Here is a 72,089-nt window from a genome sequence, read left to right as displayed (position 1 = left end):
GACACATCATTCATCTTTATATACAGTCTATGGATTCATCATTAAGGTAACCTATTTCACACAGTCACTGCATTGTTAATATAAAAATATTGATTAAAGCAACCAAACATTTTTGTCCTATGAAACATTTGATTTATCAACGGTACTTTTGCGAACATTAAACCACTGACAAGACCTGTGAAAATTAGTATGAGGGTTATTAGAGATTCTCTAATCAAACAATTCAAAGTGGAGCTCTGAATCATTCTTGTGACTGGGGACTGGCTATTCACTCTCTGCTGTTTTAAGTGGCATTAATTTGTTCTCGAGTTTTCACCAGAAGCTGTAGAAAAGACTGATTGGTGCTTCGCAACTCAGGCTCTGAGCAGCTCGCAGAGGTCTGGGCTCAATGTTCTGGTCATTAGTTCAAGACCATTGACTTGATAATCTCACCTGGGAAGGACAGGTAATGGTTTCTATCGGCGCAATTATGGCTACTCACACAAACAGCTATTCGTACTTGTCAAGTACATACCCGCTCAATTTCTCTGACCTGTGGAGCAAAGTGGTGGTGCTTGACATCTGGCACAGAACCGGGGTCAGGTCTCAAAACATTGTCAGAGATCTTTCTGAATTTTATAAAGTTTAAGAAAACCTTCCCCACATCTTATTCATTCCACAGGAAGTCACATTTAAACAGTTCTTCACACAGCCACCCTGAGATTCACATTTCTCCCCCTGCAACAAATGATCTTTTCCATTTTTAATAATGTGGTATCTATTCAGTCATGGTGTGGTATTTATTTGTGCATAAAGTATTAATATTTGTGCCTAAATCTAACAATATTAATGTTTCTCTGGTGAACTATTTACATGACTATCAAATGTCTGTACACTGCACTTAATAGGGCTGTTTTATTGTGATACATCCACGCTATAAAGCGGATAATAGTTTATTTAGGCTGTCAAATGATTGTGAATAATTCTAATCCTTTTGTGTCTGTTTATACTACACTTTGTAGTCGACTTTCTTAATCTTAGGAGCAAAATGACCTGGAAATGGACATTTAAATACGTGTTATATTTTATTGTAAAGGACGACCGAGGACTGAAAGTATTTTGCTGATGGTTATAGGTTTATAGTGTCTTGTAAAGCACAAACAAGTGCAGTAAGATTTTATGGAAGCTGATTGTGTAATTTCCACACAATCTTTGTAAAATATAAAGTGTTCAGATTAGAACTTAATTTTAGGACCATTTATTAACACAGTCATGTATTTCAGATATACACAAAGAATGGTCTCATATTTCTTTTTTCCCTCCAAAATACAACTAGAAAGACATCAGGATAGTTTTGTGACATTTCCGAGGTAAGTGTTGGTCTTTTTTTCTGAACCCACCCAAAGGTCACGTCCAATGATAAAGGAAATAAGCACAGTGTAAGGCATTACTCTTGGTTGAAAAACATCAAAACAAAGGGGAAGGAAACAGGGGAGGAAATCTGTCTTGTCACTCGAGGTGGAAAAATAAAAAACCTGAAACCCTTGAATCCATTCCCACTCGAGACAGTTCAAGTGCTGGGTATGAACATGCTCTTAAGGCAGTGTAATATCCACCTCACCAGTTAAGTAGATTAAAGTAGATTAAATGTATTATTGTATTAAAATGCTGTGAATTCACATTTTCTGCCGGCAATTAATCCAAAGATTAAAAACATTTCAGCTGCCTTAACTGTGTAAAATGGCTGATTACCATTTAGACTATAATTTCACCTGCAATGTTTAAAAACTAATGTCCCTGTCCTCCCAGACAAGGTGGCGTTTGCTTCTCTAGCACGACTGAACCTCTGGAGCTCTGAAATTGACTCCTGCTCACTTCAGTGCCCTACATTTCTCGCCTTTCAAATGAAATGTTTTGGATTTGATTGATTTCCAACTTGATCTATCTTTGCACCTGTACTCAACCACCTCCATCAACTTGGCAGAAATGCAACTAGAGAGCTATTGATTTTTGTACCCCCTGAAATCACTTAGAAGAGGATATACACTTTGCTCCCACTGTACCAAAAATAATTTTATCTCTCCAAAATGGTTTCCTATATTTTCAATTCCACAAACCCATTTAATTCAGGGGGAACATTACTGTGGGAGGAAATTGAACACGGACTGGTTGCACCCAAGTCAATGAAGCCCTAAGATATAGAGCCTACATTTACAGTGTATGGAGCCACTGTGCAACCCACTGTGATCAGGGACACTTTAAACATGTATCTGGTGTTATAGGTTTTCATAAAAGAGCCACAAATGAAGGATGACTGGTTCAGACAGTATGTGTGTGAACATTGCTTTAATAAATATTGTTTTATGTGTGGAAACTCAGGTAGTGTTGATAAGAGGATCTAAAAGAACAATGTGATGTGCCAGTTGAACTGTTATCTAATTACCTTGTAATTCTTTAAATTAATCTTCCTGTTTGTATTTGGAACACATATCTGGCATGATTATTTTTATTTCACCATATTGGAAGGAGATAGACATTCACGAGAGTCGTGGGTGTTGATCTCCGTCATGGCAACAACATTCATAGAATCACCTCCTCTTTAGAAGTCTACAAAGTATAGGTACAACATTCATTTTGAGTTTATATTAAGCTGAATTACAGAATGATTGAAAAGTTGTGGACTTGAGTCCGAAAGTTGTGTTGCTTGCTTAACAGATGTCTGAAAAAGATTTCATGCAATGTCTGAAAAAATAACACCAGTTAAGTAAATCATTCAGAGTATAAATGTGTATAAAACTATACTATGTGTATAAAAGCCACAGTAATGAAGCAAATTAGTTTAATTTTCTGAAAAACATTGCCTACAAAATCTTTATTGCAGATAAACCAGGTAGGATGAATGCAAATTTCACTCTGCACTAGACTGTACATAAAAATATTTGCACACAAACAATAAAAAGTGAAATTTTATTGTAGAACTGTTTGAGGAGGACTCACTAATGACAAGAAATAATTCTCAAGAAACTCTGGACTATTAACACAGAACGAGAGAACAGTCCATTCAAAACAGGCAGGTTTAGAATGGGCACTAGTCCTTTAAAATCAGAACTCAGAAATTGTGTACACAGCGGTTCTCTCAAGCGAAACAATATATAAAACATGATTTAGGAGGAGGCTACAATAGGAGCCCACTGGCCACAGTTTTTGTAGTTTATTAGATGTTGTTGCTCTATAATTGAAAAAAAGCTGTGCTCCATGACAGTGTTATCCACAGTTCCACTCTTTGTGTCAAAGTCACCTTTCGTGTCACTGCTTCATGGAAAGCTGCCCCAGTGATGAGCTGCCAGGTATTAACAATTTTTAATCTCACTTAATCTCCCCCGAGTTTCATCCAACCTTCCATTTTCAAGGAGTTAAAAGTTTATGATTTGTGATTCACATTTACGATTCTCATCTTTCCTCTCGTCCCGTCTTCCTTCCCTGTCCCTAAGGCGATATAAAGTGTGCATTTTCTTTTTATATGTATGGACTTACTTCAACAGAAGCAGATGACCTGGCCTAAAAAGAAATGTGTATTCTTCATTATTGAACTTTGCATGTCGTGCAACATTTGCGTTCTCCCTGAAAGGAATATCAAAATGGATTAGCTGTAAAGTAGATTGAGAATAATCTAATCTTCAAGAAGAAAAATCCCATATTCTTTCCATCACTGGGTGTCTTGTGTGATGCCCCATGATGGAATATTTCACTCGAAGACTCGCAGACAGAATTGCAGCAGTAGCAGCCAAACCCCACACGGAAACACCACAATTCAAGCTGATTTAATTTTACAGAGCTGCATTAAGTCTACACTACACTGATCATGTTATCCCCTGGACTCAACAGTTCAACGCCTTCTGTAACACAAACAAAAGATAAACACACACACACACACACATTCACAGACAGGAGGGATCCTCACACAGCTGGTGGTCTGTGAAGGCTGTAAATATAATCATTTATTAATTTTCATCCCCAGTGATATTACTTCAAGGGCGTGTAATTAAGTAAATGGATTCTAAAACAAATGACATTGTTCAAAAGAACAGTTGCTGACTTTAGCACAGAGGTTTTTCAGTTCTCTTTTTTTCTTCATTTATCTCTCCATCCTCTTTAACTTTTACCTACAGATAGCCTCACAGGTCTGGGTGGCTCTGCTGGAGAACGCCCCCTGCCATGTCAGTCTCAGGTGCAATCAGAAAAAGTGGACATGACACCGACAGGGATACCCAGCTTGAAGTTGTCCTTCAGATGTGTGAAAAATCTCATAGAAGAGGTGACATATATCCCACACAGGTTATGATGGAGATGGGTTTGCATCGTAACTCAATACTGCCTCCAGATATTCCACATTTTCTGTGCAGCAACATTTTCATGAGATACAGTGAAGAAGATAAAGCAACAACAGAAAGCACAAAATACTTTTTTAATGATTTTTTTGCCAGAATAAGCAAACCATTTCCAATGTCATATTGTCGGCGAACGAAAATAACCTTAATAGATTTTGATGTTGCTTGTTTTGTTTGTGCTGTATAATGTGGAGGGAAACTGGTGCAATGTTGTTCTGCTCTGAAGTACCAAGAGCTATTTGAATTCCTGCTGTGCATAATTATGATGGATGTGCATAGGTCTGGGTGGCAGTGGAGGCGGTGAATCCGTGCATGCTTGTGTGTGTGTGTGTGTGGGTGTGTGGGTGACTGAGCTGTTGTCGTTGTCCACAGAGCCTGGTAGCTGATGAGCTGTTACTCAGGGCAGACAGACAAATGCAGAGATTGTGTGGGTGATCTATGGAGCTGACAGGTGTGAGAGGTTTTTGTGCGGCTGGTTGTAGGAACATTTTGAACAGATAATATAATGTAGCAGCACTCAAAAAGGGCCAACAATTTAGATTTTCTCTCCTTGACAGAGAAGAATACATTTTTCTTCGTTCATACCTCTCAGCAGTGTTGACGTGTACTTAACAGATTTGAGTTTTTTCTTTTTTCGTACAAGGTCTTTTAAGGGGACTTCTCTGCATTTTTTGAGAGAACATCTTTTATCAATTTGTTCAGAAAAACATGTCACTTACTATCCTCTTGCACAAAGCACAAAACTTACTTGATTTCCTCTTCTTATTTTTCAGTAGTTTCTCAAATTGAGTTTAACTTATTAGCTTCACTGGCAGAGAAACTCTGCCAGCAGGAGAGGAATGCATTGCAGCCACCTGAGCAAACATCCAAACAGTTATTGACTTTGGTATGGACACACAGTGGTAATCCTCGAGATTTAGTGACATCCTTGGTATATATATATATATATATGTATATATATATATATATATATATGTATATATATATATATGTATATATAAGGTTGACTACTATTAAGTCAAAGTAGTTGTGACAATACAATAAAAATACACCAAGTAAAAGTTGTTTATTTAACATCCTACAGTTATAGTATTACTATTACTATTATTGATGCATAAACATAGTAGTCGAGTGTTGGAGCGTGATTCATTTGAGCTAATACTACTGGTGACTCCACACTAAATAGTTTTACTCAAAACAGCCAGGATGCAAAATAATAATAATAAAAATCAAAAAGAAAGGAAATTCTAATTCTCATCTTCAAAAGTATCCCAAGAACAAACAATCCTTATCTTGATATTTGTTTATTGTTGTCATATTGATCCTTTTGTGTATTTTAAGAGGCGTTGCTCTTGCTTTTCTGTAAGGCATTTGTGTCTCTATAGTTTCCACAGCTTTTATATTTGTCTGTATTTTCAATGCTTTTATTCTAATGTATGCACTTTTATTGCCTGCCCGGGACTACAGATGAAAATTTGCCTCTGTGACTAAATGGCATATTTTAAGAAATATAATTAATATGCACTGTCCATGTCAAACAAAGTAATAAAATAAAGTAAAGTAACAGAACATTGTTCACAATAGAAGACCAACACACAGCTGCACCATAATTGGCAGTTGCAATACAGAAATACAAAAATAGTGTAGAAATCCATAACTTATGAGCATAATGTTTGAAAATGTATCTGGTCATGTTTTGTCTTTTAAAAAGGCATTATATTGTATGACTATGATTATTTTCATTGGTGCATGCATGTAACAAATTATTCATTGTAAATCTTATTCTGTAACTAATTAACTGAAGTTCTGAAAGAAAGAAATATGGAATGCAAAGAGCAATGGTTCCCTCTGAATTCTTGAGAAGACGAAGTATAGTTATAGTTGAGGCCATCATTAAACAGAAACATTCAGGATTTAGAACAGCATACTGCTTTTGCATTAATGAAAATACTGTCAGTCATCATCACTAATGATGCCAACATGTGAAAATGAAGTGATGTAAGTTTCTGCAGACATCTGGTGGGGATCAGTTTACATACTGAGAGATAACACACATATCACAAGGTGCAATAACTACTTCTGACAGCAAAGTGAAAAATTAAGAGTCATAATTCACTTTGTACCTTTCAGCGCTCATTTGTCTTTCACACAAAGTGCCAGGAAACTCTTCCTGGCACTTACTTACTTACTTGAAGTGTATGTGTGTGTGTGTGTGTGTGTGTGTGAACTCAAGTGTGTGTGTGTGTGTGTGTGTGTGTTCCCATGTCATACATTGAGTATGTGCGAGGAATCTTATCCGGCTGCTCTTGATGTAATTGATCATTTTTGTGGTACAGATGCCTCAGTCAACAGTCTCCAGCTCCCCTGTAATATGGAGGATATTTGTGGCTGCTGTGAGGCCAACACTCTAATAAATCAGTTCATTGTGGTGCTCATGATGCCCCCAGGCTTTACACACAACCAACATGTTCCAGCAGCTAAAGCCTCCAAAAGACAGGGGAGAAAACAACTATTAAACGGTGTCTTTAAGGAGGCCTATACTTTCCACTCCACATCAGAGCATTTGTATTCCTGAGACGGTGCTGAGGAAATAGAAACAAATGGCTGTAATGGTGAGACTTAGCATCAATTAAAACAATCATTTCTAGCCACATGTGTGTCGGTTTATGATTCTTTTTTCTAAGTTTCAGTGATTTTAAATTAATTGTGTGACTCTTGTCAACATAATAGAGAAACAGGAGATTGGCTGTTGATTAATTTAGTCAGTAGATGTAATAAGAACAGCAGAATGAGGTGAAAAACAGCTTTGGATCCTGAAAGGAACAAATGATTTGGTTTGGTATTCTGGCTTCACACATACAGTTTTCATTGTAGGCTAATGGCACATTCATAAAAGAACAACAATTGTTGTGCACTAACAGCTTCATTAAACAATTGTAGTACAAGAGTATCAATGATAAAATACAAAATAAAATACATTTCAGGGGCTGAATACATCTGTTCTTCTGCAGCCTGGGTGATGTTAACATGTGACAGTGAAATGATAGCGCAAACAAAAGCAACATCCAATAGTTGTAAAATCCATGATTCATCTCTGAATGAGCGAGTTATGAATTGTGTCACACAAAGAACTTAAAAATAGATCTGCTTTCAGAGGGGACAGGAGCATCACACACTAGCTTAATGTGATACTGATCTCAGGGACATGAGTGTTGTGCACCGCTCAGCTCCAATCCCTCTAATGAGTTTCCCTCCTGTTTGTGTGTAACCTAAACAGATAACTCACAGTTGAAACCCTGCCAGTTACAAAGAGGCTTTTCCATGCTTAACGTCTCTGATCCTCATTCATCATTGCAAACTCTAATAGCAACAGATCTTCCTGTTACTTTACACCAGTTTTATTTATTCATCTCTGGTTATGATCACAAATTAAACGTGATCAGAAGTGATCCCTCCACAGCCTACCTTAAAGTTCTTGATTACATCTGCCATGACAGATTCCTCAGTCATGTGGAAAAATAGAGGAGGAAACGCCGGATTTCCGCAAGCCATGAACTGCCTTCTGCCAGGGAGATGTAAATCAGTGTAGCAAGCTAAAATTGATGGAGCATCCTCTGGTTTTATTCTTGGCACTGGAGATCACCCCAAATGCCCCATCCAGTGCATACAGTCAGTAAAAGATGGATTACAGGCAAAAATGAGAGATGCGTAACAAAGAAATTCAGCATCAGAACTATCAATCTCATTGATCTGGTACTGCCTTTTTTATGTTGCTCTTGGTTTGTTACATAAAGTGTAATTATGGACACAGCTGAATAAGAGGACATGTATCTGTTTTGATCCCCATTGACAGTGCTTATGTTGAGTTAATTGAGCTCATATCCCAGGATACATAATGAGAGGCTGTAACATTAGCAGCTTCCTGCATGCAGCTCATTGGGATGCAAGGGCAGTGCTGGCAGAGTAAACTGCGCCTTGGCAGAGATGCTGAGCAGTGGTGGTGCTGCTGCTGCAGGGACATGACAGCTACAGTCTTCCCAGCCATAAATCCCCCCACACTCTGCAGGGCACGCAGCCACACCTGTGTATTAAACTGAAAGACGGCTAAATTCGGCCTGCCCTGGCATGCCATGTCAGTGGGTGAACTTGGTCGGGTGTCAGACATTCGTGCCGTTTCATCAGCAGCCCATTATTTATTCTTGGTGGGTTTTTTTCAGATGCTTAGGAGAAAGGGGGGTGCTGGGAGTCACTCAGGCTCCATAGAGTGTGAAACCAATTATGCCATCTCGTTCACTTGTCCCAGTCAAAATCAAAGCAGTTTGCTCAGAGACACATCCTAGGCTTTTCTAACTGAGTCAGTTACGGATAACGGATAAGCATGTAACATCATGAATAAGGTGTGATATGATGTATGCTGAGCTTTTCTCTCTCTCTCTTTCTCTCTTTCATAACAACATAATCAATCACTGACTAATTTATGGAGTGTACTTAATTGTTCGTGTTGCCTGTTGATATCCAGCACTCGCTGCAGTGTGTAGGGACAGGAGGTAAACAGCTTTGTTCAGCAGCCTGCTCCTCTCATTCTACTTCCCAGCTCAGTGTGATATGACTTTGATTGTCTACTTGCAATTTTCGCAGCAACTGCCAGCTCTCTGTCTTCGCCACATCTCATGCAGACCTTTTCTTAGAACGCATTGGATTGCCTAGCAACCTTTTTCCTCTGTACAAATGCCAATCTGTGCACCGAGCAGTGCATGGGGACCAGCATAATTATTATGCAAGGAGGATTCACACCTTAAGAAACAGAAGAGTTATACCTGTAGACATCGACAACACTCATTAAAACTATTAGTAGAAACAATGATTGCTACAATTTCATATTTCCACTTCAGTTGAATCTGTTGACATATCATCCTAACCACCATCTTGTGGGAATCTTGTGAACGTCATAAATCTGCCTTTTTTAACTAAGGGACAAGCTGGAGAAGTAGCTTCAGATATCAGGGTTACGATCCACCTTCTGATGAAGTGTTGGGGCTATATTGAAAAAAAGTGCAGAGATTTTGGAGATAATGTTGTTGTATTACAAGAAATAATTTGTAATATTAGAATAATAATGTTGAAATGTGACTGGAATAAAGTCACAATATCAATTTAATTAGAAAAAGTCATCAAAAAAACATTTTCTTGGAATAAAAAGCAAGGAGAACCCTTGCTCTACATAGTTCCACTCCTTCTGGGTCCAAAATCTTGAACTAATTCATTGTGTCTTGAGAAACTATGAAATCCCCTTGGATATCATGCATATACATGTATAACCAACAAAAACTGCTGATGAGCCAAAGCTGCATCCGTACATTACATTTTCATTTGAAAACTCAACTCTGCTTTGGATATGCCCACACAACTGCAGAGTTTTAGAGCTGCTAATACAGAGAAGTTTGAACAGTTTGAAATCGCACAGTGTTTTAGTCTGGATGGACAAAAAACCCCAAATGCTCCTTTTATTTTTTCTAAAGGAAAGGGACATGCACCTGTATGAATGTAGTCTAAGTATTTTGATAATTGGTAAAAACCTATTATTTAAAAGATGCTCTGTTTTCCTAATTTTAACACAGGCGATAGGCTGATTAACTGTTTACAACTCTATTCTTGAAATATTATGACTTCATTCTGGAAATCTCAGACTGCTTCCCCACATCAGTGACCATACTGCTTTGTAGAACCTAGATTGTTGTGCTGTCCATGGCTGCACTAACAAGCTGAGCTCTTACTTGGTTCTGTGTCTGCTTTCACATAGATGAGCCTGTCTTCTAAATCTAAATCTAAATCCTCTAAACAAAACAGGTCCAGTCTTATCACAATGGAAGGGGGATACATTGGCTACATGGACAAGCTTATGATAGATTTTAATAAGCAGGTCCATTAGAGTGATATCAGAAAGACAGAGGACAGTGATGTTCTATATGTAAGTGCAACAGCCTAGAGCAGACTCGCCTCCTCATGTTTGTTGACGCTGCACAGTACTCTATATAAGTAAGTCTATAAACCTTAGAACCTCTCAGTTTGTTAATCGTTTCCCTGTCTGTCGCTACAGAATCAATAAATAGCTGAATATAACACTGTACATTATCCCTCCTCTTCATGTCGGAGCCTTGGCTGCAAAGCAGAAGGCAGAAATAATCACATCATCTCGTTTCAGATGTAAAACTTTGTCTCTATCTCTCTTTCTCACTCACACACACACACACACATGCACACACGCACACACACACACGCACACACGCACACACACACACACACACACACACACACATTTAGTCTTGTAGAACCTCGTCCAGTATTGCAGAAGACGACCGCTCCACCCAGCCAAAATTTCTGCTTAAGTGCTGGAGGAATCAATGAGTCCAAAAATGATAAAAGACTTCTCAGTATTATGACTTTATTTTCTGAGCTTTCAGATAAAACTCAGGGAATAAATGAAAAACTCTGCATAGCAGAGTGTGGAGATGTCTTTTATCATTTCAGACCTTGGTTCAGTGAAATAAATAACTCTTAAGCATTCACTCATGGGGCTGGTTATAACACAGATAGATTGCCTCGTTATTCCTTATTCTTGATTCTTAACTTACTTTTAAACCGGTAGGTCAGTCAATGCTTGTTACCTTTGTGCTTTTTCCATTTTCACAGATTTCCCAGGAAATAATTAATGGATCTTAATGAAAACAACCAGACATAATTAGGGAACAGATTTCAATCTGTGCAGCTTGACTGAATTTAGGTGGACACGTATGCCATGCTGAATGCCACACTAGTTTAAAACTTGTATCCATGAGTTGGTGTAAGGCTGGGGCTAGGTTCTTGTTGGAAAAATCTCTGAAACAGGCCGACCCAAATCCAAACCACAGCTAAATGTGAAACTAGGTTTACTGTATTTGTGGGGTGTGGATTGATGGGGAATTTTCACATTATAGAGCACAAAGTGCAACTATAATCCTGAAGTGAGTGTGTGTCTGGTAAGGTGAGTGGCAGTCAGCCTATAATACAAAGCACACAGACACAATACAGGCTTAACTATGCCTCTGCTCAGCATAATTGATTTGTATTTTCAACAGTGAGTGTGGCATTGATGGAGATGGATTCTGCAACTATTTAAATAGCAGCAATTGACAATGCATTATCCTGCCTTTCAGGTCTCAGCATCGAGAGCAGAGGCAGTGACTGAAACAGCTGCGGCACAGCCTGAAAACTTTCAACTTAATTTCATTGTTTACTGATTTTTCTTCCTTGCTATCTCTTTCACCTCATGTAGCAACATGCTCCCGACAGCATATTAAACCTGATTGTTGTGTGTGGGTTTATTTTCTGCTCTGCTCTGGACATCTGTGGAATGAAGTCCATGTTTTTTTACCTGATTTATGAAGTAATATTCATCCAGTAATGCTGACATCATCGTTGGGGATGTATTTGTTAGGATTGATGTTTGTCAGGATTAGATGACAACAAACAGTATCAGGGGGATAAGGGAGGTCAGATAAAGGAGGGGGTATTGTCATCTTTCTTTCTCTCTAACCCTAACCCTTCAAAGAGCAGGGAAGGGTCCTTTATATTTTTCTGCTGCTTATATCTTGTTCCATCCTTGCTTAGCAATTTAGTTCAAAGCATCATAAGTAGTTACAATGGAAAGACAACTTCCACTTGTGCCCTGGTTCATTAAGGTGCTTTTTGCCACCAAGGACAGCAACAGTCGAATCACTGTCTGCTAACAGCAAGAAGGTTCTTGGTTCGAGTCCTAGTTCGATTAAAGTCTTTCTGTGTGGAGATAGCATATACCCCCTGTGTCAATGTAATACGATGTGACCTGTCCAGGGTGTACCCCGCCTCTCACCCGATGTGACCTGGGGTTGGATACAGCTCCACCTGCGACCCTTAAAAGCTCTATGGATTATGAATGGATAGATTATGTTTACAGTACTAGTAATTATCATATACTCAGAGGTCCACACAAAACTCTCAAAAAGGGAAAGCCTTCCTTTTAACCAAAGTGAAAAATAAGTTTCAGCCCCCCCCTTTCACCAGACTGATAATTTTTGCACAGACCCTAAAGGACACTACAGAGAATTGAAAAAGAATGTCCAACTCTAAGATAAATTACATTTTTGAAATAATAGCTGCAGTAGCTAAATATGAAAAAAGGTTTAAATTTTTTACTTCAAAAGTAGCTTTGAATGAGACAAACACCGTTATGACATATAACAAGTGGCTGCACCTTTGACCCTGAAAAGTATCAGGGAAGTAGTTGATTGCCTCGTGATTTTGGGGACAGTTTAAAAATAAACTAGTTGCACCAGTGTCATAGTGGGCCTGTGAGATGGGAAAGGTAATCTTAAAGTGTAGACATACCAGTAGTATAACTCCCCGGGGAAATCAAAAGTGTTCACAGCTGCCCTTCCCGCCAGCGGTTGCAACACAACTCTCAAATGACAGGGCAACGTGCATGCGGACGTAGACCAACAGAAACTTGCGCTTGACCTTAAAATCAAAATACTTCAAACACACCATAAACTCCTGGGTGAAGCAGAGCCAGAGACAAAGACGAATACACTGCTGCTCAAGGTGCAGCCAAACATGAAGGCACCTTTTCCTCTGCGAGTTTGACATGAAGCAAACAGCTGTCAGACTTTTTAAAGGTAAATAATCCCGTTTGTTACGTGATACACTGTGAGGAGAATAGCAGACTAAACAATGAGCAAAACCATCTAGCGTTATTAGATTTCTCTTCATTGCATAAACAGGTGCAAAGAGTTATTTGAAACACAAATGAGTTTTGAAAAGAAGTGCAAAAAGTAACCCACCAAGGGTTCATTCCTTTGAAATCATTTGTTTTCTTGTATTCCTTTTTTTTGTGGAATCTGATCATCTAAATCACAAGTGTACAAAAAAACAACGTGCATAAGTTTAGACAAACAATTATAATCTTTATGTTTATAATAAACGAGAAACATTTCTTTAATAGTTGAATTTAATAAATGATTGAACCTCTTTTGGCAGCAACAACTTAAAACAAGAGATGATGCTCAAACAAATGACTTCACCTTTGTTTTCATGTTTTCATGTTTCCATATAGTTCTTCTTTTATGTCACACATGCACCCTACAGCTGTTTTCAGTCATGAATTGCCTTCACATACGAACAATGCAGCTGCAGATTGTCTGGGGAAACTGTCTGGAACTGTCAGAGGAGGGGTGGTGTCTGAATAAAACATGCAGGAGGATGTACAATTTCAGAAGTTTTCCTCACACTGACATAGGCGTCTGCCCTAATTTCCAAGTTGACATCTTTGTTAATGTCCTCCACATAAATGGCTCCTCTTTTTCAAGATATTTGTATTCTTTTGTTGTTAGCAGCGTCATTAACACACCCACTTAATCTTTGGGAATCTTCCAGTCATTTTCCCACATGGGCTCACTTGGACATTTTACGGATATTTTTCCAGGGAGTAGGCAGGAGAAACTTCAGAGAATGTTCAGATCAACTGACTTGGGCATCTGCGTACTCTTATACAGCTCCTCCAGACAATTTCAGGAACATGTCCAGAATTCAGTGCATGTCTAGAAGCAACTTTAGTTTCATCAGTCCACAAAATATTCTCTCAGTACCATTGTAGAGAAACTTGGAGAGCGGTGGCTTCCTCTGTGCTCTCCTGCTGTGGACACTGTGCTCCATGCAACCATGATTTGTCTATGAGACTTGTTTGTGTATGACTCATGAACAGTGACGTTATCCAGCTTAAGCTTTTTACTGCTTTACTCTTTTTTACCTCACTGATCATTCTGCTGTGTGCCTTTGGAGTCATCTTAGCTGGACGCCTACAGAGTTAGTTAACACTAAACTAAATCATGTTGTAAAGAGTTTTTTAAACTGTGGATTCATTAATATTTTAACTCTTTGGAATTAGTTCGTAAGCCTTTGCAGTTTTATGCCAATTAAGTGCAACTCTTGCCTGTAAATCTGAAATCTCTCTTTGTATACGGCACAGGTCACATTAGCAGATGCTTTCTGTGAATAGTCAACTCATGATATTTGAGTTATTATTATTTGTCAAAATCTGATTCCAATGAAGTTGGCTAACTCTTAAATACAATTAGCTTTTGTTGGAGTCCTTAGCTGAGGGATTCTTTCCAAACTACACTGAGAATGTTTGAATTATTTATTTGAATCCTACACGAGAACAATTACTCTTAATAGTTAAAGTCGATTGCATTTTTCATAACTGTAACTCTGAAGATCTGACATTTATACTTAGACGTATGTAACAGTGTTTGCGACCTTCTTTTTCTTGCCTCTGAAAAACGAAAAAGCAACCATGATTTTTTTTCCACTCCCCCCCGCCTTTTCCTTCATTGTGCTTTTATGAGTTTTGTAAATGTGGAGAGCTCTCTGAATGAATCCCACAGACAGAGGATCACTGGATGAAATCAATGGAACAGAATGAGGGATGACAGGATTTTAAGCCCACGTAATATAAAGTGTTACATTGTCTGGCTTACTTTGACAGCTCCAAGGAGCGAGAAAATAGCTTGTATCTACTTTCCAAGAAAGTGCCAACGGATTGTCAGAGGGACCACTATGTTGTCCAAATAGATAAAATGTCAAGTGAATAACAAACCAAAAAACATCTCTTGCCATTACTGTGACACTTTTCATTTTTCAAAATTAAGCTTGTGATGGGATATAATGTCAGTCATCCTCTGTCTGGAGCTTTTTGTTCCTGCGCTGTGCAGGCTTGGACAGTTCTTTACAAAATGATTTTCCAGAGTGACCTCTGACATTAATGTGACTACTCAACATTGTTGTAGGCTTTCGTTTTTCCAGGCTATTTCATTTCATACTGTATTAGAGACAATGGTATGGTTTCATATGACAGCATTTGTTGATTTGTAAAGTTTATCCACGTCCCAAAATAATTATGTGACGTGTAAAAACGTCAAACGGCAGTGCCTTGGTTCAAGCAATCTCCAGAATGACAATATTTTGTACTTCTCTTGTGTTTCTATGAGTCACACTGTTGATTTAGGGTGTGCTGTGGGTGATAATTACTATCCTAGTTTGTGAGTAAATTTGTTGAGACAGAACTGCTTCAGAAGTGGTTATTGATTTCACTCATCAGCCTGCTGGTGTAAATGCCTGTGAGCCCATACATCTATTCTTTTGCGTCTCCTACTCGTCCTTGTCCTGATTCTCTCACTCTTCTGAACACATGGGGAGAGTGCCATGAATGCATTCTATCAGTGTCGTTAAACTGATTCCTATGTGTGGCGACAGTGCAGTTAATCCTCCAGCAGCATGAATCTGTCATGTGTCAGAACGTGCAGGTGTCATAAGCTGATATATTTTCTACACTGCCTTTTTTTTTTTTAACCTTATACATAGGAACACCAGGTGGAGCATTTACAAAATGTCTGTTGCTGAAAATTCATTGAAGATCTGACATACAAGTATGCACACAATCAAAGCATCATTCATTTGTAATTATGATGTCACACACAATCAGCTTTAAAATATTCAGATTACACTTTATGCATGATTGACAGAGCTTTGACAATGACCTTGAAATGAAGCAGAGAATTGTACATCTCTCAACATGTTATGACCCCTAGGGAAATGAAATGTCTATAAAATTTTAAAAAGCAAATATATAATAAATATATCAATTTTAAAGATATGTAATCTGTTATGTCACATGTTCTTAAGCATTTGATTGCCAAAGAAATATTGTAAAAAGCCATTCAGCACCATGCAATTGACCGCTTGCTAAACTTTACAATGATAATAGGACAGATTTAATTCTAGAAATTCTTAGTAATGTTTGAGTCGATGGGTCCTTGATTTAAACAGAAGTAAGCTTCTCGTTGTTATGGTGAATATTGATTTTCCCTGTTGAAATGATAACTGTTGTTAGCATCATTTAAATGTTATGGCAATTAAGATTATGATTGTATACACAGTCACAAATTCAATGTATTAGGTATTTTATTACAAACTGACATCAAGACATCAGTTAGATTTATGCTTTATTGTTTGTATTTTTGAACTTGTGTGAGTATGTGTCACTTTAACCCTTAAAAGCGTTTTCATAAGAGGCCAGTGCTAAAAATAACGGTAAAAGGTTTGGTAAATGTAGCTGTAAAATGTCCCCAAATCCAACAGCACAACAGCTGCTGATAAACCCCAGGACAGAGCTACTAATGTTACCCCACTATCACCATCCAAGACTGGCCACCATGCAGTGGCTAAATTCATACACTGTTAAAAAGATGGACAACGTGACATCTTCCAAAACTGAAGCCAAAAGGCCTCAACTGCCACCTAGGGGCAGCCTGCAGTATAGGCCCTAATCCTTGCCTCCTCCATACTAGTAGATGGGACATGGACCAAACTAAAAAGTCAAAATACACATCAAATACATTTTTTAAAATATTTTATTTTATTTTAGGTAGCTCCTATAACACTGATGCTTGTTCAGATGCTCATATTTATTTCATATGGTTTTATTTTGATATTTGAAGCTATTGGGGTGAAACATGACGACTGATAGATTAGACTGACTCTTGATTCGTCAAGCAAGTTTATCAACGTGAGCTCACTACCACGAGCTCGATCACCTGATCGTTAGGCAACTGTGTAGACCCTGGCTACAAATGATGTCCTTGGTACAAGATGACAGAATTCATTTCTGAATGGAGGGAGGAAGTAGAGCCCATCTTAGCTAACTAATAAAAAGCCCCTTGGTCTCTGAAGTATGATCAGTACCTGTCTAGCTAATAAGCTATTTAGCAAGGCATGCTAACACTTTTGTTTATAACAGAGCAGATAAAAACACAGTTTAATGTATTTTGGGCACATTTTTGCTAATTTTTTAAAACAAAAATAGAACTTTTCTTACTCTAATATGGTGTATTACAGCTCCAGGCACGATGTTTCAACATGTGCGGACATTCAAACCTTGAAAGATCTGCTATGACTGACTATTGTTGTTCATGGGAGTGGTTTAGCTAGCGGTCAATTCTCTGCTGACAAATGTTCCAATTTTATCTTTTAGCTTTTCATGGCACACTGTATTCTGCATGTGTGAAGAACATGGAGTTACTGTCTATTAAAACCCAGAACCTTAATTGCTTCCCTGGTATAAAAGCCCATGAGTTGAATACACTTCTTAACATCAGATAACAGTCACAGACGGTCACAGGAGGAGGAAAGAAGCAAGTGAAAGTTACCATCAGGGTCTTGATCACTCAGGCAAAAACCAGACATCATTATTATACAGTCTTGCCTTCAGGGCTGTGCTCTTCAGTCACTCCAGCCACCTACGCAGCTGTCTAAATACAGCAGACAGTTGTTTGGGTTGATACCACTGATCATGATGAAAGATACTGTTACTGATCACTTAACACAGTTTATTTACCAAAAATTATCATATAACATCTCATAAAAAGCGCACATGGGTATATGAGTGCACAATCAGATAATTGAATGAATATCACACTTTCAAAAACAAAAACCATAAACTACAAGAGTGATTAAAATGGTTGATGAAAAGTAAATATCTGCACGTTCCAGCGCAGCAAGATCTGTTTCTCCGCTTGATTAAATGACTCATAATGTGATCCACATCACAAATCATTAAAGAAATCAAAAGTCACCATGTAATTTATACTTACTGCTGGCAAGATGTATAGGCTGTACATTGTATTTGACAATTAGTGTCCACTATTTTCTGACTCGTTTCTCTTGTCTTGGGTAATTTCATTTGAGTGGCTCATTTCTCAAGTTGAAAAACGCTACAGGGACTTGAGTCAGGGAGAGACCTCTTACTGACAGCGTGATTAGAAAAAGCAGCAGAAAACATCTTAGCTTGGCTGATCTTTCATTTGTTCTGCTACTTATTTGCTTATCGTGCTGTTTCCCCGCTCTGTTTATAGCATTTTGCATTTGATTACTTTACCTGACTTAGCCAAGAGGTACCCAGATTAGGACAGGTTGAGGAAATATGTTTAATGAGATTAACCAAAAATTCAATTATTATTCTTAATACTTATCAAGAGGCAGAGCAGAACGTGGAAAGTCATGCTGCTGTTCAGCCCCCTTACTAATTGAGGACATTGCGGGTCAAACAGGTCATATGCTCACTAATCGATACCGCTCTATCCACTTATTTCCACTGAGAAATATTTTCATTTTCATTACCCTAGTTTCAGGATGCTCTGCATTGCATTAATTGTCTCTTTTGCTTCTGTACCGGTCCCAGTTCCCTCCCACGCAGCCTTTGTCTCATTTGGGTGGCCTACTGATTCTGTGCAGCACAAGAAATAGAATTTTGGACACAGTGCATCACAGTGTGCACAGCTCACTGGTGGAGGGAGTAGGTCTGAGGGCAAGGCAGCACAGGCTTGGAGGGGAGGCACCTGGCTGGCCCCAGACCTCCCGGTGCCTGAGTTTGGGGCTCCATGCCCACGTTGAGCTGCAGCGTCAGGTGGGCATGGCAGTAATCCAGAAGCGACTGCTCACACCTGTACAATGTCAGAGCCCTCAGCTGCTGTGGGATCTAAACAGAGGCAGAAAGCAGAAACAAGAAGAAGAGAGAAAAAGAACAGAAGCACACATAAGCCTTCTGAGAGTGCCAAAAAAGTCTCAGTTTCAACATTTTATCTGCGCTCCGATTATTTGGAATTGGCTTAATTTACTTCATGCAGCCCTGGCACCGCTCTGTCATTAATGCAGCCTTGGCCAGTGATACAGTGCACGCCCTAAGACCTGAAATCTGTGGTGCTTTAACACCCACTTTCAGCTGGAGTAATTTATATGCAAGATGAAAGCCTTAAGCAAGAGTGCACACATATTTTCTGCCCTCTTTTAAATGGAGTCAAGGCTCCATTTAGAACAGAGTGCTTATTACATTACAAGCACTTTGCTGATTCAAAGACCCCTCTTAGTTTTACGTGCTACTGTGGTCTGAATTATGTCAATTAAATGGCATAAAGTTGCATCCATCCTGTGTGATATAGATTCATATCCTAATATCTATTAATGCTCTCACACGATGCACTCATGCAGGTGGAAATGCAGGCACAACACAATACAGTGTATGGGAACATTCATATACATCTGATCATAACACAGGACACGTGAAGCTCTTGAGACAATGAAAGTCAACTTCTCTTGGCTGTGATACTCACCTTTCTGCTGCTGTAACAAGAGTTAGGAGCAGAACATCTATTCTACATGTTGTCTTTTATTCTTTCTATTTGCTTATTTGAGTCAGAAATGGCTTTTCGATAGGTTTCTCTCTTTATCTGTGAAGGTCCAGTTTCACAGGACTTTAACCGTTGAGACACTTTTCTAAAGGCTGTATTTTCTTTTTTCCTGTAACTATCAGGGTCTTTTTGTCTTCTCCACTTTAATGGGAAAATTAGTTGAAAACACTCTATTGTCTAATTAAACAGATGAACTTTGAACACTACTTGAGAGTACTTTATAATAAATTAATGAGCAACAATGCTCTGAATGCAAAATGAGATAAGTGTGTGGTCTCTGGGAGTTCTCTGTACAAAGTATCAAGGGGAAAGGCTATATCGAGGACTTGTTTTGTCCCCACACAATTATCCCCATGGAACCAAACGTGTAAGTGGTAAACTCAATATAAATTTGGTTGGTCGGCTGGTTGACACAATAGCCCTCGGTCTCCATGTCTCTGTGTCTGGTGTGTGTGCAGCAGTAGTTGGCAGAGCAATCACAACCTTTGTCTAAACTGCAAGTTTATTCCGGTCGAAATATGAAGGGGCCACAAAAAAAACAGAGCTGCAGTTACTGAGAAATAAAATGATTTTTTTCTTTTGCCAATTGCTGCGATGCTCTGGGGACAGATCTGTAAATAGATAAATAAATACATCTTTAGAAAAGGTATAGTGCTATTATTATATATGGGTCTTCTCACTTAAAAGAGTATGAACAGTCCAGAAGGCATAAAAAGACTTCTCATGACCTCTTACACGGTTACAAGTCTTTGTTTAGTACTGAAAATAGCATTTTCTGATTTTTGAAGAGTTGTTTTTCAAAATCGTCAAAAGCAAATAAGTCTACAACTGCAATACAAAGTTAGACAGTGACTGTTTTGTTTATTGTGTCAAGTTAAATCTGTTGTGCTTCAAACATGAAAAGTACTTGTACTCGTTTTTTGTTGTAATGCACATTCTGCGTCAAGTACATCAATGTCAAGGTTTTGTCTCTGTTTGAAACTGGTCCTTTCAATGAGCAAATACACTTAATGTGTGTGATTAACCATAACATCCAGGTCAAAGTCACTTGTGCATGTGTTGCCACAGCTTGGCCTGAGTGCTGTAATATTGCAACATTTCCATCCAATAAGTGGATGCTTGGAAATCTCATTTTCAAAATAGCATCCATGCAAATCTTTTGGTTCATTTGATACAGATTTGCATGCAGTCATCATAAAAAAGCACATATGGAGATACAGACAAATATATGCTCATATTACTGGCCTGCAGCAAATTTAGTGTTGAACTCGATTAAAAAAAAAAACAGTACATCACGGCCTTTTTCTGTTTTTTTTATTGCCTCCTCCTCAAACACTTTAGTCAGTTGAAGCCGTTTCCTGCGTTTTGCTTGAACTGTCACCTACTGTAGCTTACATAAAATGCACTTTCAGCCAGTTCACTAAGTTACACTCACATTTTATCCACATGGAGCCTCTCACCATGAATTAAACTATCATTTCTATTTCATGGGCTATTTTTTTCACTTACAGTGGAGAGGGTGGTATATCTGCTACTTTTAAATGTTGAGCAGTAGAAGTGAAACAGATGATTTTCTCCAGATCAGCCCTCTGAAGTCACAGGCCACAAATACTGTACTGTTAATTATATGAATTCATGGGTGTGAGGTGTTCTACAGAGTTTAACAGAGAAGCATCACTTCAACACTTGTCACTGAGAGTGGTATTCAGTGAAATAGCAGCTGGAAGCTGGGTTCCACACAGTATGAATTGGCCTATCGACCTTTCCTGATCATCCTCTGCTCTGCTTGGCATGCTCTCATATACAAATATGCTGTTGTACTCTGAGACAACACTATCTGGAAAGTTTTCATGGCGGCAATTATTTTATTTATTTATTCTGTTCTGATGGTCATGAGGTGAATAGTAGAGCATTATGTTACATAACCGTTTTTTTCATTTTTTTTTTCAGACAAATGTATTTATTGATGGCTATCAGAACGTGAAAAGGATTCAAAAATAAAAAAAGATAAAAAAATGTTTCAGACACAAATTACCAACCCTACCTTTAAACTATGATACAGCATTCTGTGTAATTTATTCTACGTATTTATGAATAAATATATTTCACTGAAAACATATTTGTGAATATAGTTATGAATATATATATATATATATAGAGTTATATATATATAGAGTTATGAATGTATGAAGTGCTTAAGCTTTTCATGACTCGTTGTCCTCCACTGATCAACATGACCACTTCAATGCTGGAAAACAGTGTAGATGACTGAAGCAGCCCATGCGGCTGAATAATATCAATGGATGTGGCAGCTTTAAGCCTTTATAATTACAGATGAGCCTGATGTAGTGATTTTAAACAGCTGCCCTCTAACCAAAGTGTTGCTTTTTTAATTCCTACAACGTCTTAATATCTTTAAGTCAGACAACCGATTATTACCCGTCTCCTCCTCCAGTGTTTTTGTGCCAGATATTAAACATCTTTTCTCACTTATTGTCAGTCACTGTAGATACAAACATACACTAATGATTAAGATGTCTACAAACATGTCTCTTAATAATTGTGATGAAGCCTCCAGTTGAGAGTAATTATATTCAGATAAATGTATTTTTTTTGATAGTGTCAATCACAAATCAACATAACATTCAAGTAAAACAAATTCAGTCTTTTTATGTTTCTGATGAGCAACATAACAATTTAAAATTTCTGCATTTCTAAAGCAGTACACTTAAACAGAACCAGTTAAGTCCCTTGGCATAGATTAAAAGAAAATAATAAAAGCCTTTTTGGCCAACCCGAGCAGAGTGAGCATTCAGGTTTAATCAGGAATATTGAGGAGATGCTGGCTGTTGTGGTTGGAGCTCTTAGAGAGGTGAGTCATTGGCTAGCGTAGCTTGGACGGCCGCCAACAGAGCTGCTTAGGGCTGATCGCTGCATACAGTCGGATTTCGCCTGAGGCACGATCACCATCTTTCCTCAACTTTGATAGCTCAGGAAGTCCTTTCCAATAGAGTTGTGCACCACACACCGGCTGAATGTGAGATGAATTCAAATCTCTTGATTACAATGGCTATCTGAGAATAGCCTTGTTTCCTCTTGACAAGTGTAAGTGAATATTCAGTGAGTCACTGGCCACTGGCCAAGGTAATAAAGCAAGCATCTGGCATCGGCCCGATCTTGTCCTCACTTTATGTTAACTGTTTAAACTATAGCTCAAACTATTTACCCCGAGGTAGGGAGAAGAAAAAAAACTGGGCAAACTAAACCACTCCCCATCCACCTTATTTCATATTAATATTGTGAAATACATTTACACCTGAGGTTGGATCCCATTTCAATTTTATCATATGCTTCCCTTGTTGTTGCATCTCCCTCGGAGCTAAAGAAATGATCTCAGTTGGTCTGCAGTTTGTCACTTGTTATTTTATCTCATATCAGTTTTAATCTTTATGGGCTGGTAATAGCAAAAAATGAAGTGGCTGAAACTGTGATAAAGAATAGTATAAATTACAAAAACATAAAAACGCAGGGGGAAACAGCAAAATATACAATTTGGAGAAAATCAATTGCAGCAGGCTGGATGTAGAGACAGAAATTGGCCTGTAGTGATTGTGTGGGCGTCACACACTTCTAGTCTGCCCTCAGCAAAACATAAGCACTGAAATCCCCACCTCAGGCTACATCACAAATTATGCCCGACCACTTCTAGTGAGCGTTCCTGCTCAACACGGTTTAGCACACAGCAAGTCATTTTGTGATGTTACCATTTCACAGAGTATCGGAAACCTGCCTAGTTATTCACCACAATGTGTCAAAACATGAGCCATTTTGGGAACACTCTTCTCTGTTTCCACAAAAGAATATGAATAAGACTTTTGCTTCCCTGTGGTAAATATGCCCTTAAATATAAAAATATATACAATAATTATCCATGTTGTGCTGGCAGGCAACTAGAGACAAGGGGAAATGTTTTTATAGTCGCATTAATTCTTGTATGTTACACTGAAGTCAAAAACGACAACCTTGAAATGTCTAGTGACATTTTGGTACACAAGTTGCTGCTCATGTCTTCTTTTCTAAACAATCAATATCATTTTACAATAAGCTCTAAAGAGTAACTTGTGGTGTGAAATAACAAGTATTACAATTTTGACACTGCTTGTCCATTTCTCACGAGCACCTAACACCACTTTTTATCTCATACAGACGTTTTTATGATAAACAGGCATACATTTTGAATTATTCATATGCCTGTCATATGCCTCTTTGTTATTGTGCAAATATTGGATGGAGGTGTCATTGTCTTGTTTAAACACATAAATACAACATATTGTGTTTACAGCGTCCATGTTTCTCCACATTCTGATCTCAAAGCACATGAGAACACAAGATGTCAGAGCAACGAAATAGAACCCTGACGTGAAAACATAGATTTAAATAGATTTATTGCTTCATGTCCCAAAAATCGAAACCTTCAATTTTAAATAAAAAAAATCTCCTTTTTATTTGTTTTAAAAACAAAGCACTCGACTGGCCCACTCTCATGCACTTTGCAGCAGATGTAGAGGAGGACAATAATAGAAACGCATGTGACACAGCACACAGCAATTAATTCTAATTCCCGAGCTATTAGCTTCGGATTGCCAATAAAAACATTTGCATAGGTGCCCCCCCTTTGCACTGCTCTGAATGTAGGTCAAGCTGCAGCTAAATGATTCCCAATTAGGTGATAGGCAGCTGCACCATGCCAGCATGCCTCAGACTGGCACGGGAGGCCCGAGCTCTCATTGGCATATTAACAACATCCTCGGCCCGAGCTGTGCTGCTGCTCCCTGTCAGCAAGATAATTCACTCAGTGGTCAACGCTGCGGCAGGAGAGCGCAGACAAGCCTCTATTATCATCACTGTCTATTAGGCTACACACACACCATGGATGCTGAGTGGCATGCTAACGGACACACACATAAGACCCCCTTCCCTGCTAGTTGCTTAGCATGAACAGACTAGCATGGATTAACTAAATTATGTAGCACATACTGTGGCTGTAATAAACATTAAGATTTGCGTATTGTACATATTCTTAATTAATACTAATGCAATAAATGTGCATGAAAACTTAGGGAGGATTTTTGCACAATAAAATATATTTAATAAACCATATAACAAATATTACTGACAGCAGACCATTAGTCCCCTCACAGTGAGGTTTAAGAAGTAATCAGCAGAGAAAAAGAAAAAAGAAAAAATTAGAGAGGCAACTGAAAGTCATTGTAATATGTGCTATGCTGGAATTCCAGAAAGATCATCTTTCGCTGACTTTAATATTCACCATGTAATTACATTTCTATTTGAAAAGCATTTTGTATTTATCAAAATAACCGTAATCCTTCGCATGTGAGGATTTATCTTCTCCTAATGCAGCTCATCCCATTTTCTGCTCATCAATGTTGGCAACGCATGCTGAGATTTACTGTTATTCACTGGATGGACAATTTACTACAAAGCCTCTCCTGATATATGTCGATTTAAGTAACCTGAATATAGAAGCCAAGTAATACAGATGCATTGATTAATCCATATACAGAAAGCAGGAGACATACGGTGTGTGTGCTGCAGTGTTTGGTTCATTCTCCACCCACACACACACACACACACACACACACACACACACACAGTATTTGCTGATGCTGCTTGTCAAAACAACCATTAAATGGCTCATTCCTGAAAAAATTAAAAGATGTCACTTCTGAGGTCACAGTTGTTTACTTGGGAGGGTGATGGTATCACAGAGTGGTGTTATGCTCTTTCATTTTTATTTATGGCTTCATAGGTGATTTACGTAATAAACATTGCACTTCTTTTACAATGTGACTTGCATCACAGTAGGACTAAATATAGCTGTCCTTGATGCAATCCCACTAATCTTTCTGACAAGAAAAATAAATCTATAGTATAGGCCTTTTTTTCATTCAGACGAGGAACAAAAGAAATCCAATTTATAGCAGGCCAGATATTGTTCTAACATGCCCACAGTGTTCAACATGCAACATGAAATATAAACTGTGAGGGATTGTTGTTTGTATTGTACGACAGCTACAAGCTTATGTTGGTATTATTCTATTTAAATTTGTTTAATGAACAGACAAAATCTGATTTACAGAGGAAAATGTAATCTTTTTTTTTTTTTTTCAGTTTTTCTCTTCTAAAGTGAGAATCCAGAGTAACCAGGACTCAGCTGTGAACATTAGAATGATATTCTACTGATGTCCACAGTTAACACTCAGTAAACTTCACAACCTGCTGAACTGACAAAAATGAGCTACCTCTGGGATGTTTCATTTAAATCTGCTAATAAATATTCTTACATTAACAGTGGGTCAGGTATGTGAAAGGTGTCAGTCACTCACTTGATATAGCAAGTAGGCCATATCAATGTTGTGTTCAGACTCATACACTTATATACTCAAGTGCAGGTATGATATCAATACTTATTTATTTAACCTGCTAATTGCTCGATGCGGTCACAGCATGCCTTGACTGTCATGACTGTATATGGGGACAAGTAGCACTTACAGCGTCTGAGAATGTATTTATGGCTATATATCTACAGGCAATGAAATAAGTGAGGCTTTAATAATGATCACATAACAATAACATCAGACTCAAACAGATAAAAAATGTTGTTGTTTGAATGACAAATAAAAAGATTTCTTATTTAGCTGACACTGAAATGAAGCATGTGGCGTAACAATCCACCTTTGTAGGACTTAGAAAAATAAACCAGAGCAGTATTCAACAACAACAAGTGGTCATTCCAAATGTCCCCAGTGTGGGATGAATAAAGTCTATTTTATCTTATCAACTCTTATCACAGTAGATGTGACGTTTTGCTTGTTTTTGCTGCATTACCCTAAAATTTAAGCCCTTTTAGTCTGACCCAAAGTTTTGGTAATGCTAAAATATGATACATTTAGTTTGGTATTGAGCTACAAACTGAAGCTGGTTTCAGCTAAAGATCCTAATACCCATAGAAGCACCTAGAATTACCACACTGTGGTTGCATTCCTCCGCCAACCAGTGGCATGAGCCAAAATCACCACATTCCTTTATGGTGTTAATGGTGGGAGGTCTGTACTAGTGACAATGTGTGGAAGAAACTTAGGACACACCAGTTACCAGGGCTGTTACATGCAATTTATGCAACACAGGGAAACTTCCCTTGTGTTTACACTCAGTGGACAGGTCTGTTCCATTTGGACATTTCATGACCATCATGTTTTTGCAGCAAGGATTTCATCTGACACAGTGGCAGCAGGGACATGCAGAGGGCACATCCCTGACAGGGCCATTTGAGAAATGGAAAAACAGATTATCCAAGAGGAAAGACAACCATTTCCAGTCCTGTACCCATCTAGCAATACACTCGATGGGTACAGGACTGGTCATGACTGACATTGGTTCTACATTCTTCTTGGAAATTCTTTTTTCCATTTCTCATATGTCAAGGATGTTGAGCAGGGATCCTTTCAGAGACTGACAGGGCATGATAGTGGGATCGTCTGTATGACCCAGAGCTGAGAGCAGAACAATGTATTGTAGATATCCATACCTATAACTCCTAGACCTCCATAATGGCATTTCTTATTGTCAACAATATATTATTAATGGTCAGAATGATAATTACAGACATCCACAATCACATTTTAATTAGCAGCAATTTCATTTCAACATCTACAACTTCATTTCTCCTATACTCACAATTCAATTCAAGTTATCTTTGAATCCTTAAAAAGTAAAAGTGGTCATTTAGACATTTAATTGCTACACTGGATATGCAATGCATTTGTGAATATCAGCAATTGCATTGCTTCTTTATTATTAATATAAATTATTTTAACTGTAGATGAACTGTGGATGTCCATAATGACATTTTATTCTGCTCACAATGTATAATTGATGTTCAAAATCCCATCATGGATATCTGGGATGGTTTTTCATTATGAATATCTGACATTATAATTATGACTGGTAACCATTGGACTGTAGATATTTGAAATGGGAGTTTTTTATAAGATGTATTATATGTGTATTGTGGTTGAATGAAATTGAAAGCCCAATTGACATGAATGAAAAAAGTGATGTCATTTGTCCTGGGAAGAATGGCATTATGAAAATCTCAAATGTTCCTTTTGTCAAGGAAGGAGTGAATTGCAGATATCCACCGTGAGTATTAAATGTCTCATTCTTTTTAAGCATTTTCGCATGAAAATGAAATTTCATCTTTAATTACTATTCTGACTTCTGGATATCTAAGTCATAATTACAGATGGAGTGAGGTTTGATTAAATGTTAAGCCACCTGAACTAACGAGATTATGCACATCAGTGGTCAAACCAAACAGCTAATCAAAGGTCAGCATGAGGAGTGATTGGTAAGTTGGTAGCCTGAAAGAACAAGGCGATGAGTCATAGATCTCTGGTTTCATGCTGCATGTGTACTTCAACTCTTTGAGTGATTCTGCAGAAAGTTTAAAGTTAATAACTTTTGTGGTATTTCTATTTTTTCAGGTAATTGAAAATTTCAAGTCAGCGCTGTCTGAGAAAATGTTCATCGGCCTTCGTGCAGTCATGCGCTACTTTGCTCTCAAGGGCTTATCACTTGAGGAGGTCTATGAGGACATGACAACGCTAGCGGAGGGTGCACCTTCGACAGAGAGAGCCTGGAAGAGACCTCCATCATACAAGTACAGTCATTTTCTGGAGGTCAGAGACATTGACTTCTACACAGAAGGGATTCATAAGACCCACAGCTAAAAAAATTATTATTAAAAAACATGCTAGGTTTTCGGCAATGGACTCTTCATAGCTCAGGTCATGAACTTATCAATCACCCGTCCTATTCCAAGTGACCAGTGGAGACATCAGTCACTGTCCCCACCTCCAAGGTCTCAATAAGCAACTTGTCAAGTGAACGTTGAACATGTAGGGACAGTCGAGGTAACGCTCATCACAGCACTTTGTTCGCAGGACTGCAGTTTTGTGATTACACGTTTATGCTTGCGGATAGCGTCCTGTGTGCTCGTATCATGTGCATATGCCGGTTTTTTTATGCGTGGGGGTTTGGAGACTAATTAAACGCTGTACACACTGTGCAGAGGATGACTTTGCTTCAGAGCTCTGTGTTTGAGATGAGGGGGCGACTTCAGCAGCTGTGGGCTGACCATCCAATCAGAAGTTAAAATTGTAAGAAAGAGCAGTAATGCTATATCTGTCGTATTTTTCCACTAAATGAGCAACTTCAACAAAATTACATATTTTAAATCACAGATGCATCACAGGGAGCAATTCTTTTCACATTGCAAGTAATATGGAAATAGTGCAGCGATAAAGCAGCTTTTAAATGTGAAATTTGGCCCAAACAGTCAGGAAGGTTGGACCAAATAGGAAAGTGGCATGACTACAGCGGTTTTTTGTCAGATTTTGGTTACTTCAGCAGGAGCCCAAAAAAAGTGTTACCAGCTAGGATACACTGCATGTACTGAAGAAGCTGACTCTCTGAAGCATTACAGAACTCAGGTAATACCTTTAATCCTGCCATGCAACCATCTGAGAGCTCGGGACGGATGCAACACAAGAACCAGTTTGGCTACTGATGTATAACTGAGCAGTGCAGCTGAGGAATTTTCATTACTGTTGTCACTGTCGCATTTCTTCTGATAGCATGACCTCTTCTAACAACTCAGGCTTAACTGCATTAACTCAGGAGAGAGAGAATCTATAGGTTTTGTATTTCAGAGGAGTTGAGAGGTTATACACTGAGCTAAACCATCTCATATAAATTCCACAGAGTAGGAACCAGGATGTTGTCGTGCCATTGCTCCATCCACCACAGAACAGGCTTTTCACTCCTGTCCAGTTTCCATGGTGATAACTCTAAAGAATGGGCTGTATGTCTAACTCTTGACACTGTGGAAGATTGCACGAGTGTGTGTGTGTGTATGTGTGTGTCTGTGTGCTCACATGCATACGTGCATGCCACATGATATTTTACATGTTCTTTCATTATGTGAATATCTCCTTAGATTCTACTCAGATATTAAAACTTGAAGAACACACACACAATTTTCCTTCTTTAGATTTAATCTCTCTTCTGATGATTGGTTTTACAACCAATGCATCTGAGAGGGAACAACTATACGATATACTCACGATATAATCATGACAATGAACTACAGGAGAGCAAATATCAGACTTTGTTAATCCGTGTTCGGTTTCCTTCAGAAGGGGCCTAGAGGACAGCCATCTGTTTAAGTGCTACAGTCTGAAACAGCCTCTGAACTTGAACAGACTTGTCCAATATTGATGTTGCTGAAAATGTGAGGCGACAAGAGATGAACTGCAGCCAGCTGTTGGCCTCCCGTGATATTTCCACAGAAGAACGATGTTCACCAGGAGGGCCGGCTAGATATTAAAGAGGGCCAAGGCCTGAGCAGAGCTTCATCTGCAGTGATGAGATGTGAATATTGCAGAAGGCTAATAAACGACTCGTGAGGCTGACGCTGTGATACAATGGATGCTGCATGGAACCATACGTTAGCTTGTAATTTTTCTCTCTGTCAAACAAAAGGGGCCGGTGTTGATGACAGTGCGTTGCCCCACTTTTAGTAGTTTCAAATTGTCCTCTCCACAGAACTGATCTGCAAGATTAATATTAATCGGTGTCACTGGTTTTCTTGAGCTTCCCTGCAAGCATGGGACATAGAGGGACATGTTGGGCGTGTGTAACTGCTATTGCATCCCTATAACGGCAAATAACTGTTTTAGCACTTTACTGTAAGCGGCTCATAATGTACACTCCAAATAAACTGTCTCCCTGTGCTTAACATGTGAGGCCAAGCAATGAGCTAGACACACACACACAGTAGTACAGACACCTTGGATTTTTGAGCTCAGCCTGTGATAATAATATTTGTTATGCAAAAGAACATAGGTACCACAATTACACTGTAAATAAGGCTGTTTGGTAATGGTTTTATATAGTCAGGTCAGGCCAGAGTTTAATGTGCAGTTTTAATGTCAGAATTAAATTGTAAAGATGGTTGTTAACAAAAATTACTCTGATTCTTAATTGGCTGTGAAAAACTGTGGGGTACACAGAATAATATTAAAACTACTGGTATATTCTATCATACTAATTGACCTGCAGGGCCTGAGGAGCAAATTACTGACAAAACACAAACAGCAGTGTTAATTAAAGTTTGGTATTATTTCACTTGTCATATTAAGGGGTTGTACAGCAGAAAAATGGCGACATAGTGTAAAATGTGAAGATGCCCCCACCCCATCAACTACAGCATAACCCAACACACAGATTAGAAATCTGTAGCACCAGTTATGAGTGAGTTTATTAAGTGTATACAGTGTAAATTAATCTGGACTCAATTAAGAGCCACAGATTCCCTTATCCAACAGTTTTGAGTGAGCCCACGGACAGGCTCCGTCAGAGCCCTCAAGCAGGTGAACTACTTCTATCTCTACTACTGCACACTACAGTTAATGTCACCTGAACACTTTGTGCTGCTGCTCTCTCTGTTTCAAAAGCCTTTCACTTTTCACTCATGGCAAACACCTAAAAAGGCTTTCACTGTGAAGTAGCTTTAGTCACCAAGGATAGTGTCAAACTGCTTTACTCCTTGTTCCACACATATTAGTCAGCACCAAGATGGAGACATTCATGTGTGAGGTGCTTTCTTTCAGGTCATCAGATCAGTCTTAAAAGAATTAGAGATGGAAGCAGCTGGTTGAGCCTGTATCTCATGCATCAGTGTTTTAAGAAGAAACTACAGTGGCTCCTGAGGACAAAGCACAAGGAATAAAGAATGAACAGAAGTGATGAACAGCTTCAGGGTACTGAGACCTTTTACAGTTTCAAAAAGATATCTGCCACCAGTATCACCGCAGGCCAAGCAACGGGTCCATTCAACGGCTACTGCACTAATGCAACAAATCTCAAAACACATACAAATAATCTCAGCTTGGAAAATTGCTCTTAAGTCTTCAGATATGTCAAGGTGAGGGCCATCTTAGCTGATCACAGTCCAGCTCCTGAGATGACTGGCCTTTCTCAGTGTGGTGTCGTCACCAGGGAGAAGAGTCTTATCTTCAACAAGCCCCATGGTAATTGTAGCATTTTGAAATATGTATCATTTTGTCTGAAGGTGAAGCTTGTGTATCATGAATACAGTACTTGGTTTATAGAGAGATTCTTCTTATATGTGCAGATATATTATCACATTTGAGTCCTGGAGTACTGCTGCTGAAGTAAACTCTTGTCCAGTGTGTTTTCCCTTTTTTGTTTTGGTATTTGTTGCATTTTCTGAATTTGGAACCTTTTTCTCTTAATGTTTGTGTTCTCGCTCTCATCTGTGCTAGGGGCCATAAAAACACCCACTTGCACAGGTGTTTCTCCCTATTAGCATTCAGGTGATTATTTGTATATCAAACGCCAACAACTTATTCCTGTTTTTCCTGTTTTCTTTTAAAGTTGGTGAAATTCTAGCTTCTGTGGGAGGTGCTATTGTCCTTGTTTGTTCACTGCTTGTGCTAACTGCCGAGTATTTATTACCAACAAAATGCTGGCAACATAAAATGCATCGTTCCCTGTATGCCAGAAGATGTCTTATGGGAAAGACCTCACAGACAGTGGGTGTTTAAAACAGGAACATAACTGTCTTCCTGCAGTGACAACACTTTGAATCACTGCTGTGCTACAATATGTCAGCCAATAATGTGCAGTAGCACAACACCTTTTACATATATATATATATATTTATATATATGAAAGTGTGACAGCTTTTTGCTTAAAAGAATAATTGTGCAGCCAAGCATTTGGGAGTTACATTAAAATGTGCAGTTGGACAAATTGAGCTTTTCTGCTAGGATGTTACCAACAGGTAAAACACGGCTGAAGCTGGCAGTAGCTACGCTTTGTTTAAGCCTTCCCCGTCGCCCCGTCTGCTTCACTCCCCTCCTTTCTCTGCCTCCCCGCATTTATTCCTTCCTCTGTCTAACCAGCACCTCTGCAGCCACATCAGTTTGATGGTCCACTTTATTAAGATGAATGAATCAAGTCTGCGTGCCGCCTTCCTTCATTTTGCTGCGGAACATTCCCTGTGTGCGCCGCGGACATTGGATGCTCAGCTGTCACCTTGGGTAGCCTGACAGCGTCTCCCTGGAGGTCACCTTGGGGGATGGAAGTTCACAGTCCCAGTGCAAACGTTCTGTTGCCCTGACAAAACTGCTGCAGCATGACTCAGTTACACCGTCTGTCTGCTGAACATGGTGCAATGTACCCGGCAGAATGTATCAGTAATAAATCACGTAAAGAACGAGCAGAGAATGAAGGGAACAGGGGAGTGGAGGTCAGCAACCTCAATGTTTTCTGAACAACATATATTTAAATTCATTGATATGGTGAAGGATGCTGAGGCATAACTGATGTCAGTGGGCTCTGTCTGTATCCTGCAGTGTTATATGAGATGACTCTGGGTTTTCTGGGCAAAAGCACAAACCCTGCATTTGGGCTTTAATCCTCGCTGGATTGGAGACAGTAAATGTGACTGAATATAAGATCTAATGGTTCAGTTTGATTTCAATTTGATTATTTGGTGGTGCTTACAATGGGGAATAAACAACCAGCAGATTAAGGGTTGGCTATTAATCTACTATGCTCAGCAATCACATTAATTGAGAAACTTCCACCACTGCTCTGGTTTGAAATGCTTATTTTTAGTCATGCTGCTGGTGTGATGGGGGGGCAGCAGAATTGGTCGGCTGATTTGTCAGTACAACCTTAAGCCTGGAGCTGAGTTAAAGCTGCTTTGATCCAGATTTTTGTATTAAAAGTGGTTCAAATGAGTATGTCCAAGTAAGGAGGATTCCCTCGTAGTGATGACTCCACACAGAGAGACAGCATCCAATATTACACTTCACCATAGCTCTACTGCTCATTGTTGTGCAAACCTAAGCCGCTTTCAGACATGACCTCCGGAGGAACTCTGGAGAATTGGGTCCAGACTTTCTCCAGAGTTTGCCTTTCACACGTGAACAACGTAGCGGGAGATTCTCGGCTCAGACAGAAATGTCTGGAGCATTCACATGAGGGGTGGTGCTGCAGACAGAGACAGGACATATTATCTTACTTTTGCTGCGGAGATCACTTGATTTTCTTTACATCACATTGAGTGCGGATATTTGTTTTTTCATTTTTGCATCTGTTGCGTGTTGATAAAGTCATCGACCCCCCCACTCGCTCACGGTGAATCCTGCGGAGGATCTCCTGCTGTGTTCTTACATTGGGACTTTCTGCTGACTTTACACTTGGGGGCCAGGCAGAGAAATAGTGCAGGAACTCCGGAGGCTGTAACCCGGACATTTCCATTTAAACATACACCTCCTCCGCAGTAACTTCAGAGGATCCCTGGAGTTCAGTGCATATCTAAAAACAGCTTCACTGTTTTACTACAACCTGGCAAATGGTGCCAAACCAAATGATAAACACACAAATGTGAGCAAAAGCTGACCCTTTAGCATTTAGGAGCTAAATGAATAGAAAAAGATTCAAACCGAATCAGAAGTGAAAGTGTTTAGTGATCAGAACCACAACTCCAAAACTGTATGATGTAATAATATGTCATCAGTGTGTTTGCAGCACATGCTCTTATCATGTGTCCTTTTGTTAATTGCATATGCAAGGAAATGATAGTTTCATCTGTGTTTGTTTTATTGTTTTTTTTCATCTGTCAGTCTGCAACATTGCACAAAGGGTATAGATTCGGATGAGAGGATAGATCCAGGAATGTATTATCACATTCCTTTCCATTGCAAGATTTGACATTATTTCATGAATCTAAATGATATGAAAATTTGGGAACTGATACCTCTGAGTGTGTACAATTTGGTGCAGCTTGACTGTTGGGCCTTGGCGGAGGTATGTGCTCCTCTGAGAGCCTTTATACTTTATTTATCTCATTTATCATCTGTCTCTTCTTGCTAAAAACAGAATAGTTTTTCTCCTTTCTCTTCCTGTAAATCTTACAAAGTTTTTAATGACTTAATATACTGAACTTGCAAGTGTATTCACACATTTGTTCAATCAGGTCATGGGTTGTAGCAAGCAGAGTGATAGCATACAAGATGCGTGTTTAGGTCAAAGTTGTCCAAAACATGCATTAATACTTATCCCTGTAGTTTATACTTCTTGAGACTGTGGTTGAGTTTGGATTTATTTATTTCCCATTTATCTAAGAGGTGGTTTACGGAGGTGTGGTGACAACCTCTCTAGTCCTCTACATTTGTTTTGTTTCACTCAGTAATACGTTACATTTCAAGAGATAAAGATGTTCCAACTTCTTTAAGATCTTTAATACTTTAAGTCTGACATTGTGAACCACGCTGCTTCTCGTCCCTCTTGTGTGTGGATCTGAGAGCAGCAAATTTCGCTGTTTTATCCCCTGATTTTGTGTCCTGGTGTGTAACGAGCATTAAAGTCTCACATGGGCCTCTAGTGTGGCTATCAACTTCAAGCTTTTTAATGTGATGAAAACTGGCACAACAGAGCACTTTCATTAGCCAGTGTCTAAATTCTGTGTGCATAGTCTATTAATTACAGGATTACAGTGCCTGTTCCAGTCTGTTGTAGCAAAGATCATGAGTGCTGAAAATAATATAACAGGAGAGGGGCTTCATCTAAATGAAAACATGTGAAGAATACAGGAAGCTGTTTGTATTGTGCCAATAAATAACAATAAAATGTTCTTTTAAAAAGCGATTAAATCTTTCTGCACTGTCCTCCTAACAGCAAAGGCCAACAGGCCTAATAGTAATAAATGATAGAGATCAAGAAGTGGAGAATATATCCTGCTTAGAAATAAGTTGTCTGTTTTCCTTTGCCAAACTTGAGGCTTCCTTCCTCTCTTTCTTTCTCTCTTTAGCGGCTGTCACACACAGCTGACATTAGTATTCTGATAAAGCCTCCTTCAAGCAGTGTTCGGTGCCAGCCACTTAATTTGTCATTTATTGCTCCATGACAACTGAAGTAATTGAACCTCTTGCCCATGGATGAGATCTGCCAGCCTCGTGGCCATTTTCTCTCATTCTAGGAGAGATGGATCTACAGGACCTTGGTGCAAATAAGGGCACAGATCTCATTTTATGGGGCATTGAGATGGTTAGTATGTAGCCTGGCCATGAAGGCCTTTGAGATGTTTATTACATGCCTCAGAACCCCAGCATAGGGTTACTGGACTAAAAGGAGGAAATTGGAGAAATTGGAGCAGCTATGACAATAAAGGAGCAATAACATGAGAGGACCTTGTGGTTCTTGTTCACAAAACATTTTGTCCAAATAAATCATTTTGTAGCAGACAATTAGGACACAGACTAATTATGTAGCTACAGACTGGTTTAATTACGTGATTATCTCAATATTATCTATAGGAAATGAAAGTGATTGTGCATCAGATTAAGATACAAAGAATTAAGATTAATCCCTCATCTGTTTTACAATTTTCCAAAGACAAAGACACTATCACTGTTGGTTTCTGACACACATATATCTCAGCTAGTGAAGAATATTTACATTACAAATATAAAAGAGCCTGTTCATTTTGATGACCTCCATCCTTTGTTGTAGAGCTAACACAGAGGCATACTGTGCAAACCCTTAATTATTTTGCCTGACTGTCTGTGAAGGTAGTAACTATAGTTTGTACATGTATTCATCCATCTACGCAGCTCACTGTTGACTAAATTTGTGTTGTCATGCACCTTGAGCAATTAAATTATGTCTGGATAGAGATTAACACTGAAGAAACCAGGCAGAGAAACACTCAAGATGCTTTGGGAATGGATTGAAATCTGGTTGATTAAATTCCGGGAGGTGGTTTAAGACAGATTCTAGTCCATTGTTATTCTCTACAAATTCAAGTTTGTGTCTTAGAGCAACACAATGACGCTTTAAAAAAAAATTTTTTTTATACCTTGGCTAAATAGGAGCTTCAAAATGATTTTGATGCTTCACTGGCTTAGAATGGGGAGAATAGTGCCACTGTCATTTCCACTCGTCACTCAACACCCTTTCTTGCTCTATGTGATTTTGGTGAGCAGCTACAATCTCCTGTGCAAAGTGAGTAACTGACTCATATTCGCAGCTTAAAGCGCCAGTATCAGCCCCAGCAAGTTCAAAAGTAGTTCCAAACTGTATATTGGTTCAAAGTCAATAAAAACCAGCTAAGATCTTCAATACTGAGCAAAGTAACTCTTAAAATACGTTACAGTCATTACAGCAGCAGGTCTCCTGTTTCAGAAGGCCCGGGGTCATGGGTAATATCCAAGATTCAGGTGTGTTTCAGATCAGTGAGTGGGACCATGCAGTCAGAACTCCACTAAACAGATCGATGGGCTTCGCTTATTCTCTACATAGAAAACAATGAATCACTTGAACTCAGAGAGGCTGCAGAAAGTGCTGCTTCTTAGTAAAAGTTAAAAACTGCTGCTTTAAAGCCACACACGATAATGTTCCTCCAAGACATGAAGCAAATAGCATCTATATGACAGGTGCTATTTGTCTGCTGTTTGCTGCTGAATAAATAGTTTACACAATGAAAAAAGAAACTTGGACCAACTTAAAGGTTCAGTGTGTAGAATTTAGTGACATCTAGTGGGAAAGCTGCATGTTGCAGCTGAACACCCCTCACCTCACCCTCCCCTTCCAAACATGAGAATAACCTGTGGTAGGCTTCATAAACACTCAATGGTGTTTAGTTTTTCCAGTTTGGACTACTTTAAAAAACAAAGCGACCTCCATGGAGAGGACCTGCTCCCAATGTGAATATAAAGTATTCAAATAGAAAGGACCCATCCTAGGGTAAAGAAAACAACAATTTGTACAATTTAGATGAAACACACTAACGAAAACATCACCAGCATTATTTTATATTCAATTTCTGCCAATAGATCCCTTTCACTTAAATCTTACACACTGTTCCTCTATTGCTCCAACTTCAATTGGTAGGACAAAAGTAAAATTAAAAAGTAAAATTATCATAATTGCTAACTTGATGCTAATTAGATTTTTAATTGTGTTGATTAGTGACACCTTCTACATCTCACATAGTCTCCTGGTCCAGTGTTAATATAAAAACATTGAGCGGTGCAGCTTTAATAAATGTTATCACTTGAAAGAAACACTAAAAAAATAATTTGGGTAGAATGTGGGGCCACATTCATATAAAAATGGAGAATGGATAAAGCTGAATGTGTTAAATGTATGAATCACACAGTGGTGGGGAAATGATGTAACCCTGCGATGGGCTCCTTTCAGAGCCAGTGTCACGAAATATAACCATGAAACAATGACAATTGAAGGACATACATTCACTTCCAGGGAAAACTCATTATAATGACAACACATCCTATAATACACACTAAACTTTTTCTCACATTTAGATCCCTACATTTTCGATATGAGGAGCTCCTCTCAGAGAAACATATCAAACTAGGCCTTGGAATTTCTTTCTGCAATGCTATGCTACATTTTCTTGTTTTAGGTTGTAATTTGCTCCCCCCCCCTCAGGCCAGTCAGCCGTACTTGAAATGTTGAAATGCAATGGTGAGGAGCATAATTTCCCCAAGGTTTGGATCAGTGGAGCTATTAGCACATATATGAGAGAACAAATCATGTACATCGCTTCAGGATGCATCATCAGGGATGAGATGCATTCTCCCTTTAAGCTAACGAGTAATCAGGTATCCATCGAGTGCTCAGAGAGCAGATCCCTGCAAGGTCCAATAATTTCCCCAGTTAGCCATTACCTTCACAGTCCAAGTGTGAGAGCTTGAGCCTTGAGTTTTGACTTTTTCTTTTTCAGACCAAAAGTTGATGGTGGCGCGAAGGTAAAGGTTACAGGATCACCAAAACCAATTGTTATCCTCTTTTTGTGAGTATGTGTGCAGCTGTGAATAAAGGTGTTTATCTGAGCTTTTGGAGGCAATAGTGAAAAATAACTGAAGAGATATTCATCAGTCAAGAATCTGAAAATAACAGCAACAAATATGTTTTTAATCCTATCTGTAACAGCAAAGATTTTCAATTTGAGACCAGGTCTGATCAACTTCTAATATAACCTGCTTCTGCTTAGATTCCCTCTGCTTGTGCTCAAACTGTGCGCTTGCACTCAGAAATCTTCTGTTGCTTGGACAGATTCCTGTGTTCCAGCTTCAGCTCTTTCTCCTTAAGCTCACACCTTTGCTCTTGGATTTCTCCTCAGCTGATTTTTCCTTATGTACTTGGATTTTTCTTTTGCAACAAGTCTAACAACCAATTCCCCAACAAATAAAATTCCAGGGGTAGTGTTGAAGTGAAATTGTCCCGCCCTCGTCGTGGGTGTGTTGGCTTTACTCTTTGAGAGTCCCATATGGGTAGTTACTTTAACTTGAACCACTCTCGCTATCCATGGCTTACATCTATTTCCTGTCTGAGTGCTTGAAGAAGGAAACAACTACTCGTTTGTGGTACAGGAGTCCAGCAGATCCCTGTTCAAGGAGCAGCAAATGAAGGACCTCAAGTTATTTACCCAATGGAAGCTCTGTTGCTAGCAACTATAAAGTCAAGATGAACGCCACTTTACCCCTGTATTTCATGGGAACAGAACCAACGGCAAAAGTTACCAAAATGATGGTGGAACAACTTCATTTGTCATCACTACACCTGGCGTTCTATTGGTTGGTTAATTTTGACAGAAATGGAGGGCAAAAAAATCCAAGCGCAGAGGAATCTAAGCACAAGCAGGATATATTTGAGTGTGAGTGTTTTGAGTGAGAGCATTACACATTCTGAACATGAAGTCAACAAGTCCTGATCGCAAACTGAAAGAAGATAGAAAAAACATTTTTCAATTCCCTAAAATCTAATTCTGAACATTTTTATCTAAGTAAACAAACAAATAACTGAAATGACTTGATTATACACAACATGCACTGACACGAAAAATAGTGATAAATGTGATACAAATTTGAGAAAATACTTAATAAACCTGAAACACCTCAGGTCTCCATTCATCAATAGCTGACACTAATTTCTAGAAGTTATTATTCTCACCATGTGCCATCAGGATGAAGGATTAGACCTGTCTTTCATCAAGGACTCGAAGAAATCAAACACTGACATCTTTGTAGTCCAACAACAATCCTAAAAACTTCAAGGCTCGATCCTGGCACAGGCGTGAGTCATCACAGACTTTATTCATTTGGCAAAGTCTCTACACCCTTGATATCAATCACTTCAGAAAGACTAATTAGCCCTGTGTTCTTGGCTCTCACCAAGCTAATCAGCGATGGGGAAAAGTTCGACAGAGGTGAACTGACTCATGCTTTTCTCAAGTCACAAAATCCAAGTCAAAGACCAAGGGCCTGTCCCAATTCCCCTCTAAGCCCTATTACTTGGCCCTACGCCTTTGTTTTGTGTGGCTGTGATGGGGTAGTGTTTGATGCATTTCTTAATGTGATGTAGAGGTAGTGTCCCTCTAGCCTTTCAAACACCCCTACTGTAACTCTAAACCCCTTTTTTTTAGGGGGGTCCTGGATAAAAAAAAAGGATTAGACAAAAAGTTCAGAATGCTTTATGAACAGATGAAGTGAATCAACACGGCGACCACTGCAGGTAAAATTTATATTTATTTTTAAATCCACTGGTCCATTATATTTGAATCGCTGTGACAGGCGTTTCAGGAAGATCACTATTCATTGCAAAACAAACATGTGAACAGACTGAGTCAGAGTAACGAGTAATGTTGGTTACTCCTCTGTCCTGTATATGAAGTTTGAAAAAAACGTCCCCGCTCATGTTATAACATTTTCAGTGCGAGGCAGAAGTTTCTATAGACAGGGCTGACGTTACATTTAAATATCTGATGTAAACATGCTGACTGACTGTGTATTGATCAATAGATCAATCAGTACCGTCTGTCCTGCAGTTGTCCGATGTGTCACTATTATAATGTTGGTTAATAACAGTTGTTATTGTCATGTAATCATATTGGTTAGCTGCTGATGAAGTAGTGAGTGGTGTCCCTATTCCTGTGGAAGATTTTCTTGCCCTCATCATGTAGCTCTGTTTGGAGGGGACACTCACCAGCAAAGGGCACTTCATATTGAGGGGTAGGGCCAAGGGAGAGGAATTGGGACAGGCCCCAAGTCCTATGTCCACGTAAAGATCACTTATTCAGTCAAGTCAGGTCATAATAAGATAAAGTCAATGGAGCTGTGCAGAGATGCAGCTAATACTATTTGTTGCTGCATTTGTCAAACCAGGCTAATTATCTGTGTTTGGGTCGATGATGAAACATTTTGGTGTCAGCAGTATATTTTCAGACAGCAGCACAGACACTAGGACACGAGGTGAGGCTTGTTATCTTAGAAACATTAAAGTGTATTGATAATAATTTGATATTTCCTTGTCTTGCTGCTGGTGTGAGACTCCTAACTCTGGTTAGATTAAGACATAATTCTATAAATTAGCCTTTATCATGAGAAAGATGAATTTGGTCTCTGTAAGGTACATAGTAGCCAATGATTAATCCCTGAGGGGAAGTAAGTGCGGACAGCGATTTGTCTCTTTCAGTCCACTCGTTGCATCTTTTCTGCTGTCATTTCTTTGCTTCCTGTTAGCAGGCAGATAGAAACATGTGGGGGTTTGTGCTGTATCCTAACACCCCCTGTTCTGTACAGACCGACCAGGACATGAACTCTCACTCTCACCAGCAGTGCTGGATGAGAACAACAGACTGTGTTTTTTTCCACCTTCTTTATTTGATTCTATTTTTTTGAAGAGCACTGGCCCCTGTATGGGTGTTACTTTATTTTCATGGCCGAACTGTGTGGGAGACGGACACAGTTAGTTCACCACTGCTTTCATCTGAGCCTTGTTAGACAGACCAGACATTTGGCTTTATTTCTGTTTCAATTCATCTTTATCTAAACATCAACACAACCCACATTGTAACACTATCACAAGGGCAACAAAAACATACAGGCGTGTGCATTAAAAATATTTCTCTACATGTTTAATAAGTTATTATTGCTCCTAAAATAATTAATCTCATCCACTGAGTTGGATTCAACATGGATGCAACAATCAATGAGATGCAATTGGCTCACATTGTAACTTAGTGTTTTCTCTCTCCCATAGCCATCGTTTTCTAACAGGTTCCTTCCTGTTAAAGAGAGTTTTTCTCTCTCCACAGTGCAGCCAAGTGATTGCTCATTGTAGGAACTGTTGGGTTTTTCTAAAACTTTAAGGTCCTGACCTTACTATGTTATGTGGCATATGATAATGCATGTTGTATTTGGTCTACACAAATAAAACTGAATTGAATTGCATTCATATTTGTTTGTCAAAAATGCATTTTCAGCACAAGAGCATTATCTACTCTCACCTTCCAGCATTTTACTTCCCAAGATGCAAATGTGCTCGACTTGGACAGTTCAACCTTTCCACAATGGCAGTAAACATCTGTTTTCATTGTACTGCATTGTAAGTCCTATCCATGTCCAATGGCTGGAGCCAGTCCCAGTGTGCACTGAGCAGAAAAGAGGAAAACACTGCGGACAGACCTCTTGTCCATTGCACGCACGCACACACACACACACACACACACACACACACACACACACACACACACACACACACACACACACACACACACACACACACACACACACACACACACACACACACCTGGCTCAGTGTCAGTGTTTGTGCAGGTGTTTTGTGAATCCATGATGAGACTCATGTCCACTGTGTGCAGAGCAGGTATAGTGTGTGACATCAGCTCGACATTTACATGTGTGTTGTGACATGTTCATCACTGACAACAAGGAGCGCTGTTTGTTAATATTCATCGTGACAACCATTTACATAATGAGAAAAATCCCTTGTAGTGAGCTGCTGTTAAACAGCTGCATGTCAGAGGTTATAGATGGAGGAGAAAGCAAAGAGGCAGCGATGTGGACGTAGCTCCACTGTTTGTTCTGCTGCTGTGTTACTATCAGGAGACTTCACATGCTGAGTCAAACACTGGTACAGACGAAGAAACGCCTACAAACACAAACCCTTTTAACACCTACGCTGATGAGTATAGCACAACACGGAAGAAGAGTTACTGCTTAACTCAAATCACATTATAACTGTTACATTTTAATACTGGTATAATCACAATTGTAACTGCTTTAAAAAAAATGACAAAACAAAGATTAGATTTTCTTACACTAAATCAGTCAGTGATGACACACAAAGAAGAAGAATCATGAGTGTTCAAAATCTGCTCGCCTCAGACTAATCTGCAGTGTCTATGCAAAATTATGTGTACTGGAGCTCTGGCTGCACTGATTATAATCTTACCATAGCTTTCACAAGTGTATGGAGAGAAGCGTTTCGGCAAAGTGTAACCATTGGTAATAGAATTAAGAGACAGAGGGGGTGGAAAGAGAGAAATTCATGAGACTGAAAATTCTCTCCATTCAGCATCTTTCAAGTACATTAACAGGAACACGATGAGGTGTCAGCCGGCCCCTTTGCCAACACAGAAGCTTTAGGGGCTGCTTTAGAGCCACTGTCAGGGGCTCCCAGTATCTGTTGCTGTAATTGTCACTTGTAGTGGAAAAGCAGCAGCCACCAAACAGGATACGATGAAGGGTTTATTCATAATTTTCACAATTAGAGAAAAAAAAGCGATTTTCTCACTTCGGAATGAGACATAACTCCCACCATGCCTGCTTCACACTACTCTTTAGTGATGAATGTTACTGTGATGTGTGTGTGTGTGTGTGTGTGTCAAATCCTGCATGACTCCAGCAGTATGTGAATGTCTGTGACTTGCGGTTTGAAGGGAAGCAGATTGAAATTGAAATTCCGCTGCTCCTAACAAGTGATATCAGCAGCCATGTTTTCTGTTCACTGGAGACATCTCAATGCATGAAGCCCCTTTATCGTCTGCTTCAAGTGTGTTGTTAAACCCAAATGTCAAGTTGGAGCAACTAGGAGATATTTTACAAAGAGCTGTAACAGACCAAATGTGGCTAGAAAAACATTTTGATTAAAAGAATTGTGTGCACCGTAATGTTCTGCAGGAGAAATAGCTTCTACGATTGATCCAGTAACATATTTAACAAATTAAGACAGGAGAGTCTGAGTTAAATATTTGTCTGATTAACAGTTGATCAGAAAAATGCGTTTAGGTCTAAGGAAGAGCAGAAAATCAAGAACAAAAGGTCTTAGAAGCCATATCATTTGAGGGGGGTGTCTGTCTAATACAGCTGGTCTATTACAAAAAAAATGAGCCTGAAACAGCTTGAAAGGTGGATAGAAAAAAAGGACAATAAACTTCCTTCTGGAGCAAGATAAGCACATGACCTCACTGTTTTTCCACTGCGGCGAGCTCACACCTTTGTGCTCTGTAGAAATAGGGATTGACTGAGATCCAAGAGTCACCAAAAACAGGGAGGTTTCAGTAATGTCAAACATGCATAGGCCGAAAGATCAATAAAAAGGCCTGATCTCCAATTGATGAAATGCCTCTCTCCCTGACTGCAGGGATAATCTCACCTACTGATTTATCTGTGGTAGGAGTGCTCTGCAGAACATGCACTATCCCTGCACTTTGTTCTCCTGTGTTAAGATGTGTGTGACACATCCCAATGACATCAAATTTAACACAAAATTCAAACACAATGCATGTTGAACCAATTTTTATTTAAAATGATTAATTTGTTTCCCTGACATGGACCTGTCAAGTCAACAACTACTTATTATTTAAACACAACAATGAATGCTGCCAAATCCTTTAAAACATTAAAAAGACATTACTGTGGAACAGTTACTGTGATTTGTGATGGTTTGGGGGGCGCCTTGACAACTGAAACACAATATCACGCATATTGGGGGCGTCAGATCTGGAAATACTTACATGGGTCATTTTGGAAGATAGTGCCAATTAATATATTTTGTTATTCAGTTTTGGAAAATTGTCCTTTTGTGGTCTGTATGGCATTTGTGTTATAAATAAAATAATCCAACATGTGCAGTACTGCAGCACACAAGCACACAAGGGGAAAAAATATATTGATGCAATTTATTTCTGGCCCAGTTAATGTTTTTTAAAAACAAACAGCTTTACAGAGGAACTTATGCAGACTGACAAGTAACTGAGTGGACAGTTGTGCCGACTGTCTTCCTGCATTATCAGTGCTGCATGGATCCAAGTGGGGAAATAAAAATAGTGACTGGCAGCTACTTTAATGTTTTCTAGTCACATTCTCGCTGGTGTAACTCAGAGGTCACAATTAAACTAGACTGCAAATCAGGTGCCATGTACAGCAACATCACATGATAATTACTGGTGAATAGCTGTACCATAGGCTTTTAACATACTTAATGAGTCATAAGGATAACTGTTTAACATAGACGTTTAGTCTGGTTTGAGCCCTTGACTGTCATCTGTACTTCAGCTCTGACATGATTTTGGTTAGTGGCATTTTACAGACTGAACTATGGCACAAGGTTTTCTGTTTTATCTGTATCCCTGAAGTCGACTCCATGTGAAATGAATCTTATCTATCAGCCTTAAATCATATTTGGACACTATTGCCCATGGTAAAGTTGTAAAGTAAAGTATGGCATCAATTCTCTGCGTTCACTTTAGGAAATATGACATTTTCAAAATCTATGTAAAGCGATAACATCTTTCAGCATCAGTGTTTGAAGGGTTGCTCACAAAAACGGATCCATTGCATTGTTTTGATGGAAAAAATAAAGGATGACATGCAATAATGCTGAACCAAGTTCCTTTTATACCTGCACAGTTTTTTTTCATATAAGCTTAACCATTTAGCATTAAAACCAAAACTGAATTTTTATCTCAATTTGTCACTTGCAAGTTAATCTGATTGTCAGGGCTTTTGTCGAGTGGCCTTGAGACCGCAGTTATTAAACCTCTTTTAAAAATCTAATCTGGACGCCTCAGTAATAAATAACTAAAGGCCCATATCACACCTATATTTGTTTTTTTTAAGATAATTGAAAAGGCTGTTTCAGGGACTCAACACTTTGTTGGGACAATACATTTCTATTAATGCTTTATGGTCTGGGTTTCAGTCACACCATTCCCCGAGACTACACTTAATGTTGAAATTGTCATCCAAATGAAAAACTGGGGGTTTTCGTATAACTGGATCTCAGTGCTGCATTTAATATGGGTGACTGTAAAATACTGCTTGAAGGACTGGAAGAGTAGGTGGGACTTTCTGACTCAATTGCTTGATTTGTTTAAACTGTTTGTTTGTATGTTGTCAGAAAAATTATGAAAAAGTTACTGAACAGAGTTTCATGACATTTGGTAAAAGGATGAGATATGGGCCAAGGAAGCACCCAATTCTAACATTTTCACAGGAGGGATGTAGCTTTATGAATGTTCTAGTTTTTAATGATTTTGTTTCAATTGTCTTTTTAAATGCAATTTTAATGTCATCTTAATGTCTTATTTTGTAATGTATTTCTATTCCTATGAACAGCATTTTGAATTGCCTTGTGTCTAAATGTTGCTATACACTTGCTGTGCCTTGATTACAGAGTATAATGGCAAACAAATGTGCTTGTCTGCAAGACAATTGGCTAATTCTGCAGCCCTCCTGAGTATTTATCAAATGAGTCCCTTTTGCAAAGTTTCCTCCAATTACATCCTGTTAGATCTTCTCTTTCTGACAAAAACACTAGAGTGTACACTTTATATATCCATGAAAGTACTGTAGAGAGGAGCATATAAAATTGAAATTCTGCCAGTAGTCACAGCTTTCAGCTTTTTCACTCGGTCTGTCTACTTACTGCAAGTTACCAGGTTCGTTGCCCTTTTTTTCACTGACTAAGGAATGGCTGGAAGAGAGCGCTGGTGAACAAAACACAGCACTGAAGCATGGGTTAGGGTACCTGGGGAATGGTGGATTAAGGAGAAAGAAAGCCTGAAAGTCTGAACTCAGCTGAGGTCTGTTTAAATTCTGCTCAGTTGAAAATCTGCTTCTGCACCGTGTTCATAGTGTTGCTTTTCTTTACTGTGGAAGACCAAATTAAGCATCATTGACCCAGGGTGGAGATAAATATTAGTTTAATATTTGCCAGATGCTTTTATCCTGCTATCTGAAATCCAAACAACGTTTCAAATTTGGAGCACTGAAAACCCCGGCTGATCAGAGTGTATTACATGCCTTTTAGATAGGGCAAGTAAAAATATTCCACTGGAACAAAGGGCTGACCCATTTGTTTGATTTGAAAAGGATGCATTGGCAGACAGAGTGAAAATTGAGAGACGAATCCCTCCTCTCCCTCCACCTGTGCACAATATGTGTCACAACAAATTATACGGCTGCAAATATTCAAACATCTCTACAGCACTGTCTTTTGCGCACAGAAATAATATGTGACACTGGCAGCATTTCTCTGCTTGAGGCAACAAACTCAGATTGCTGGGAAGGATGTGGAATGTCTTGAAATTTTAAAAACAAGACTGAGATTAAAAGTTTGATAGATTTGGGGAATGAGGCTGGTTCTTGCCACCTCTTGTTCTTTATTGCCACAGTAATCCCACACGAGCAGCACTGGATCTCTCGACAACTATAAAATGGATGATCATGAATTTTTGTACAAATATTTGTAGATAACCAGAAGATGAATCCTAATGACGTCTCCTCATAGCATCACAGGACTGACATGTTGTTTTTTTGGGTGTGAAATGTTTTATGATTTATGAATGGATTACAGTGGGGCAGCATGAATTATAGGAACCTGCTATTTTTTTAAATATATCACCAAGCATCATCAGGTCAGGATACAAAATTCTCCAATTGTTATTAATATTATTATTATTATACAATTATTTGATTTCATTATTAGCATGCTCAGGTGCTATAAAATGGGGAGCAGTTGAGCCTATTGTGGTGCTGACGGTTAGCTCAGTTGGGTCTGGACATTCTCTCTCTTTCACATATGAACAACACCGCAGCAGACCGGCCGAGATGCTGCATCATCTTCAGACTCACCATTTTGTCCCATCGGACAGAGTTGTTGTAGCAACACGATGAAGCTTTTAGTTTCAGGGGAATACACAATAATAATCTTGTTGACTTAATATTACATTAAAATCCTTCCCAGTGGAAAATATAAAAGATACTGTAGTGTCTTTATACAGAGGGTGTAGTTATAAATTACAGTCTACTAACTTAATAGGACATAATATGCCATGTCAATGCTTCATTCTCCTGTAAGTATCACTTTCAAGTTCTTTTGCAGAGAAAGGAAGCGACACAGTAGGCACAACTACAGCTTCTCAGTCAAATTCACTTAATTACCCTTATTAAATGATTTATAATAAAATTAAAATCTAAAAAGGCAATAACTGCTTCAAGGCGACTTGAAAAATTTGCATTGCCGCTGTGACCATAAAACAGCATAAAATGTTATGTTTAATATTTTCATGTTATATTATTCATTCTGTCTGCAGTGCCCGACTTTTCATAAAATGCTAGATAAGCTGTCAAATCCCATTACAGCAAAAATCCAACTGATTGAGTGAACAGAAGCTTAAATCTGAGGGAATCCAGGGCATGTGATTACTGATTGATAGATACCCCGTCATAATGGGACACTCCATGTGGGATTCAGATTTCTGAGGATTTATTAGAAATTTACAGATTTCTGCAAATACTTTTTCAAGGGAAATCATGGTCCGGTCGCCCTGAGAATTAAAATATTACTTTTGTCACTAAGATCTAAGTCAGACTGAAGACATAATAGAAAAATCCTCCCTTGGATACATTTACACTGCTGTGTACCGATGCTCAGTGCATGCCAGGAGTAATTTAGCAATGAGGTGAAATTATTCTCCACGTACCCAACTTCCCTCGAGTCCCCACATCTGCTTCACCTTCAGTTAGTGGTTTCCTGCACTTCCTAAATGCCTTTCGACAACCACCAGAGAGTGAGCCTGAGCTTGTTGTATTCCACTGTTTGTTTTGGACAGAGATTATAGCAACGGTGATAGCATATAGTGAGAGAAGCAGAGTCACCCCTCACTCACACCACAGCATACCATGATGCTACATTACATTGTGGTCTATTGAGGCAGCCGTCAGAGAAGAAATTGGTTTCTGTGCCTCTTCTATAATGCATTTCACTTTTATGATGGATTGTTGAGTGCCAGTGTAAAATTGTGAACCAATCTTTCATATCTGACACGAAAAACTAGATGTTCACCTCTGAAGTTATAGCCAACAGGAAGTTTTTTCAGTAGATGAGACATTATGTTTTCAAACAGAAATATCAGAACAACTTATATTCTTTAGCAGCAGAACATTAAAAGTGCTTGATGAAATGGTTCCTGTGAGGGCGGGTATACACTGCAGTTTTAGGCTGTCCCAGATAAAAGATGACCAACGTGAAATAAATGTGTCATTATCTGTGTATGTGGCTCCAACGATCGAGCCACATACGCTCACAGATTGGCCTTACACGTTTTACAGATGGCCATGAGACAACATTCTGGTAGTGTCAGAAATTTAGGGTGACCAACTCCCAATGTGACTGCTGCTATGACCTATGTCGACCAATAGGAATCCAGCATGAAATGACAAACTGAATGATGTAAGCCCTTTTCCCTATAACCATATGAGGGCCATGGCCTGGTCAACATCCTCCTCCTCCTCCTTATTTCTCAGGGAGGAGTTTGGAAAATTTAGTTTGGCTCTGCCTGCTAATCTGCACAAGTCCCCTGCACTGATCAAACTGTAAACATATCTCTGATAATCAGACAACAGTCTCATTTCAGCCAGGATCGGGATGTGTGATAATGGATGGCAGTGTTGATCAGCTGGACGGTCAGCTGAACACTTCATATGCACTTATCTATCCCTGATGGGTTGCCAGCACAGACATTCATGGTGTCAATAGATGAATCCTAATGACACAAGGATTCCTTGACTTTTCATCTATTGCCACCAATTCAAAGTTTTCATTTATCCAGTGACAAAGCTCAATGTATATAGTGTTACCAAACTGATTTATCTCCAGTACCAACATGAGGTTGATATTTGAGGTGCCATTCAATTGAATACAGCTATAATAAGGTGTTCTGATCACTCTGGTGATCCCCTTTAATTAACACTTTTATCAACACTTTTACTTACAATACACAATTTCTAATTCTTTAGTTTATGATGAAATCATTGTAAAACTAATGACACTCCCATCATGATAAGCTATACCTGTTTAATGCTAATGATCAAATGTTAGCATTCAAAGAAACCTAATTAGATGGTGAGCATGAGTGATACCTTGCCCATGTTAGCATTTAATAGTAACAGCATGGCTGTAGACTTTCATGCTCAACACTTGTTTTCAGTGACGCAGCCAGATGATGATGTGCATCAACTGTTCTCACAATCAGAATGTGAGATTTTCCCTCTCAGAAAAGATTTCCAACAAAACATTCTTGCAATTAACGGAAAATTGTTTTTTGCTGGATTCTTTATTTCCTGAACAAAATGGCCTTGAACACAATAGAACGAGACGTTTATTATCACATTAAATATTCATCAGGGTTTGTGTGTGGCTGCAGGAGGGGATGGCCACTGGAGATTGTGTGATGGGAAGGGATGAATTAGTTTGATTTATCTCATGGTCATATTAATTTATATCCAAATTAGTGAGGGTAAAAATAGGTCTTTGGAAAAATTCCATTTCATAATATCCAGTGTTCTTTGTTTGTATATTCAATTATACAGTAAAATCCTAAAATGTACTGACTCTCCTGATTGGTTGAGAGAAGTTAATTTCATCTTGGCTTAAGGTAATCGTTTGCTATCAAATGCGTATGAGAGTTAATGATGTTGTCAATCAATGCTGCCCTCAATTTAAAACGGGGGTTTGGAGGTCGACAAAGCCATGACTTTCATTTCTTTTTTCTCTCAGCAGCCGAATGATCTACCTTCAATCATCACTCATCTGGCTTTAGGCTTCTGCAAGAGTCTATAATGATCAGTCAGAGACACAACAAACAAACAGCAGTTCATCGTAGATGTTCTGTAAATAAGTACATCTAACCCAGAGTTAAATTCAATACTGTCTGTGTTGAAGCGTGGAGGTAGAACATCATATTTTCTGCCTGTGCCAGATTAAGCTATTAGTAGGCAAAGACATGTGCTACGAGTACAACTAAATATGAACAATAAAATTGTGAAAACATCAATTGGATGAAAGAGGAGCTGCTTTGATTCATTTTTATGAAACAGCGGCATTGTCATATTCATTTTAACAAGCCGTTTTAGATTACAGAGTATTATTTCACAGATCTTGTGCTGCCTCTTCTGGCTGCTGAGTTTGTAATATTTATTCCACCTCCACACCAGAGCAGACATCACACCTTCTGTCAAAAGTCTGAATCATACATATTGTAGAGTATGTTTATCTGGTTGAGATTTGCCCCCACGCACATAACAGCCTGAGAGGTGCTTAACACCAAAGGTAGGTCCAAGGTCTTAATATGTGCATTTGTGCTAATGAACCCCACTGCCACGTTTTAACACAGCATGAAAACACAGCCTGAAGGGGGGTGTATTCTGCATAAATTCAGCTGTATGAAAAGGTTTGGGCACCCCTGAGCAAATTCCACTTTTTGTTGATTTTTTGAAGTGGAGTATATACAACAGCTGCAGCAATAAAACATAAAAAATTAGCTTTTTTGGAAGAGACTCCTCATGCTGTTAACAGCATCGCCCATCTGATTGTTATGCATTCAGAAGACAGTAACAATTATGCATGCATGCTTTTTGTTGATTTGAGTTTAGCTTTGAACATCCTGCAGCCTTATCTACTGATTCAGAAAATTAAACAGATGACAGATTATTTCCACCCATTTACCTTGAAATGGTTTCTGACAGATCCTATCCAAAATGTTAAGATGAAAACTCCATGACTCCAAATCAATCAGAACAGATGCTCCCCATTGTAAACAAATGATTGTTAAGCATGTACACCCCACTAGTTATTTTAGTGTGATGCTATAACCACGGCATTTTGGATGTGAATCAGTTAATCAGGTATGGGATACACGTCTGGCATGGTAACCTCTCAGCACAGTTAATATCCAGGCTTGCCCGTCTTGTTCAGACCCCCATGAAGAACACAAGCCCCTTCAATCTGTGTACAAGCACTGACAGGAGCACAGAGAATACTGGAATATCCATTCTATGTCCTTCACTCTGAGTACAAGCTTTTGCCCTCTGGGGATACCCAAGTGGAGACTCAATCATTTTAAAGTAATTTGTACCTTCTTCTATTAACATCTTAAATAGTAATGTCATAGTTTGAACCGTAGAGGCAATATTGTCCCCAAAGACATGGTGTTAGAGAGTTTACGCAATATCTTGTTTTAAAGTTTTGCAATATTGTTGATACTAATGGCACTTCAATTTAAGTGCATATGGAATGTGGTTGACTGATCACAGTTGTTGCATAGAGCAACAGAAGACAAGAAATATAATAAATAAGAAATATTGTATTATGGAGACAATCCCGAATCGCATTATTTCTTATCACATTGCATTTCTTATCGTATCGTTTTGTACCTATTGAATTGTACCGATTTTTATCGGGTCTTATTGCATAATAACGTATTAACCGTTCCTTTAAACTGTTAAAATATGAATTATAACACTGGGCCTGTTGCTGTCAAGAGCAATTTATTTGGCTTGTCTGCCATATAAATATAGATATAAATATATATATCAAACAAAACTCAAATAATAATTTCCATAATTATATGCATATCCCCAGTGCAACAAAGCACCTCTAATCAGTCTGATGTGCTTAATCATACACAGGAACTGCTGCAGGGATTAAGTATGTAAGTATAATCACTTAAAAAATGACAAGTGATACATGACACTAAAAAATGATGTTGCGTAAGAGCCATTTCAGCCAACTTTGCTTAAAGTGGGTTTCTCCCTGCATTTTGTTGCAGTAGAGTTTGAATCAAGTTGACCAAAGCCCATTTTTCACAAAATCATCAGACATGATAAAAGCTAAGTAGACTACTTCTGTGGACCCATGGATCATTGCCATCCAGTCTTGCAGTTACAGTAATTTTCAATTCCACCAAAGAGGACAGCCAAGAAAAATGAGAATTAATGGCAAAAGATATAGCTTTTCTACAGAATAACTAAAAACAAAGATGATGAGTCATTTTTCATGCAGTGTGTGTTACCTTTCATTACAGCAGGATGTTTTGCAGCGCTGTCATTAAAGTTGTGTTTGAGCTACACCAGTATGTGCTGCATGGTGTATTCAAAAAGTACACATCCCTCTCAGACACTCTCAGACACTCATGTGGTTACCCTTTACTTGGCAAGTGAATGACAAATACTGAAATCTGTCAAACTTCAAACGTCACATGATGGAAGCCTGCCTTCTGTGAATTTACGCACGATGAAGTGCAAGCTGCCATCTTGGCAAGTAGAGGAAGCGTATTTTGATCACTCATCGCTCTCATTCCTGACATTATGAAGACAGCCCTCATTTTCCTAAAAATCAAAATAAATGTTTGTTGAATAAAATGTACCCACAGCTGCAGGACTTGTCCAGGCAAACACTTCCATATGTCTTAAGAGGCTATTAGTTTTTTATACAACCAGGAAGGGGACACTGGATGTAAATCAGGAAAATTATAAGAAATTAATGCATGATTAAGGCTGCTGTTGGCATAAATTACTTTTGAAAAGTCTGCTGCTCGTCGGTGTTGACATTATAATGGTTCATTTATTAGTGGAGTCTCTCAGTCTTTTGTATCAGTTGGTTAGATGCACAGCAGTGGCAAACCGTCCTTTCTCCTCACTTCATCAGCGCTCTCACAGCCCACTTTAATTATCTGTGAGCGGATCTCCTCACCTTGTTAATACTTGAATATTCTGCCCAAGCACTTGAAATGCCTTTGGCTAAGATCGTTGGGATTTTCACCTTAATATTTTCTGAACTCATTTCACAGGGGATGATCTGTGGGTGGATGGCAACTGCCGCAGCTGCTCTGTGAGCATAGGAGTGGATGGCATACAAGGCAGAAATGGGGCTCTTTTAAAAATAATGTGCCACAGGAAGACAGTGGAAACCACACAGTTCAAAGTGTTCATCAAAATTCACACTTGGCGCGCTCAGTTTGCAGCATCCAAGTCAACCTGCTGAGCTGTGCTGGGGGGAAATCTATAGAAACAAATTAACTCCAAGTCTGTAGGTCTGGGCATGTGCACATGATAACGGGCTTAAATTACAAAGCTCTTTCTCCTAATTGAAAATGCAGCTAATAGCGTAAGTGCTGCTATCTGGGATAGCAAAATAATGTGCAGGGGGCTTGCCGAGTTTAGGAATTGACAATGTGCCTCTGACTGTGGGGTTTGAACCACGGAGCAGCTTTTTTCATACACTCCATCTCTCTCACTTTCATCTTTCTCGAGTCTCTCTGCTGCTTACCATTCAATAAAAACTAAAACTCCTCTCATATATCAGAAGACATTGTGCTTTACTGTCCTTTATCGTGATGCAAATAACACTCGACACTATCAGTGCACATCATGGAGTTTCCCTCTCCTGCAACCTAATTCCGTGGCCAGTCGCACAACTTATAAACACGACACTGTATCGGATCAAATAGTGTCGTAATATGAAACAGTTTGAAAGTACAAATGCATCACTCTAAACCTAAACATGCATAAAAACCTGATAGTGGTTTTACTGTGTATTTGTTCTTTGCATTGCGGTGTCTGGCACAAAATGTAACAAAAAAAAATCCCATTACATTTTTAACAACTCAGGCGGCTCCCTTGAGCTGCAGAGGGCAAGGAATAACAAAGCAGAGGAAGTCTCGGATCCTTACCTCTGATGGGCTATTAGTTATTCTAGCTAGTGGAAGCCCCATTAGGTCTGCCATTTAATGCTCCCACGCCACATTCTCTCATGGTAGTTTCAAGATTGATAAGCTGGCCATCTCACCTCAAGCTTGTTTGAGAAACGCCCTGCCACAGATAATCTGACAAACAGCTGATTTAGTTACCTGTGTAGCTGGCGGCATGTGACATGACTGAAAACAATGGAACATACAGTATTTGTGCAAGACTCTCCAGTGACTCCAGGGGGAAGGACACAACAAGAATGTAAGTGGTGCTTCAGCTCGGCCCCCTGACGTAGAACATATTCTAAAATGATTTATAGAGTCCACGTGGAATATAGGAAATGAGCTGTATGGCAGTGTGAGATAAAACTTTGTCTCTGAGCTGCGCTGACAGATACAATGGAGAAGAAAGATGTCTCCTGCACTCCACAGCGTGTCTGGTTAGCCTGACAAAAGGTGCAGCTACGATTCCAGTGACACTACATCTTTCCCAGCGCAACATGTCCTGTTAATCACACTTAACCATACTGCCAAATGAAAAAAAAAAGCAGCCGGACAATGGAAGACAGATGCATGGAATTAGATTTTTTTTAAAGGAAAGAGTACACAGGCAAAAAAAAAAAAAAAAAGCCTAATTAAGCATGAGCAAATTGATTAGTCTTTCTGTCAAGGCTTTGTGTCTCAATCCCTCCTGACGTACAGTGGCTCAGAGTCAGTCATGTGGAGTCTGGTGTTAGAGTGAAATTTCAATTTAAAGTTTCACTTGTGTAACTGAATAGTTTCCTTCTCTTCTACTTTCCAAACAAAAGTAGTTTGTTGCTGCAGTAGCACAGAAAATCCAGATGGAAATCAAGCCCAAATGCATTATTTATCTTGTATTTGGCTTCGGGCCTTCAGAGTGTTCTCCAGCCTGCGGTGACTGTTTGAACTTTGCAAATGAAAATAATGACTAAAAGCTTAAGTATATGATTGCTGGAGGCAGAAAAAGGAGAATGTGGTATATGATCGGCTGGTACAATTGTAAATATTCACATATTTAACACGGTACAAAACAAATATTAAAACTCACATGACTTGTGCGTTTGCTCTTACAGCTGCTGTAGCAAACACACAGGATAGGAGAGGACCACCTGCACGGTGACTTGATCCAATACATTTTGATCATTCTGTGCAGGACAGCAAGCCATTTGTGAATAAATATCAGGCTGGCTGATAATACATAGATTCATCAATGAGCTCTTTTCGTGTCAGGAATGACAAATGAACCTACTTTGTGTATAATGCATCTTACTGTATGTAAGTTATGCAGGGAGAGGAGCTGCCACTGCAGTTTCGGCTAATGGGATTCATATTTTAGCAATAAAACTGCATGATTCAGAACAACAGCTGGGTAATCACATGGAACTGAACAAACCCAGCATATTGTGAAGCAAGTCACCATGCACTGACCTTTACCTCCTAATCCCAAAAAACAGACAAATGCAGAGTAGGAAAAGTTAAAAAAGTACTTTTCTCCACAGATCGTTGGAAAATTTACCTCTCATGCCTCGCAGTGGAAATTGATTTTTGGAGGGCAACGGTCATACCTCGCATTCCCTGGAGCCTGAGATGGTGTATGTGTAAGGTCCTGTCCCATTAACCAGCACATCCATAGTCTCTGAGTGTGAGGGTTTGTAGTCCACATAGTATTCTTGCAGGGGGGAATTAAGGGAGCGCTCGGTCTCCCGAGCCTTTTTCTGGCGCTTTTTAACCGTTGAGCGCTGCTGAAGCTGCTTGATACTGCTGGGATAGCGCTTCCATGAGACATAGATTACCAGCAGAATAATGGCCACAGATAAGAGGAGAGCCACGCTACCAGCTATGATCTTGTGGAAGGACACGTACTCAGTGTCTGGCAGAGGGATAGTAGGGGAGACCTTGGACGGAGCTGGGGAGGCTGTCCTGTTCCAGGTCAGCTTCTTGTCCACCACAGACTGAGTGGAAAGAGGCAGCAGCTCAGCTGGAAACGCAGAAGTGAGGGGCGATCTTGTCGATGGGATGGGACTCGGCGTTGCTGTACAGATGTTATAGGACTCCACCACATCAGTCACTTTCTCCCCTTGTGCCTCCTTGGGGTCGGCACATATCAAAGTGGTCTCCTTGTTACCCTTAAAGGCCTTGAGCCAGGCCACCAGGGGACATATGTTGGGGTTACAGTACCACAAATTACCAGCCAGACTGATGGTGGTGAGGGAGATCCAAGTCTCTGCCGTCTGCTGAGACACATTGCTGAGTTTGTTGGAGTCCAGATTAAGTGTCTGAAGATTAGGGAGGCATTGAAATGTACTCGGCTCCAGCACTTGGAGTTCATTTCCTGAAAGATCCAGCTTTTGCAAGGAAGTCCACATCCATGGCAGGCCCTGGGTTAGCAGCTTGATACGGTTCCATTGTAAATAGAGCGCCCTCAGGTTAGTCAGGCGAGGGAAATGAGCAAAGTTTATCTTTGAGAACTGGTTGTGCTCCAAATGAAGCTCGATGAGTTTAAGGAGCCCTGCAAAGGCATTACGTGTGAGGCTCCGTAGCCTGTTGTAGCCAATATCAAGAAACTCCAGGTTGCGACAGTCAAGAAAAACTCGCATAGGGACAGTTTTTAAGGAATTTGACCTCAAGTGTAAACTCAGCAGCTTCCGTAGACCCACAAACTGCTTGGGTTGGAGAACCTGCAGTTTATTGTAAGAAAGGTCAAGATTACGTAAATTGGGAACGTCGTGGAAAGTGTTGTTTTCTAGATGTGTGATCTTATTCGAGCTCAGAATCAGTTCTTTGAGCCTGCGTATCCCATGGAATGCCTGGCCGTCCACAGCACTGATGTAGTTATGGTCAAGGTAGAGCCAAACCAGTTGACTCAGCCCTGCAAACTGGTGAGCTCTGAGGTTCATGAGGCTGTTGTAGCGCAGGGACAGGCCCTGTGTGCCAACAGACACATTGCTTGGCACGTCACGGAAGGCATTGGATTCACAGTATATTATCTTCCCATCACATCTACAGCTCTGGGGGCAGGGACGCTCACGGATGCCGCTTGGAGCAGCGAGCAGCCAGGTGGGCACCACCACTGTGAATACAAGCCATCTGAAAAGCATGGGAAGTCCTGCAGACACAGAAAGTGGCAGATTTGAGAGCATAAACATGGAGCACACAGAGCAAGTGTGCACAGACTCGAATAAGAGGGAAATGGATGAGATCAAATTGAATTAAGGAACCAAATATTATCACTGTGATCTAAAGCACTTGATAAAGGGGGTGTTTGCAGCCTGTGTTCATGGCAAATCTGCACACACATACACACACACTTACATCCATTATCACAGTCAAAGTCATGTTCCTGGGAGACAAGGGAAAGGTGATTGATAACCTCATGCATCAGGAATAATCAGTCAAACAGTTACTGAGCAGGAAGCCTCCTTCAGATCCCACAGCCTGCAGTCATCATTCACAAGCCGCAGGAGGGCACAGAAATTAGCCTTAAGTGAATAATAATTGGCAAACGACTAAGGACTTTGCGCAGAAACGAAGGGGAACTGTCCACATACCCATATTTGCGCGGTGTCGGCTCCTCCTCATGCTTAGGGCTCTCTGTTGCATGCGTTCCGCGTCCACATGTTAGATGCACTCGGCGTGTGTTGGTCCGGATGGGTCCGGACACGCACCCTGGACGCCTGTGTGAGCCGAGGAGAGAGTATACGCACTTTACGCCGCAGCCAGGTCCGCTTTGCGCACAGCCGCACACCTGTCGGAGGAGACGAGAGCGGCTCCAGAAGGTGAGCATCAACCTCTGCCTGTAGTTTCCCACGTTACCGCACAACAACCCTAGCTTCGTGCATTTTAGTGACAGCCACATGCACAAAAAGCCCTCGGACGCACGCGCTCAAGCTTTGTATCCTCCTGAAAATGGCATTGTTTAGCGAGTGTTTTTGGAAGGCGGAGGAAAGAAAAGCCCACATTTTAAACACCCGTGTCGCCAATTGTTGAATCTAGGTTTAGTGGCAGCAAAAAAAAAAGAGACTGGAAACCGACCAAGTGAAGAATTTTGAAAGGGATTAAACTGTGGTCCAAAGCCGACAAGTTGGATGTTTCCCAAATTCAGATGTGGACAGGGGGAGGAGAAGGCGCAGTCTGCTGTGGATTAGACTCGTTGTCCGTGGCATCAAGAATAAATCAGTTGTATAGCAACAGGAATGATGTCGGTGGAGGATCCGACTGAGCTCACTGGAGCTCGTTTCAGGACTTGAGATGCCCTCTCCTGGCCAACCAGTGACTCTCCACAGCCCACACTAAAGTGGACTCCATTGTCCCCAGGTACAGAGCCTGCATTTCAATTCAAGCACAGCGATGGGAAGTGTTGGCTCTGCATTTACATATGTGTGAAGATACACTGCCAGTCATAGGCTCTCATTTAGCCTGTGTTCACATTCATGTCCAGCTCATTGCAGGATTGAGATCCTCTAAATTAAAATGTAACAGTGAGCTGAGAAATGTTACTGACTGTAATTAACTCTGTTTTATTACAGGCAGGCATGACTGTGTCAAAAATAAAAAAAATGTTTTAATAGTCAATGGTCTGTAGATTGAATACACTGTTGGAATATTCAGAGTTGTCAGTACTGACATGCTGATGAATAAATAATGCTGCAGAAGGCATGGCATTGAATGGAAACGACTTGGTACCCAAAAATTAAATATCGCTGAAGTAAATGCACTTTATATTAATAATAATAATAATACTAGTTTGAATTTATATAGTACGTTTCAAGAGATCCCTAATTTCTTTCCTTGACGATCATATATATTATTATTATATTTTGGAGTTGCTTCTGTCCATATAGTTTAATGTCTTAATGGCTATATTATAACATTGTATGTGTATGTATCAGCATTATAACCAATTGTCATCTCCTGTCTGCTAACGATTTGTGTCCCCCACTAAATTTACTCTTGATCTGGAGGCGGGCCTGAAAAGGTCAGCGTAGTTTGTGTTACCAAAAGCACAGAGATAAGCAAGAAAACAGCTTACCTTGTCTTCTACAGCTGTCTGTAGAGGGATCCACATGTTTGCCATTTCCAATAAAACATTTATTTCTCAATCTACTTGTGGTTTTTTTTCTGATTTATATGTTATCAACAACTAGCACACAGTTTGAAAATGAAGCAGAAACAATAGAAATTGATTTCAGGTACTTTTCACATGCAGGTATTGTATCCCTCTCATGTGGTTTTAAATGTCATATTTTAATTCATGCAGGAAAAGTTAAGAAAGGTTTTTCTTTACTCAGTGTTGCACGTTGACACTGACTTGTGTAAACAAAGGGTGCACTCAAGGGCTCATAATGGGACTTTGAGTCAGGGTCAAAATCATCACTTCTAATGGGTCCCTCTGCTTCTGTACTTAATGAGTGGTGTAATTACTGGTAATGGATGTTAATGAACATTTGAGCTCAAATTGCAGATAGTTTGTGACAAAGAAATCGGTGGAAACCAAAATAAAACTGATGCATTCAGCACATTAATGCCAGGCACTGATTTAATTTTCAGTTAGATCAATCAGCTAACGGGAGTTGAAGGACAGGGCAGGGACCTGCTCTCCCTGTCTCTTTGTCCCACACACACACACACCAAGGTGACTGGAAGAGTGACAAATGCCATTACCAAGTACACTGTGCACAGCTTTGAATGAAGCATACCCTTCAGTGTACATCATATATTCTATCAAACGGTCTGAAGATATTTCCAAACCAATCGTTGCAAAAAGGAACTGAGATTGATTCTTTCACCAATTTCATTCACTTTTGTTAGATTCAAGTGTGGATGTCTAAGGTACCCAAGAGTAAACTAAAAGATATACAACTTAGACAAAGAAACTCAAAGCAGCAGACATTAATTACACTAAAACTAAAACGTCTTCACATAACACAGAGGCATGTTTAATGCAACAGAGCTTTGCAGTTTGTTGGTGCAACATATCTCTAAGGCTTTAGATATATAGTAAGTACACATACATATATATTGTGAAAAATTAGACTTGTGTAATGCACAAAAAGTAAATTATTTCCTCAGAAGCATTTGAGGATGAATTAGAATGATCAGTTGCGTAAGAGGTACGCATAAGTGAGTTGGAGCTTTGTCAGTTTGAATAATACCATATACAATATGTATTCATGTACAATACTGACACTACATCAACACATTACATATCAGGTTATTAAAAGCTTTTGAGAGGACAAGAATGCTATGTTTTCCATTTAGCAATCACTTCAGGCTGCTCTTGGAAATCAACTCAACTCAAAACAAGAGCAGCTGCATTTATTGAGTATATTGTTATTTAACTGTATATAATCAACATCCATTAAGCTCCCACATTATACAAATTACAGGAAGAGTTAAAAAAAACACACAGTGTTGATCTAAAAATCTTGTGATAATATTGCAGACCCATCTCTCCTATTTAAGTTCAATTTTTGGAATATACTTGTTGAAAAAGTCATTTACATACAGATTAACCAAGACTCACAAGACCCTCGCTCTATTGTTGCTGGCACTAAACTAAATAAGATACATGTTCCCATTTCACTGTTTGGACTGTTGCATTAATCATTTATTATAGTTTTATAAAAAAAAATGCACATATCTATTGTACATTTATGATTTAAAGTGATTTTAATTTGTAAGAGCATGCTGCACAGTTCTAGCCTTTCTCCCATGAGTCGGATCCCCTTGGTCTCTTTTCTAATCAGCCTAAACATGTCATTGTAATTTGCATTTTGTTAAAAATATATATTGAAATGAATAGCCACAGATTCAATTTGGGGGGGGGGTCCTTCTTTATCCTGTTGTAATCCCATGTTAAAAATCCCTACACGTTGCTGTTGTGCTCTCATCCCATGCTGAGTTCCTGTAAATTCCCTGTGGTCTACGCATCACTTCTTATTTGTGATGTCGAACAAGACCCACTTTCACATTGCATTCAGCTTTTTGAGTGTTTGGTGTAACTGACTCATGCCAGAAATGCAGAGCTGCAATGGATCAATAATTGAGTTTCACAGTATATGTATAGATGTATAGTCATCTCTCTACAATGGAGAGAATGCCCACTTATTCTAACTCCACCAACTTGAATATTTTGTTCTTACAGCTATAATTTGACTGCTTGTTGAAACCTTCTTCAAATAGAGAAATGACCTATGTTTTAGATTTCATGATGTGCTGACTCATTTGATAACTGTCCCCCACCAGGGTCTCAGAATCACTCTGTTGTCATGAAAAGCAGAGAGAGACCGACCATGAACAACAAAGGTACAGTACCTCTATGAGCACTCACCTCACTTTGCAAATAAGTCAGTCACTAAATTGCTTCCTATGAAACTTTAATGACTGTCTGTGACTGACTGAGTCTTGAATAATAGAGCAAGGGAAGGACCTGCTTTTTTGCAGAATAATGAATCCCACTGAAACAGGGTGCAGGGGTGTCTAACTAGTAAAATAATTAGGACAAAGAGAGACTTTAAACAGTGTTGAAGCAGTTTGTATTTACTCTGACCCTGACTTTTAAACTTTAATTACCCTGCATATTACACAAACATAATAACCCAGCAGCAGGTAGGTATTTCTGAGACAGCGGACTGGTCCCACAACCTCTGGCTTTTTATCCCCCATTGCTGTGACTCTAAGCAGAAAAGAAAATGCTACATATACTTTTAATTGTTTTTTGAGGTACAAGGAGCAGTATATAGATTTTGCTTTGATTACTTTATCTGAAACCTGCGTCTCTGCTGGGAAAGCTGAACTGAAGTCAGGGCACTGAAGAGACTCTTGAAATCTTGAAGATTCATATTCTGTTTTATGCTGGGCAGCTTTTTTCTTAGGATGCATTAAATTCATCTTTTCTCTTCAGACCCTTTCTTATCCTGAAACACAGAGGTGACAGAACATACAAGATGTTAATGATAGATAGCTGAATGAACAAACTATTAAAACGTTACCATAGGTTAAATCAGAGCCCTTCTTTTTTGCAGTAAGATTCTACAGAAGATAAAGACACGCAGTCTTCACATGTCAGTCCACCTTTTCAAATATTGGTCATGCATAAGAAATAAACACTTCTGCAGGGACGACTATGAGGATCGGTCCATAATGTATTATAGAAATTATGGTAATGGGTTAAATCAGAGTCAAACAACCAGACAATAATTGATGGATTCCTTCAGAATCAGATGATGTCATGCATCAAATATGTCAACGTGCTTCTTTTGCAACTCTTTTCCTTTCATTTTTTATTTGTGTATATCCTCAAGTGATAGGAAGATATTACACAAGTCCACTGTGCAAAATGGTTTCTCAATCTTGTTCCTATGCTTCTACTTCAATGGGAAGAAACTAAAGGCAAGGTACAACAACGTACCTTTGCTATTTGTGCTTAAATGAAACATGAGCAAAGTCAGCCACTGAGATGTGATTCTGTCCTGTCAGTCATATCCTTCGTGCAACCTTTGTTGTTAAGTGCATGTTCATGTACTACATCAAAGAAATATATTTCTGTGCACATCTGAATAAACAAACTGTACAGTAAAACCCAATTTGATGCAACTTTACACTAATACAGCTTGAGAAAATCAGTTTGCAAGACCAATCTACAATGAAAGCAGTTTTTGGTCTTATTAACTTTATGTAGATATAGAATAAAAAGATTTCATATAGGAGGGAAGTTTTTGTGATAAGGAATCACATTATGTTCTTGTCATACAGTACAGACACATGCAACTACAAAATCAAAAGTTTATGTTTCAATCCTTTTGTTGTTTTTTTGGTGTCAGTAAGATTACTCAAAAATTACTGAATTACAGATTTTCACAAAACTTGGTGCAAGGATGGGACATTGGCTAAGAAAGGACCCATTACATTTTGGAGTAGACCCCACTTTCTTTAACCTTCACCAATTTCCAGCTGAATAACTGATGGATATCCAGGATAAAAACATATTTAGGCAACCAATAGCTATGAGTGAGTGCAAGTTTGTGCAGATCTAAATAAAAATCTGGATTTAGTGAATTTAATTGTGGTTTTAGAGGGGACAGTTGGGTATGCACTCTACTGTGTGCCATTCTAGTTTATTTTGTGTTTGCTTTCTGTTACACTCAAGCTTTTTATTGGTGACTGGATTCAGAAAGCTAGCTGGCTGCTCCTATGCTATTTCTTCTTTATGTGAAAATAAAAATGTTAATTAAACCCCCGAGATTGAGCGAATGAGAGACATGTATTTGTATGAGTGATGCACACACACACCCAACACACACACACACACACTGGCAGTCTGACAGTGGGGGTACTATGGGTACTCTGGCCAATTCAATGTACCTTGTCTTATAGAAGCACAATAAAAAAATCCAAAGGTTAAAGTCATCACATAAAATACACATAGATGGAAAAGTTTTTTGTGGATGACTGTAATGTCATCCAGCCCATCTCAAGACAAAGGCCACTGACTTTTATTGAGTGATAAACCAGCGAATATATTTCAAATATATTTAAAGGTTGTTTTGAAATTCTAAGCATTGATTGTAATCAAAATTATTTTTGTTGTTTGATTACAACAGTAGTTCTGAGACATCTGCACTTCTGAGATTGGCAGACATGCTTGGTAAAAGGTCAAAGGTCAGTAGATGATGGCTGAGTGAATAAATCAATCCAATGGTCCCTCTCTCCACCCATCTGTGTGTATATTGCATTTATAGTATTGACAAGTACTGTAATACAGTGTGGTGCACAACTAACTAATTAACTAACCGGTTATAGGATTCAAAACACAACCCTTCATTATCTCCTTCTGTATTGTCATCTAGGTTAACATAATGTAGTAAAGGTGGACTCACATTGATCTCTCTTTATGGGATGTAATATTTCATTGGCAGTTAGAAGACAGTGGCTGTCACCTATCTGAGGTTGATAACATTGTCATTGCTAATTGTCACTTTCAAGATGAGGCTGGTGCACACGCACACAGCTGCTGTCTATGCAGGATCCAGCTGATAAAGTGATTGTGATCATTGTCAGTGCAGCACATCCCCCTCCACACAGTGCAGGTTTCATTTTCTGCTGCTCTGCCTAAATGTTGTGAAGCAGCCTCCCTTGATGGCGTGATTGTTGAGCAGCACGTTTCGCCCACACTTCAGGTGCACTCTCTCCAATATGAGATCCCCCCCAAGACACATGTGAGTCGGCGCAGCCTTTGAAGACCAGAGTTTGTTTGATATTCAATGACAAAAAGGTGCTGCTATATAAGTGTGAGCGGTATTATCCTAACAGAACGGCTCATTTTCACAGCTCTCACATTAACCCCTGCCTTGGTGCTCATGGAGGAGATTTCATAAGTACATGAAAACTTAAAGCAATCCACAGGCATCACAGGAATCAGGTTTGAACAGGATTATAAACACGTTCCTGACCGAATGTTGATATGACTTCATCAGTGACCTGGATGCTGATTTCTCTCTTATCTATGCTGGAGTCATGATCAGTGTCAGCAGCTCTGAGAGCAGGTCATTTCTCTGTGCGTGCACAAGGGGATGCTGTTAGCACACAGTACAACTCACTCTCTCCAGTGCATCGCTGTCAAGCTGTTGTTCCCAAAGTGATTTAAAGGTTTTCCCACATCCTCCTGCTTCAAACATGCTCCCTCCATCCTCCTCCTCTATGCTCCTTCCTCTGCTGTCTGTCTACTGCCCACTTCAGAGGGGCCATTCATTTAAATACCAGTAATTCTTCTGTTGCCATTTCTTCAGCAGCATCTCCAGATACAGAGGTGTGAACTGTTTATCTGCTTAAACTCCAGAGTGTGCGGATGGATGCTTGCAGCCTCGCACTTAAGCTGTTACCATAATTATCATTTAAAGAAGCTGCCGAGGCAGGGAGCAAAACTCCTGATTACCCAACTTCCTGCTGGTTTTTGAATTAATGATTGGAAGTATTAATGAATAAATGGTGGATTTTGATAATGTCACCTCCTTATCTCGATTAAGGAAATATCCATCACCAGTAGACTATGTGTTATTCCATTATGTTCAATACCTTATCTTCATACTGTGCCACCCCCGGTCAGCCCTCATGTCAGCAAGCTTGAATTATATGTGGATAAACTGAAATATGAAAAATCGAATTGAATTTTATGAACTGTGAGTGAATGTAACCTACACACACACATTACATTTTCTACCAACTTTGAACAATTTAAAAAATCATAAAGCCCTAAACTGAGCAGGGTAAATATAACACTCTATATTACTTAATTTTGCATGCATGTTGTATATAGATGTGATGCACATATAACACTGCATCAAACACATGTAATTCAATTAAACTGATTGAATTCATAAATGAAACAATAGCTGCATTTAGGTTGGTTGGTATATATGGAATCTTTATAAGACTGTGTGTGTGTGTGTGTATGTGTGTGTGTGTGTGTGTGAGAGAGAGAGAGAGAGAGAGAGAGAGAGAGTGTGTTTTGGACGCCTCGAGAAAGGAGTATGAGGCAAGGGGATGAGGGGGGTGGGAGATACATAGACGGAGAGAGAGAGGTACAGAGTGTGTGGAGGATTGTGCATCAGTGTGTTGGCGCCCAGACGGGTATTGCGCACACAGGAGGCTCAACTATAGCGTTGACTCCAAAGTGTGAACGCGTCCTATTTCTGAGAGACAGACACAGAGAGAGAGAGAGATAGGGGGAGGAAGGGAGAGAGAGAGAGAGAGCAGGGTGCTTTGGACCGCTGCGGCGAAAAACTTGCCTTTTTTCTTGTTTTCTCTTCTAAGTGATGCTCAGGATGCGGATCGGCTCCGAGGCTGCGTGAACTGCGATTTGCGAGCAGTTTAATGTGCTCTTTATCCATCTCTTGCAGAGGAATACTCCTTCCCCCAGCAGCGATGGGTAAGTCATTATGGTCTTTCCAATTTAGAGACAGTTTCTGCCCTCTTGAGGCTTCAGTCTGATCCTCACTGGCAGATTTCTTAGTTTTTCAACTGAATGTCTAAAATTCTAAAGCATATGATGATCTGCTGATCTTCTTCATTCAAGCACCACTTTACATTGCTCTATTCCCTCCACATGTGTCTCTGCGTCTGATACCATACCATGAAAGTAGCAAATGCCAGACTCTGCCATCAATTCTTCATGAAGCAGATCTGGTGTCTCAGACGTCAGACCCCGAGGTCCTCCTCACTACCTTGTCTCCTGTTTGAAGAATTAATTTCTCACCTTTACTTATTTAAACATCTCCGAGCACACATTTTCTAAAGCCTTGTCATCCCTTTGATTGCCTGTGCCCTGCTCTATACCCCCAACAGGTTCGATGATGTTGGACTGGAGGTTATCATGTCTTCTTCTGCAGGCAGCTGTGCTGCTGTTGCTCAGCAAGGGGGAGAGGATGTGTCCCTCCAGTTGTCGCTGTGAAGGAAAGATTGTTTATTGCGAGTCTGGCATCTTCCAAGACATCCCAGAAAACATCACCACCGGCTGCCAAGGTCTGTCTCTGCGTTACAACAACCTGCTGGTCCTGTTGCCATACCAATTTGCCCACCTCAACCAGCTAATTTGGCTTTATTTGGACCACAACTCCATCAATGCAATAGACGCTTTAGCCTTCCATGGTGTGCGCAGGCTCAAGGAGCTGATCCTCAGCTCCAACAAAATAAGCCACCTGCACAACAAAACCTTCAGCGCCATACCAAACCTGCGAAATCTGGACTTATCCTACAATCAACTGCAGTCACTGCAACCAGGACATTTTTATGGTCTGCGCAAGCTACAGAATCTCCACCTTCGATCCAATGGACTGAAACAGATCCTCATTCGAACGTTTCTGGAATGCCGCAGTCTGGAGTTTCTAGATTTGGGTTATAATCGTTTACGAAGCCTCACCCGTACAACGTTCTTGGGTCTGTTCAAGTTGAAAGAGCTTCATTTGGAGCACAACCAATTTTCCAGGATGAATGTCTTTATTTTCCCACGTCTTACCAACCTCCAAGCTCTTTATTTGCAATGGAACCGTATACGATCCATCAATCAAGGCGTCCCCTGGACCTGGCACAAATTGCAGAAATTGGACCTGTCAGGAAATGAAATCCAAATCTTGGACCCAGCAGTTTTCCGGTGTATGCCAAACTTACAAATACTCAATCTGGAATCAAACAAACTGAGCAGTGTGCCTGAGGAAGCTGTGGCAGCGTGGACCTCCCTGACCACCATCAGCCTGGCAGGTAATGCCTGGGACTGCAGCCCCGGCATCTGCCCTCTTATGGCATGGCTGAAAACCTTCAAAGACTCCAAAGACATCAGCATGATATGCAGCAGTCCCAAGCCTGTGCAGGGAGAAAGAGTGGTGGATGTAGTGAAAAACCTCTCGGCATGTGTGGACGTTTCAAGTGTGTTTACAACCACAGCTCTCATCATCCTGACTTCTGCCCAGGTTGTGAATGCCACAACTCACCCCTCTCCCTCTGGTGTTACAGACCTGACTCGTAGTGAGTCACCGGCACAGAGATTAACTCCTTCACCTGTCCCTCCGAGCGGGACGGCCAGAAAAACAACAGAGTCCACAACCATGAGGTCGACATCAAACACCCCCCCAGAGCCCCCAACATCATTTATCCCAGAGCTACAGTTTGAACATATGGCTTTCCACAAAATCATTGCAGGCAGCGTAGCCCTGTTCCTGTCAGTGTCATTGATCCTTCTGGTTATTTATGTCTCATGGAGGCGCTACCCCAACACCATGAGGCAGCTGCAGCAGCACTCAGTCAACCATAAGCGCAGGAAAAAGGCCCGAAAGCAGGAGCAGGATCTCAACTCTCAGTTGCAAGAGTACTACCTGAGCTACCATTCAAACTCAGAGACTATGGACTCTTTGGTGAACGAGACAAGGCCTTGCACATGCACCATATCAGGATCCATAGAATGTGAGGTCTGAGCTCCCAGCTCCATTTTAGGAGACTAGAAGTGCCATTGCAAAGCAGAGTTAATGTTTTTTGTTCGACTGGATTAAGTGGTTTTATCTCTAGTGTGAGATGATAGATTCTTCACCACTGAAGGAAATACATCGTACAACATAATTATGTGCGCAGAGAGGAAGACTGGAATGGAGAGATATAAAGTATTCGGAGAGAGCTAATTATCACCCTGACTGACACAGGAACAGTGGCGGGGTGAGCCAGGTTAGCTCTGTGCAATTTCAAGTAGCAACTGGACCTCTGCTACAGTAGGAGTCAGCTCTGTAGAGAGACTGACCATATTTTTAGTCAACCTGTATTGTCATAAAATAACAAAGCCACTTCTATTGCCCGTTTTTCTTTTTTTTTTAGTGTGTAGCTTGTAAAGCATTTAAGACTTTATTGTATGTGTGCATCTTTGAGTGTATGTGTGTGTTTGCGTGTGTTATGGGATCATCTGATGATCTCCTGGTTGAGTTACGGAGTTACAGATACTGTTTGTTCGTCAAAGTGCAGCAATTAGAAGAAGCAGTACCACAAACACAAGGGAACAATCACAGAGAGAGGATCTTATCCTGAGATCTTTTGCATGAATTCATTCTCCTTCTTTAAGATGCCTCTCTTCCCTATAAAATGATCATTTGTTACTGACAGAGAAAAAGGAGTTTTGAGTATGCCACACACACCTACTATATATCATGAGTCTGATCTCAGGACTGATATTTGCCAAGCTGTAAAAATCTGTCAGGTCCAACAAGGGACATATTGTGTGAAAAGGTTGATCTTGATTTTTCATAAAACAACTTTTGTATTGATTATTTATTTCGTTATGATTATGCATTGTTTGTGTAAAGACATACTATGGATACTAGGCATTCTATGTGATGATGATTGTATAATTAAAGAAATCACTGACAATTGATGCCAAATTGTGTGTGTGATGAGATGCATCACGTACAGAAGGAAAAATCACTCCATGCATTGTTCCCCCTGATATTACACACTTCATTGGATTTGCTGCTGCATCTGAGGGAAGCTGACACATTTTCCATTATGTGTCTTGTTTTCTGGCTCTTTTCACTTCTGTCATCTCCTGGCACTCCAGCTTCAACAGCGCTATCGATTGTATCTGTGTTACGCACCTCAAACTCAGGGTGGGGGGGGGGGGCAGATCCAGGGGGCACTGGCCCCAGCTGAAAATTGAAAAGTGCACCTGTCCTATAAGTAAATATATTTTTTAAATAAACTAGTCACTTACCACCAATACCAGATTTTTTTTCCCAAAGCTTTTTACCCTAATAGTCAAGGGCCCGGTCACACATGTGAGAACGCTAAGCGAATATTGCAGGTCTAAGTTCACCAAAGTTGAACTCCATGTGAAGCGATGCTGCAATTTGCCTCGCCACAGGAAGCAAATGTAATATCCACCCTCTCGCCCTCACAGATTGGAAGTGAAGGGGAAGGTTCGCCATGTTGAAAGATTGGCATATGTGTGACCAGGCCCTAAGTAAGTAGATAAAGTACAATTTTCAAATGTATTCTATGATGTGTGCCTTTGCTCTAAGCTACAGAGCTGACAGTACACAGGCAATGTGCACCTTACTGGATAAGGAACTGCACATGGATGTTGGACATATAATTGCCCCCTCTGTGTAAATCGTGGCCCCTTTATAGCAACTGATATAGAAAAATCCTAGACCCACCGCTGCTTTTAGTGCAAAGTAGAAGATGCCTGTCATCGCTCTTCAACGAGACAAAAAGAGTTTCCACTTCCTGAAACCGAAAAACTGATTAGTAATGTCTGCTTTTATCTCACCATGTAGTCTGTGTCAGTTTTGAAACATTGCTCTTGTGCAGTGAAAGGGAAGAGAGAATCTACTGAGGGACAGTGGGTGTTATGGGTCAAGGCAGATGTGTTATTAAGAAGATATCACCCACCTTGGTGCGTCTTCCCCTGTTTCTTCCTTCCTTTATCTTTCTGCCCCCCCTCTTTTTAGTCTACCCGCTGTGAGGAGAGAAATTTGCGCCAGGGAACACAATGTATTAAACCAGGTAGGTTTAGGCAGCGCTGGTGCTACCACGTAACAGCTGTCGTACCAGCGTGTTTTCCCCTGTGTGAGTCCTGTTGAAAGCAATAATCCACCGATTACTACAGTCTTTCATTTATACCACAGCTGTTAGCTGTTTACTTTGGCTTGTTGTGAGGTAAACTGACATTTCTCTCATTATCAGCCATTAACATGTTCACACATCTCCTGTGTAGTCTAAAGTCTGTGACTAGTCAAAGGTTGTTCAGATAAGAATTTATGATCTCCCACATCTCCTTTTCTCAACATGACTCAGGCGTTCTGTATCCTCCAGGCAGGCACAGAGGCACACTGCGAACAGAATTTATATCCATATATTTAGTTTCCAGGACTGGCATACATGATGAATTAGTTTTCAAGGCCAACGGGAAAATCTGCGAGGTCCGTATATGAAAACAGTAATACGAACACGACAAATGATCTGTTGATCTAATTTTGTCAGATATTGTAATTAGTGTTTGATTTGTCAAATTGTGACTGATGAAAAGCAATTTCCCATGTTTTGAAATCTTATGGTGTTGTGTAGCTAAGAAGGGGGAAAAAAGTGCTATGGTTGGCATCTTGCAGATCATTATTGAGGGTATTTGTTTGGATGAAAAATTGTGGGAGTGCACAATATTGACTTAGAACAACAATGCACAAATAGAGGCAAACTTCACCAGTAAAATCAGGATGAAAAAGAAAATCCCCAAAACGCAGTTTATGTGCTGGAGGAAATAAAAAAGTTACGTTTTCATCTAATCAAGGCAGCTTATTTAGGATACCACGAGGCACTCTGCAGATGAAAAACACAGAATCAGTGAAATCTTGCCTGGAAACACCCAGAAATATGTTTTTTCTGTGCTTCCTGTAAACACTCTCTGTGGGGTAACATGCTCAGCCCTCACTCGCAAGCACCAAATTTTCAAACTGTGGATCCTCTCTAAAGTCATGTTTGAAACGTTCATTTTTTTCTTTTCCAGCTTAGAGTTTAATATCAATACTTCAAAAACATATTTTCTTATCATCTGCTGGCTTGATTTCCATTTATTATTTGATTTGAAGCAGTAACTTAACATCTGCTTTCTAGCTGAGACGTAGAATAGAAAATTTGTACCATTCTTGTTGTTATCAAGCTGGAAACAGCAAATGTTTCCTCAGACAGAGCTCAGGAACCACATCAGTGCAGCTGAACTAAATGATATTTGACTATTTTACAATACAAAAAGAGAAAATCATTTTTTGTATTTTAAATTCTACATCCCCCAGGACATTCAAAAAACTACTCAAAACTCATATTTTA

At 39.6% G+C, this 72,089-nt stretch overlaps 1 protein-coding gene and 1 pseudogene across 2 annotated transcripts; one reads left to right on the top strand and one right to left on the bottom strand.

The window, feature by feature from the left end:
- Nucleotides 1-13,371: 13,371 nt before the first annotated feature.
- Nucleotides 13,372-58,979, bottom strand: LOC109633701 (leucine-rich repeat transmembrane neuronal protein 4-like; annotated as a pseudogene).
- A 7,308-nt stretch (nt 58,980-66,287) lies between these two features.
- Nucleotides 66,288-69,642, top strand: LOC109633703 (leucine-rich repeat transmembrane neuronal protein 4-like). Of its 2 annotated transcripts, XM_069524156.1 has the most exons (3): nt 66,289-66,663; nt 66,878-66,944; nt 67,080-69,642. In XM_069524156.1, exon 3 carries the CDS (start codon nt 67,085-67,087, stop codon nt 68,699-68,701), a length of 1,617 nt encoding a protein of 538 aa, XP_069380257.1. In that variant the 5' UTR covers nt 66,289-66,663; nt 66,878-66,944; nt 67,080-67,084; the 3' UTR covers nt 68,702-69,642. The 2 variants fall into 2 exon arrangements, with proteins under 2 accessions (XP_069380256.1, XP_069380257.1); XM_069524155.1 differs by lacking the exon at nt 66,878-66,944 and having other exon boundaries at nt 66,288-66,663.
- The last annotated feature ends 2,447 nt before the right edge of the window (nt 69,643-72,089 follow it).

Source organism: Paralichthys olivaceus, chromosome 4 (assembly GCF_024713975.1).
Source record: "Paralichthys olivaceus isolate ysfri-2021 chromosome 4, ASM2471397v2, whole genome shotgun sequence".
Taxonomy (NCBI): Eukaryota; Metazoa; Chordata; class Actinopteri; order Pleuronectiformes; family Paralichthyidae; genus Paralichthys; species Paralichthys olivaceus.
Note: the sequence above shows the minus strand (reverse complement) of the source record. Positions and strands in the feature narration are given on the sequence as shown.

Coding starts and splice junctions, on each gene's coding strand:
- LOC109633703 (XM_069524155.1), top strand. CDS start 66,609: ATGTGCTCTTTATCCATCTCTTGCAGAGGAATACTCCTTCCCCCAGCA. Junction 66,664..67,079: donor CCTTCCCCCAGCAGCGATGG/GTAAGTCATTAT, acceptor TACCCCCAACAG/GTTCGATGATGTTGGACTGG.